Source organism: Manacus vitellinus, unplaced genomic scaffold (genome assembly GCF_001715985.3).
Source record: "Manacus vitellinus isolate BGI_N305 unplaced genomic scaffold, ASM171598v3 scaffold_6_pilon, whole genome shotgun sequence".
In the NCBI taxonomy this organism is placed as follows: Eukaryota; Metazoa; Chordata; class Aves; order Passeriformes; family Pipridae; genus Manacus; species Manacus vitellinus.
Window position 1 is genome coordinate 8,861,639 of NW_021940750.1, and position 64,335 is coordinate 8,925,973.

Below are 64,335 nucleotides of genomic sequence, written 5' to 3' on the forward strand. Positions count from 1 at the left end.
TCCCATACAGCTCCCACATAGGCTCTCAATTATCTTATTTCTGAGTAATGGCAACATTCTTTTTTTCTGACCTCCATGAAGCAATCCAATCACACTCACCCAAACAGCTGCAGCAATAATTTGTCATCTATCACTTTTAAACATGCCCTTCAGTTCATGTCACTTCAGTAGCACCCTTTTCTTCACCTTATTAAATATGGGGTACCTGTCTTTGTTTTCAAGTCCCTATGTCACCTCTGCCATTCTTATCTCTCTGCTGTGAGATGTCACCTCACACTTCTATCAGCCCCTGATGCCAACTGTCTGCTCATTGCATTTTCAAACAAATGCTTTCTTCCATTTGTTTGTGCCACCTCTCTCAATTAGGAGTGATCTGCTATAGACAAGCACAGTCCTTTTGTTTCCCCTACAGTTAGGTTGCCGGTGCCAACTGCGTGGACTAAACTAGAGCAAAATGCACCATGGCAGCAAGATGTAGCTATTGAGAACAAGGTGATGGCTCCAAACATTGGAGTGTGAGGGAATCAGTCCTGTGGTCTTGCATGGGAGGCTGCAGTTCAGACACATTTACGTAGCTTGTAGGGATTGTGAACTGTTTGTTCCTTTCTTCAGATAGGATCAGTCTTTTTCTGGATCAAACCTCTCTTTAGTTTACTACGATCTTGATATAGAAGGTGATAAGAAGTAGGTTGTGGGTGTGCTGAGACCACTGCCAGGCATCCTGACTAACACTGCCTCCTTATTTCGAGGTGCACTGTCTCCACCTTCATCACTGGGTCTCGTATTGAAAGTGCTTTGGAGCACAGAGCAGCTTTTCACCCTGTGTATGGTAGTCCCTACCACAGTAAGATCCCTACCTCTGCTTCTTTGGTAGCACATGTGAATCACAGTCATATTGTCCCAGGAGCTATTTTCTTAATTTTGGAAAATCCCATTTCAAGTGAATGATCTTAACAATTGCAGATCTTGTTCAAAAGGTGAATCCTCTGGAGCTGGGATTGTGCTTCACAGCTGCAAATGAGCATGAGAGCTCTGAATGTTGACAGCACATTATGTCAGGGATAGTGATGATGGCTGAGGAGACAAATGTATCCATAAGTCTTACTTTTCTTCTGTATGTTTTAGCCAAGAGTTTGTGTTACTGGTGATGGGAGTAAAGCCCAAATACATAGTACATCTATGCCATGTAGCTTTCAGACACTCTGTTGGATATAGGTATTCTTCTGATTCCTTGGTCTTTGACAGGGACCTCTCAGGCTTCATACCAGACACTGCTTTGGGGGTCTTTCTCACTGGAAAGGCATCTATAGGTTCTTTTATCCAGAACACTTGCCATCATACCTTAGAAAATCAGATTATTTCAAGTTTTTTCTATCCTCCAGAGCTGCAGAGTCACTAAAGTTCTGCAGTCTGTAAAGCCCAGACAGTGTTCTGTGCTAATTTTGCAGCATCCATACAGAGCAGTGGACAAATACATTAAGTCGTTTCGATTATTCTACCTGTTTACTTAGTTCTGCATTTAGAAAGCATGGATAAATGAAGCTGTAACTTCCTCTTCCTCCTGTCCCCTTCATCAGCAAAGTAAACAACCAAAGAAGAGCCACATAGAAAACACCACCTGTGAATCCTCCCAGGAAGCTCTGGATAATCCCAAATGTCTCTCAACCTGCACTGCAGAAGGGCTTTCAACCAGATCAGCTCCTGCACTGCTGGCTTCGTGGACTTAGTATAAACTGATACCCCCCCCCCCACCAGGGCAGAAGCTCAAGACAAATCTTCATCAGAGCAGTTGTGAAGCAATGTGAATCCACTGGAGGGAAGGTCCTTCCCTGACCTGCTTCAAGTTGAAAGACATCTCCTACCCTCAGCCCGTGCTCTCAGAAAAGCCAGAGCTGGCATGGAACTGCATGTCTTGGTTTGTGGTACAGTGCCAGGTGTTTGCTGTCTTCCCCCCAGCTTTTTCCTGGGCTCAGGTGGGTGACACCTCATGATAAAATCAGTACTGGGTCTGGATAAACATTCTGAAAGCGTTTGACTGGATGGTGAGATGTAAAGTGCCAGGCCTGCCATCAGGGGCATAAGGCTGCTTGTGAAGGTTCTCCTCCTGGTGTCCTGGCCCAATCCTGTACTGAGCAGTTGGAGTTCAGCCTCCATGAATCAGTCTGGCTTTCATTGTTTTGTTGCCACTTTTCAGTCTATAAATAGTTGCATCCTAGTGCTTGGTAAAGTGATTTCTTCCATTATAACTTCAAATGCTGTAAAGCAGTTGAGAAACTCAGCATATAAAATGCAGAGACAAGCTCTGTTTAATTTTTCTTATGAGAGAGCTTGAAGCAAGTTGACATTTATGAGCTGATTTCATAGGAGAGAGAAGAGCATAATGAAGAGTCTTGCTAGTCTGAGCTTCAAGATAAACTCTAAAAGACCTTACTTCTAGCCAGTTGATATCCTTGTGTATTTTGTTGGGGTTTTTTTGTATGGTTTTTGCATGTCTGAAGGCTTCTTCTAGGTTCCTAGCGATTCATGCTCCCTGGTAACTCAGGGATAAAGAGAGCTTACACTTTGCTGATCTGAAATGCCAGCCAACTCACTGATTAATTGGTCAGTAGCTTTCAAATGCCAGAAGCAGATTCATCTTGAAATGGTGCAGTTCTGTAGCAGAAATGGAGTTAAAGGCTCCAGAGGCACAAATACATAGAGAAGAACAAATATTTACTCTGTGTTAGACAGGAAGTGTGCTGGATGGAGATTTCTGCCCTCACCACTTAAGCCCGTTGTTAGCTAATAAAAGGGAGTGTTCTGACTCCAAAGCAGTTAATACCTCACCAGTTAAAAACCAATGTGGAACATACTCTAGCTTTTTCTTTCTTAGTTCTGTCTTCTGGGATAAGAGAATTAAAACCTGTGCAAGACACTGAGAACTGTAGTCCACTGAGCAACAATGAAAACTCCTGCATTGAATTACTTGCGCTTCTTGCAAGTGATGAGCTGATTCATTGCCAGTGTCCGAAAGGATGAACTGACTGTCAGGAGGGTTTATTTTCCCTATGCAGCAATTCTTAGCTACTCTGGACAAGGAGAGGCTTTGGCAGAGAGCTTCACATTGCCAGTGGGATCAATGCTGGCTTCTGGTGTTACACTTAGGGCTGGGATTCTTACTGCTGTAGTGTTGTTCTCATCCTGAGCTGGAGAGATGGGTTTTGGGAAGTGACTAAGAAGTAGTGACTGAGTTCTGTGTTTCCAAGTTGCAGGGGCTGTGCCCTGGAGTTGAAAATGCAAGTAGACTTACAATTTGCCTTTTCACCCTCGGTAATTCCTTATGCAGTCACCAAATGGTTCTTTACGTGGATACTGGTAACGCATGGTACAACCTCCTGTTTTCAGGGCATAGCACTTCAGAAACAGTGTGGGCTATGTTTTGTCTTTCATCTTGGAACTCAGCAGCTGCAATTAAACCAGAACAGGACATTACTGCTGATGCTAGTGGTACTAAATTCCTTTTGTGGAGGTGGAGAAATTGTGCTGCGGGTGTCTGTAATGATTCCTTCTGAATATCCACTTAATTCCTTCAGCCTTTTTAAAAGGCAAACTCTATTGGAAAGCAAAGCTCTTCATTGTGAAACATTCATCTCATTGAGCATCATACATGTAATTCTTTAGAGGTCACCTGCTGATAGTGTAACTCGTCAACACAAACCCATGTCCTGGAGAGTGGGCTTGGAACATAAATACCAAAAGGGTTTAGCAAATGCCTTTCTTCTTTTCAAAATTGTATTGTACCTTCAAATGCAAAGCAACGTTGGAGGTATTTCAGGTTAGAAGACGAAATTGGAGAGTATGGCAAATGGTGACTTTTAATTCAAGATCAAATAAAAGGCACTTTGGGTGGCTCCCTAGACCTGTGATGAGGTGTGTGTAGAGGATCTCCAATACCTGGAGCTCTCCTGCAGGGAGAGGACAGCTATTTGTGAGTATTTTTGGGCATCCTAGCAGACATCCAAGTACAGCAAGGACTAATCCAGTAGGTGTAGTATACAGAAGTGAAGGCTATTGTAGGTCTGCACTTCCTCTCTCACCGTTGAAAACCACTAATATGTATGTGTATAAAGCTTCTGTCACTTGCAGCATGTGGACACCAAAGATATTCAATGGGCCAGTTGTACTTCATGAGGGGTGCTTTCAATGCCCAGTTTTCTTCACTGAGGTTGTTGGTGTCCTGTCCAGCCATGTGCCAGGGTGTCAACAGGATCCAGGATTACTTTGTAATTACTCCCCAATTAAATGAGCACCTCCTTGTCAGCTTATATCACAGATTTGGACAGGAAAAGAAGCTGCAACCAAGCCTGTCAATTGAGTCTGTGTTGAGTGTGGGGAGGGTGTTAAGCAGCCACCCACGAGACCCCAGCAGTTCTTCCAAGTGTTTTAAGATGTAAAAGGAGGATTTGGAAAAGAGGGTGCCACAGAAACTGTCAGAGCAGTGCCATCAAGAAAGGGAAAATCACATCAGAGCCTGGGAGGTAGTGCTGGTAATGAGTTAATGCTGAGTGAAGGGAAACTGAGACGAGATTGTTGAGATTTATTTTTCATGGCCTGCCCAGCTTTTCAGTCCAAACCCTTCCAATTAATAAGCTAATGACAGCCTAGTCTGTCTGTTCAAGGAGCAAGAGAGAGATACTTGTGGTCACTGTGGGTTAGCATCCTCTTTAATTGATACAGTATATTCAGCTTCCAGACTACCAAGGTGGAAAGGATCCCATTTTAGGGCAGCTGGACTTGCTTTATTAGTAATCGTATTGCTTGAAAAAGCTGTATGTGCAGCAGTTTTCTGGCTGCTCTTAATAAACTATTAGTTATTAAATGATTACCTCAGTCCTTGTTACAGATAATTCCATTTAAATAAAATTCCTTGCATCGTGGACTCAGCTGTAGAATTTGTTGCAAGAACTAGCCAATCTGTCTCAGCAGTCCTGTACTGAATGTGTGGCATTGTAGTAAGCAGGTGCCATGGAGGGTTTGCTTTCAGGCCAGACAGGGAACACAGCCTGGCTGTGCAGTCTGAAGCCCAGAGGCACTGCTCTGTACATGACTACCAGAAGTGCAGTATTTGCAGCTGGGTAAATTGATTTTGTTTTCCAGCTGTGTATGATGTATTGTTTGAATATCCAGGCTTTCTTTTCTGGTGACTGGAAAGGGAATCCTGCTGTCATTTCCCTTACAACACCAGAAGAAAGCCTGGGCTAGCACCTATAGCTTTCAGCTTACTCAAGACCTCACTTTGCAGAGCACATGTATAGACAACATAAAACTGTGCTACTAGGCTGAGATTTGTGTGCTAGCAGGTCCATACCCTTCTTAACAGGAGCCAAACCTTTGTGGACACATCTCAACAGCAGAGCTGTGTTGAAATACTTGATTAAAATTCATCCCCCAGCATAAACACAAGGAAGGAGGGTGCCATGGTGGCTGTGAACACTGCCTCCCTTTGAGCACAGTGGTGGTGGTCCAGAGAGGCACTGCTCCAGTGAATTCTTTCTTTGACTGCTTAAGCCAGACCTTTCTTCTGTCAGAAAGAAGGCAAACAGCACTGCTCTGGCTCAGTTACAGCTCCTCCAGGGCTGTTACACAAATATGGCAGTCTCCTGGCTGTGTCAGAAAGTTTACATTCACCCATGGAAAGCAGGGCTATATGGAAGAGTGATTTAGCAAGGAGAGAAGTAAAGAGCATCTGTAAAGGTCAGATAAAACTGGAATGTCATTGCTGCAACCACAAAGAGATGAAACTGCCCATTTGGGTTTTTTTTAATATCTGTCATTTATATGGTTGTGGTAGCTTTGACATTTACATTGCTGAAATTGCTCAGCAGCTGAAGTGCCTTATGACTGTTTTCTTGCAGCAAAGAGCTCTCTAGATCTACTCCGAATGGTGTCACGGCACTGCTGCTTTCCAGGCAGAAGCATTCTTTAAACTTTAAAATATTGACTTACTGTCCCACTTTCCTAGGTTTCAGGAATATTGCCTGAGCCACTTTAGTTCCTGAAAGGTACTCAAATTGGAAAGGACAGCATGGACAGGAAAGGTTGTTGGCTTTCAGAAACAAAAGCAAATGTTTGAGAAGTACGAAAGAGTATCAGAGAGTGCATATGTGTATGCACAAATAATACAGGTAGGTTTGCAGTTGGCAGGACTGAGGGATACCTGGAAGGAGCTAGGTAGGAGACGGTATCTCATTAGAGTTTTGGCTGCAGGACCTTTAGCAGTCACCTGGCTGTTTTTTTTTAATTAACTCATGACTGGGCAAGGGCTAATACAGTGAAGAAGCAAGGACTTTTCATATTGTGTGAGAGAAAGGAAGTGCATTCCTATTAAAATAGGTATGCAGGTAGGCTTATAAAGGATACCCTAACAGTAAATATGCTGAGGCAGCAGAACAGTTAATCATATTTACTTGCTTTTAGTAACATTTGTTATTCTTTTTATTATCTGACAGGTTGTATTGTGGTAGAATATGAAGGTCCTATTGTTCATGCAGCACCCAACACACAAATAGCAAGAGTTGATCTTGGTGTCAGGGATCTTGCTGATGAAGCTGGGGTGTTTAAAAAAATATATATAAAAAAAAAGCAAGCTACAAATCATAGCTAGATGGGAGCAATAGACAGCAATAATGAGAAATGCATTTCCATGTGCATGCAAACTCACGCGTGCTCCTTCATCAGACATCCTCTATTGTGAACACTGAACAAGAGGCAGACCTGCAGGGGGGCCTTGGTGGTCTGATGTGTCCAAAAATGAAATTAAGTGTATGGAAAAATCCAAGGGCCAAGAAACACAGCTCTGTTTGCACCTCTTCTGCAGTTACCATAGAAAATTTATGGTGTGAGGCTTTTGCTGGTATGTTTTTATGCTATTATTTAACAGTAAGTAGTTTTCCACCTCTGAAATTTCCATAAGCCTCAAGATTGAGTATTTCTTTTCTTGTCTTTGGGGCAGGGAGTTAGAAGTAAGCAGGAGAATAATCTCCAGGATTCTGTGTCTGCAGACAGCAAGGAAGCATATCTGCTGCTTCAGAGCAGCTTCCCACCTGGCAGTGTATTTCTGCCCTCTGTACTTGGGTGCAACTCACCTCACCCCAGCAAATGCAGGTGGGGTGTTGGTGTTTTTTTTTATTGCCTGGCTGATCCCAGGGCTGGACCTGCACCAGAAAGTTGGCTGGCTGCTCTTGACAGGCCTTTCCACTTTTGAAAACTTGTTTGCTGGTGACAGGCAGCACATCAGGGCTTAGCAGCCACCCAAGCCAGTTGCCAGCATTATCTGTGACTCAGGGCTTGGGGAGGAGTGGCTGTGCTGCCCAGAAGGTGGATGGGGCGAGTGGGTGGTTTCGGTAGGTTTCCTAGAATAACAAAAAGTATCCTGTGCAGATGCGTGAAACCAAGGCAGTAAAAATGAGTCTAAACAAGACTGCCAGGACTACGAGACCCAGCGGGGACAGCAAAAATTTCGGCTCTCCCTTCTCTTGCCCCCCACCCCCCCCACACTTTTCTGCTGCATTTCTCTGGGCTTCTCCTATCTGTCTGTCAAATCTCTTTCCATTTTACTACTTTTAAGTAAGAAGATATTTTACCCCTATGCAGTATATGCAGCAACTGCAACATAAAACTGTTTTCTGATGATCGTGTTTTGATAGATGTTGCTCTGGGTTGGTCTGTGAAGAATATAGCTTGTGAGTCCCACTGCAGTTATTGAAAGTATTCATAATCCTACTTTCTTGTAAAATGGCCTAATGCATTCACACTGGGCTGCTGATTGTTGCTGTTTGCATATGCTGTTGTGCTACTCATGGTATTATGCTTATTGGAGTTCATGTTGAGCCTGAAGGATGCCTTGAAAAAATGTCTGCACATCTGGGAATTATCTAGTGGGAAGTGTGTGTTCTGTCTATCAACCCTTCATGATCCATGGTCTTGAAAAGCTGAGGTGTTGATTCTGCCACTCATGGCTAATGGCAATGTTTTGCAGAATTGTTTCACTGCAGCATGTCTAAGGTCATGATGAGATGGAGATGGCTCCAATAGAGAACCTGGAGTGCTGGCTCTGTGACTTTGTTTTCCTTCAAGCCCTAGGTGACTTTTGCAGCAATAAAAATACTTTCACTGATCTAGCTATCCTGCCAGGCTTTATAATAATGCAAAATTTAGAAGATTTGCATATCATTTCATCTGTGTTTATTGGAAATGTAGACCTGGTCACCCTCTTCCACTCTCAAACTGGGCAGAGGGATGCCCTGTTGAGCTCTGTTAGGATTATCAGTGATTTAAAGCAGAGCTTTCTGGTCTGCTTTGGGCTGATGGAAAACAAAACTAAAATTATTTCAGAGAAGTCATACAAAAAATAAAAGTGCAGCCTTGTGGCCTGTGAGTTAGATCTCAGGCTTCCTTTTCAAGTCAATACAAGTTTTGTAATGTCACCCAGGACCAGGCACTACCTCTAAGTATCTTGCTTTGTCTGCTTTCCAAATATGAGAAGGAGGTTCATGGACATCCACGATGTTTCTGACATAACATGCTCTCATATTGTGATATATGATGATGATGTAGCATTTGAAAGCATGTCTGCTCTCATTTGCCCTTCTGGAGGAGTGAAGTAACCTGGCAGCAAAAGGGAGCCAAATAAGTTAACCTTTCTTCTTATAATACTGCTCAGGCACTAGAATGAAGAATATAGGGCCAAAAGGATGTACTTCAGGATACAGGACCCTTTTTCAATTAAAATCACTTTTATTTGAAAAAAAAACAACTCACACCTCTTTTATTTCTCAGGGGATTATGAAGAAAAAGCAATAAAAGGTGCTTAATGTCTTACACTTCTTTTTTCCAGTCTTCCAAATCTGGGAGGAAACCAGGCCATCTTGAAAAAAGAGATCCCAGACTTTCACAATACATGCATGTGTCTAAAGGGCCATTGCCATGAAAGTATTTACAGCTGCACTGTTATCCTGCTCTATCCCACAGTCCCAGTGGAGAGCAAGGATAGAGCACAGCAGTGGGAAGCTCGACAGCTGTTGAGCAATGCTTTTTACAAGTAAAGATTCTGCCACACTATTTGTAGTCTGGCAAACTCAAATGAAAGCAGGTTAGTAGTGAAAACGCAGCTTTGATACAACTGAGAACAAGCCCTTTGCCATTCGGGGTAATGTTTCTTTTGAAATCCTGTGCGTGGTGTAAGCAGTCGTGAAGTATTTCTAAATTTTTGGCATGCTATTCTTCAGTATGAGTCCTTACTTCTGTGGTTCCCCAGTAGCCTAAGACAGAATGGCTGCTGTGGTCCACTCCACCCTCCTGCTTGGCCCATGTATGCCAAATTTTCTCCTGCAGAGGCTTGTTAGACTCTGCTGAACTGTCTCCATGCACTACTGAACAGAAGACTAGTCTTAAGAAAGTAAACAGTTCTTTGCTGGGTCAGTGAGTTGAATTGGCTCTCAGATCACATCTGGGAGAGGGAGGGAGGAGTTTTCTTGTAGTAGCACTGAGCTTGGTTATTTTTGAGAAACCTCACCCTTCTATTTAAAGAGTGATTGAGGGGTTATCAGGTTGTACAAAGGAAAGGGTTTACTTGGTGTCCTATTCAAACACTGTGAAATGCATTCGTTAGCACTTGAACAAACTTGTCCTCTTTAAAAGACCTGGTTTCTACCATTTACTCTTCGAACAGTAGTTTTGTGTCAAACAGCTTCTACGTCTTCAAGTTTGGCTCTATGATTCTCTCACCTGTTTAACTCTATGCCACACAGAGGTGTCTAAGGTGTTTTATATTTGCTTCTTTTGTTTTGACCATCAAATGGCAGCACTTTTCTCTTTCAGACCCTTTCACACAGTGCTCTTTTGAGATGATCCCTACTATCCCATCTCTTGGAAGAGGCGGTCTCTCCCCTGTCAGTGCCCCACATGCCCATTGTTCAGAGCATGGGCTTACAAATTGTAACCACAGAAAATGTGTCATGTCATCTGTTGTGGTGGAATTAATTTCTCTCATATGAGAGGTCCTTTTATCCTGACCACTTGAGATCGGAAGGTGCTTTCAAAAAAGAGTTTTGTTTAGCCTGAGTACTACTGGCTATGTTGTGGTTTGTATCTCTGTCCCACACTTCAAAGTCAAATTATTTTTCCAGTGGTGGTGCACAGTATCACTAATTACAGAGTGGCTGTGATTTTTATTATTGAGATGGCTGCAGTGGTGCATCTGCCAGAGACTCTCAAATAGTGGGAGTTTGGAGCTGTGCTAGACAGTAGTGTTGCTAAGTAATCGTTACTTATATCCTTTCTAGGACCTGCACTTCTTCTGAAATGAGTGATAATAGCATCATTATTCAGAAAGTATTTACTCCTTCACATGATGGGGGAGGGGGAGAAGGTGGGACAGTCACAGGGTAGGGAAGTCTACTCAGCAGCTAGTGAGTGAGAATGGAGGCAGCAGGACAGACACTACTGGGATGTGGTTAATGTGGCTGAGGAGCTCAACATGTTGTCCCTTACTGTCTGTCTGAGGGTTGCGGTGTTTGCTGGGACGGAGTAGACCAGAGGCAATTGGATGTATAAGAATGGTTCTTTTTTTTCTCAAGCACCTGTCTAGCAACAAGAAGATCTGAAATGCTGTTCTCTGTTCTCCTTCATATTATGTTAATATGTGTCATCTAACATCGCTGGAGTCCCTAGCAATCTGAGCATGCTTTAAAATTGGTTTCGAGGTATTCTAAACCAAACAGAAAATGAGAAGCCTCTCCAGAAAATCAGATGTGCTGGAACTGTAATGTGACAGTCTGACTCAGACTCCCTCTTTTATGGGAACACCCTGCAACTTCTTTGAATATCTAGAGGTGCTATCCCTTGTGGTCCACAAGGACATTGTGTGGAAAGGTGATAACCTAACAAGATTTGAACCTTTGTCATGGTACCTAGCAGCACTGCTTTGGTTGTGAACTGTTGTTTTGTTTCTGTGAAGATTGTTAACTGCTTTTTTTTTTTTTGCTTTCTTTCCTATGTTTTAGACATTTACAGCATGGTGTAATTCTCACCTCCGCAAGGCTGGGACACAGATTGAGAATATAGAGGAAGATTTCAGGGATGGTCTTAAACTCATGTTACTTCTGGAAGTCATTTCAGGTGAGAGAGGTTATGTGTGGTGTTCTCAAGTTCTCAAGCATCTTTGTGCTGAAATCCGTCCTCCTCCTCCTTTCTTGCAGAATACGGACTGCAAGGGCTGTAATGCTGCAGATCTTGCTTCCTGATTCAGAACAGATTTCTCCCTAATGAATATCTGTCTCCAGCAGTGACCATTAATGTACTTTTGAAATGTACTCCAAAGCTCATGGCCTGTGCAGGCTGCCCACTGTGTTCCTGCTCCTGCCGCTCAGCTTTTCTCTGCCTGTCAGGAATGCACTGCTTCCTGTGAAGGCTCAAGCAATGGCTTTTACTGCTTGGCAGGGCTGATGAAACAGCTCTGGGAAGTGTGGGAATGCTGCACTGGCAAATCATACCAAAGCCACATGGCAGTGGGAGTACGATAGAAGTTATTTGAAGAGAGGAGTCAAACCAATAAATCTTTTGTGTTCTTCAGTTTCAGCTGTGACTGAAGTCATTCCATTCTAGTTTTAATCTGAACTCAGTGCTCAAACCTTCATGGGAAAATAAAATCCCCCAGAAAAGCAAAATCTCAAAAAACTCAGTCTGAAATAAAAGCAGTGGCATGAACAAATTAGGTTGTATTTGTTTTTACTCCGAGTCACAAATGTCCCACTACTAGATAGATATCTCCCAGGGATTGTTTCATATAAACAGTAATCCCTTTTGCTGTGCTGTTGAAATAAATACCTTAGTAAAGTGTTGTGGGAGGCACTAAGAGAGAGTAAGACTGTATGTGTGAAACTGGGACTGTATGCTCACAGACTGTCTTTTGGTGGCTTTTGAGCCAGTTACAGCAACCCAGTGACTTGCACTCCTGACCTTGGTGCTTGTTCCAAAATGGCCATGATAGAAGCACTCGGACTGCCTTCCCTCTCTCCCTTCTTTTCTTTCCTTCCCCTTCCTCTTTGCCAGTTTCTGCGAACGTGCTATCACTATACTGTCAGTGTTTTTCAGAATTTATGAATATAGAATGAAACCTCAGGGGTTTTGCCCATGCTTGTGGTTTGGAGGAATCAGAGTTCAAAACACTATCAGAGCTTTGCAGCATGCACATTTTTTCTCCAGTGCCTGTAAGAAATGAGGTAGCAAAGTCATATTGGTTTATTTTCTGTATTTAGGTACCTTTACAGAGGCAGGGCTGCAGCCTGGACACCAGGGCAGATGGGCCTTGATGGCTTACTTTCTAATCACTGGACTGGAAGAAAGGGGAGAGAAGTATGTAGAGAAGAGGGCAGATGAGGCTCAGTGCTAAAGCAGGGGGTCTCCTGTCTCACACTGCTTAATTTCCTTGCATTGTCTCCCACTCTTCCTCTCCTATAGTCCCTTTGAGAGCCCACTGGCAGGGCCTGTCAGATCTGCCTCAGTTTGAGAAGAAGCAAGTGGCTTCCAATTGCACAGGTGGTGTGGGCAGAGCATGTACCTATCCCAGTGCAGAGCAGCTCTGTGCCTGCAACTTGCTGCTAGATGAGTGGGCAAATGCACGGAGAGCAGCTGGGGACTGCATCCCACCAGAGACCATGGTCCTTCACACACGTAAGACTGAGCATCCTTTCCCTAGAGACAGCAGAAGGTAGGACAGCCAGGCACCCTCTTAGGCGATGACCAAATTTACAACGTAATCGTCACCGCACATGCCTTCGTTATAATTTTCTTTATAGTAATGCCTATTATAATCGGAGGGTTTGGTAACTGATTAGTACCATTAATAATTGGTGCTCCCGACATAGCATTAAGTTCTCCTAAGTACAGTGGCAAAAGAAGATAAATTTAGCACTTTTTTTCCCCATTTCATTTCTGTCATTGGCAGTTCCATTATCAGTTGTGAGCCCCACTGATCATATAGATCATATAACTGCTGGCTATACTAGCAGCCCTTTTGGTCTGTAGTTAGGGAAGCACCAGCCCATCTGAGGAGCAGCATGTGGGGGTCTCCTGATGTTTGGCAAGGGCTCGTCTGTAAGTTCTTGCCATGGTTCCCACTCATCATCTGCCAAAAGGGTGAGTCCCTGGAAGACTATTAGCCCTCTAGTTCCAGCTTCTGGCCTTGCCTTTCAGCTCTTGGCTCACACCTTCCTCTTCACATATACTGGGGAGCTGCAGAGCTGCTGATGGGAATTTGGCATGAGCAGGGTTACTCTGTGAGACTGATATCCTCTAACCCAGAGGATGATGGCCAGAAGAGCTTTCAGCCATGAGAGTGCTGGTCCAGGTTGGCTGAGAGCCATGCAGAGCTGAGTGCCTCCTCCACCTGGCTGTATGGATGGGATGTGTGGAAGTGAGGGAGGGAGCACTGTCTCCCTCTGCCCCTGCTGTGGGGTGGTTGCTCCCACCCTGCCATGGTAGGAAGGATGGAGCCTGCATGAGGGAAGCTACTGGAGGCCCTATGGTGGAAGAGGGACTTTGTCCCTGGGACTGTGGGAGACCTGTTTCAGGGCAGACCTCATGTGTGTCCTTGGGAGCACATTGCTACCAGGCAGCTAGGGCAAGTAGGAAGCAGTTTTCCCATTTGATGCAGTTTCCCAAATTGGGAAGCAGTGATGATCTGCAAGAGGAGCATGCTTCAGTTTTAGTCAGCCTAGTACCTTCTGGCAGTGAGCTGTGCTGCTGACAGGTCCTCTTTCAGCTGCACCAGAGCCCCTTGGTTCCCCAATCTCTGTGCAATGGCAGAAGTTCCACAGACAGTCCTGGGACTTCCTTATTGCAAGTCCTCTCCCGCTGGAAGTAACAACTGCAGCCTCCCCTAGAAATTGCCCCAAAAGATACAATTCCATTTTTCACCATGTGTTTCCTTCCCCAGAGAAAGCCATTTTAAAAATAATACTACAAGACTGAAAAAGGCTAAACTGACATTTAGTACTTTCAAAATAAAGTTATAAGACTCTTTCCCCCCCCCAACAGAAGGAGGGACTAATTGAATTTTTTCCTAAATGAACTTGTAGTAAACAACTTCTATGCCAACACATCCTTGCATTGTTTAGCGTTTAAAGTACAGCCTTGGGCTAGTACATGAGGATCAGAGAATGGAAGCGAGTAGACCGTTTTCATTGTCTCAGCTGGGAGAAGTACTGAGAAATAAAGCAATGATGCAAATAGCTGAAAGTAGAACATATTTCTAGCAGGCTTCCTTTTAACAGTCTACATCATTAATAATATATGACATGGAACCAGGTGATGCTTTTTTCTGGAAAACTAAATTTGTAATAAAGTCCAAGTCTGAAGGAAATAGCCACTTGGTTTTGGAACTTAAAAAGTACACAAAAAAAGGATTCTAATCTGAGAAAGGGAGGCTGCAATTTTGCAATCACCAGCATTGCTGTCAGGGGGAACATTCCTGCTCTTCCCAGCCTCAGGGAGAGCAGTTCAGCTGCTCTCCCCCTATATTGGCATTGCACATGCGGCCACAAGGTGAATTGGATCAGCTTGCTGTTCCAACTGAAACCTAATCGCTTATCTTTATTTTTGTTTTTGCAAGGCTAGTTTACAGTCACATGGGCTGAAGAAAATGGTTATTTTTTAGCTGGCTCAGCCCATTTGTTGACATTTGGTAGCATAAGTCTGCTTAGGTTTGTTGTAAAACTAAACGTATAAATGTCATTGTGAAACTGTCACAAAAAATGCTTCAACTGTTCTTTAGAATTACTAGCATTGTCCAAAAATAAAGCAAGGTACCATGATGTGTACTTAAGGTTCCATTAAAGTAAAAGAGATTTTTTTTTTTAATCCTAGGATGGAGGTAGGAGCATAAAATACATTTTTTTACTTAAATTGCCAGAAATCCATGTTCCATTTTGAAAATTAATCTCGTTTTATCCTTAAGTGTAAGAGCTAATGACACCAGCCTACAGTAACCACTGAAACATTTCTATAGGATTTTAATTTCCAGCCTTTTTTTCTTGTAGGGCATGGTTATGGAGATAATATTTTTTCTGTTTTAGCTTTTCCTCACACCTGTGTTGGCAAACAAGACAAGTACTTTTCTTTCTCACACTTAAGCATTGAATAAAGGTTTTGAGTTAGCAGGCATTGGCTTAAATATTCAATTCAAGATACAGCAGGAGACTTTTGGAACTGAGTAGGTCAGGTGAGTAATTACTTGCCTAGACTTGCCTATTTGATCTCTTTTTAATTATAACTTTTTTTTTTTTCTAAAGTGCAAAACATACTTGGACTTTCTTTAGATCTTTTTTGTGTTCTGGAGCTTGTGATCTGAAAGTGGACATTCTGTTCATTTTTGGTGTTGTGTGTCACACACAGATGATTCCTGATATCGCATCTAATTATATTTCTAATAGAGGTTCCTTTGAAAAGCCCACCTGTCCGTCCAAGCTTTAATTTGCTTACTCTGAGTGTTGGGTTATTGTTAGTAAAAGTAGACTGTGAGCATAATTACAGGCAGCCTATCAGGAAGGACATGACTGCACTTAATGCAACTCTTTCAAATAAATACAGTCAGGAAAATGCTTTTCCAAGTCTTTCAGCTTTGTTGCAGTCAGGAACTGTTGTTATCCTAAGACTGATTTCTATCAGAGATTAACCTGCTCTTACCTCAGGGCTGGGCTGCTTCCTTCTCTGTGCCTCATTATAAACATTTTAAATGAACGGCTGTGTAAGAGACCTTGTGTAGAGTTAGAAATACATCAAACTTAATGGAAAGGAGTTGAGATGACAGTCCTGACAGTTATAAAGCCACTTGCCAAAGAATTATTTTATTTCCTGAAAGAGGCAGTTTTGGCCATTTGGTGTCGAGACCAGAGAGGTAGGAGGTTTGTTTCTTGGATGGGGGTAAGAAAAGGCAAGCTATAAGATCACCCTCATATTTAACTGTAGGGACTTCCATGGAGAGATTTGCTTTGTAAATTGGATGTTGCAAATGCTGGAGGAGACCTCCTCACTTGTCTTTGTCAGGGAGGGAAATTTGTGCTGTTTCCAAGCATCCTCCTCATCTGTGGTTCGTGAAGGTTAGTTCTACTGCCTAGCTCAGAGGGGTTTCAGCTGACCTTTTCTCTGCTGATACAAACCTGCTCTGAAAAGGTGAGGTTCTGACAGGTTCTCTGTTACTAACTTATATCTGATGCAACAAAAGGTACTTTTCTGTCTTTCTAGGGCTGTCCAGGGCTGTGAGTGTGGTTGTCCTGAAAGGATGCTCTCTACCTGGCTGAGCCATGGGAGCCACCAGCATGGGAAACACTCACCAGGGAAAAACAGGTTCAGAATTGTTTTGTAACGTTTTTTTTTCCCTCTTTTCTTATTAGGTGAACGTTTGGCTAAGCCTGAAAGAGGCAAAATGCGAGTGCACAAAATATCCAATGTGAACAAGGCCTTGGATTTCATTGCCAGCAAAGGAGTCAAACTAGTATCTATTGGAGCGGAAGGTAAGGAAACCAGCTGGTTTGTCTGGGCCCAAGCTATGCTTAGTCATTATCTTTCTTACTGGCTGCATGTCATTTCCCTTTGCACCTCCCTAGCCCTACCGTGTTCTTGTAGAATAAGCCATCGAGTTAAAAATGGGATATGGTAGGCCTTGACTCTGGATTTAAATCCTGCCTTCACACCAGACTGCTAAACCTGATTCCCACTTGGGCTTATGGATCAGGTCCTCCTGCTTTTCTTCTGGTTTTCATGAGTTAAGGAAAACTTTGGGCAGTGGCAGAAACAAAATAATTGAGATATTTCTTTCTCAAATGAAGAAAAGTCTCAACTGAAGCATAGCAGAAGGAAAGTATTTAGCTAGTTGCAGAGCTGCTGGGGAAGATCGCCTGTTGCTGTAGGACACTGCATGGGTCAAAGCCGGGTGCAGTCCCCAGCATAGGACAAAGACCTCAGAGATTCCAATTTTCAGGGCTTCCAGTCTTCTTTTTGTGCACCCCAGAAAGCTGGGTGCTTGAAGCTTGTGTATTGTTGTGTAGAGATCATTGTGGGCAGCACCAAGGGATGCCCCCAAGAAGAACTTTGCGGATCATGCAGAAAGCAGGCCGCAGGCAGTTGTGTAGGATTTCTGTCTTTTTAGCAAAGATGGTGGGTGTTTTGCAGATATGTCACCCAAGACCCAGAAGGGCTTGCAGGTTTTTCTGACGTTTGTTTTGCTTTGTTCTGGATCTGTGTGTAAATGCTGCCTATGGACTCAAGTTGTCACTTGCTGTGGAAACACTCTGCTTCTATGGTATTTCTAGGTTTGTATTTACAGTGACCGTGGAAAATGGGGGAGGTTTGTTATCTCCACCTTGCAGATGGAAATACATGGTTTCTCTAGGGAAATTCATGACACAACCGGGAAATGAGCCCATGATACTGTTCTGGATGAGCACTCCTCCTTTGGGAGGGTCTTGGAGCTACGGGGCTGAGCCCTGCCTGTTCTCAGCTCATGAGGTCAGTGCAGTCTCAGTGTGCTGTCGCCAATTTTGGCCTTTCAGGATGCTCTTGGGGCATGTCCAAGACATGTACCCACTCTATGGTTCACTTGTTCCACGTTAGATCAGGCAGAATACCTCTGTCACTGCAGGTGCTTATGTTTATCTTACCGAGACCTTTACCTCAACATGCTGCTTTAAATTCATGGAGACTTTGTAATAATTTGGAACTAGTGTCCAGGGACATTGCAGACACCTCTTTACTGTGTTGGGTATAGAAGAGCAAAATATAAGAGTGAATGGCTGAATGATATTGATATTTTCCATGCAAACCAGTGGTAGCACCCTGAGGCTATTTTTGGCCCTGAGTATTGGTTATGTAGCGCAAATACCTATCTAAGGTCATTTTTGCCTTTAAAAAAAGACTGATGTCTGATCATTATATTGATGATACTATTGTATCATCCAGTGTCTGATAAAATAGTCCATCTATGTGGGACCATTTTCAAGCTAGAAGTTGGACCTGGAGTGAGAGGTCTTCCACCTTTAGACAGCTCCTGTTGTCATTTGGATCTCAGACAGACATTTGAATCCTTCTGGGAGTCTAAAGCATGTGCAAAGTTTACCTTTCTTTCCTGCTCTCCTGCTCTATTCCCCTTTTTTATTTTCCTGATTCTGCGCTCCCTGGCACTAGTTTGTCTTTTCCTCTTTTTCTGCTGGATTTTATTTTTGCTCTCTACTCCTTAGTCAGCTGTGACTGTACCCTCAGAGCACGTAGAAATTATTTGCAAGTAAAATGATCTCTGACCAAAGATCACTAGGGCCCAGTTATTCAGTATGGTTTCGTAGCAGTTACCCTGTTCAGAAATAGACTCTGAGGTGCCATTTTGAGACAGAAGTATGTTTCATATCAGTCTGAATGGTGATCCTGTCCTCCCCTGCCAAATGTTTCCTGGCTTTCCTTTGTCCTGTTTCCTATGTGGCTACATGGTGAATACACATGGGTTTCTTTATACTACCAAAAGTAGCACGGCACTGAAGTTTAGACTAAGGGTTAACTTTGATTTTTATAGAGAGTGCTTGGGCCTGTGCAGTGATGCCAGCTCAGGACATGTAAGTGTGATCACATCATGGACTCCCCAACACCAGTGCTTACCCTGCACACAGACTGAGCCCAGGCCACTCTGGTTGTCAGCAAGAAATATAACCTGGTGCAGAGGCTTCTGCCCAGCCCATCTAGGTCTTTGGTGTACAGTAAATTGCACATCAGCTATAAAAATAGACTTTTGCTTTAAACAGCACAGCAGTTAATTCTGTCCGCAGAAGGGATTATAAACCTTCCTGGAGCATAAATTTTAAGGACTTACTTCCAGACTTTAGGAAGACATCATGCAGCAGCAAGCTAGAAGATCAAAACCAATGAGTCAGTCATAATTCTGCACCAAGAAAATAAGCTGTAGATGCCTCAATCAGATTGGACTGATGTAGGAAGTTTTCTAGGTGGCTTTTCTCCCAGAGGAGAAAACCACCATCCAGCAGCAGCGTAGTGGTACTGTCTAGGACAGCACACTCCTTACCTCAGGGTGTCTTGCTCCATCTCTGGGTATCTGCTGGGCAGGCAGATCTGTATCTGCAGGCCAGCTGTAGTTCTCTGCACACATTGGCCATCAATGTCCTGGCTTCTATTTATTTATTTATTTATTTATTATTTTTATTTTATTCTAAACACTTTGTTAACCAGAGTGCATAGAATCGAAGTAGTTCTAGCATTCAGCATATAAATGTAAATCTGGATCAAGGAAGACACTAACCTGGTGCAGCTTCCAAATGGTTTTCATCTGCTTTGAAATCTCACTGTCATCTGACACCTCAGAAGCCTTCTTTTGATGTGATAGATTCCATTGTAATGTCAAATGATCCCGGGATTTAACAGATTGAATAGGTCAAGTATGTGACCCTAAAACTGTTTTATTTTTAATCTGTGTAGAAAGTTGCTGCTTTCTTAAAAAGATCTGGTTCCCTTCAACATACAGATAACTTTGAATAAACTGATCCCTATTCTCACCTGTGAAAGTGAAAGGAAAAATAAAACTTAGAGATTTCAACATTTGTAGAAGTCCCATCTGAGCAAAACATCTACTGAAGCACCAGGCAGTGCAAGCAGACACAGTGGACAGTGGGGGAAAATAGGGTCCCTCCATGTCAGTGAGTGAAACACAGCACTGTATTTGTCCCTATGTCCTGTCCACTAACAGTTAGGGACTCCAGAGGTACACCCTTAACAACAATGCCAGCTATCTGTCCTTAATCTGACTGGACCATCATTAGCAACTTGCTTTCTGAAGATAGGGTCATGGATACTTGTTAGGATAAACAAAATGCAGAACAGCCTTGATTTATGTCACCGTTGTTGTTCTATGTCTCCAATTCCCAGATCATAACACTATCCTACCAGTTGTTCATACCCTGCAACAACTTCTCTCCATAGGTAACCAGAGGCTGTGCTCTCATGGGCAGCTCAGAAGTAGCTGGGGGGGATAGCAGTTTCTATATTGTATTCTGCTTCTAACTACCCAGGCCATGGCAGAAAAGTAATCTTAATAATCTTTGCATTTTTCAAAATGAGTTCATGCATTTAAAAAAGGTGGTGGCATTTTAAAAGGCACATCTCTATAGCCAGCCAGGCTTCCTCCTGAGGGCTGGATATTTGTCAGATCCTTAATTGTTTGTCAAACAAGTGGATGAGAGTATTGTAGTTTTTACATACTTAGTTCATGTTATTTGGTACAGTAGTGGGAGGTAGGTGGAAGCATATTCATTGACACAAAAAATTTCCTTCCAGTGGACACAGATGCCTCACCAGCTTTAGCCAGCTTTAGCCAAGTTGAATGTAAATCACATTAATAACATGTGCTTGCTGCTGCTGTTCAGACAACAGCTGCTAGTGGTGGAGGAAGTGCAGACGGTGCTTGCAGAGATCCTGCCTAGGAAGAGCACTTGGAAAGCACAGTCAGGCAGAAGATACTGTCTGATTGCTAGCCTTTTAATATGTGAATTGCTCTCACATTACTGAGCATTCCTTATATCAGCAGGGAACAAACACAGTATCTTTAATTAAACATTACATTGTTCTAGCTTTGTAGTGTTACATTCAACTTTTTAACACTTCCTGTGGAGTTTCTTTTTCTTCATCACCAGGAAGCAGAAAGCCTCATGCAAACCTGTTTTGCAACCACGTTTTTCACTTTTGTTTCTTGGCCATATTCCACTATATTAGAAAGAAACTGGCAGCAGCTGAAGAGTGCTGAAGGGATCCTCAAGGAAAAGGAGGTTAGCATTGGGGAATGCAGGGGTGGAAAACCAAGTAAGTGAGGGCCAAAGAGCATAAGGCCTTTCTGATCAGGCTGCCTGAACTGTAATCAGGTTGCCAGGAGTTTTTTAGCACTAGAAGTGAAAAATGCTTACCTACTTCCAACAAATAATAAAAATTCTGTCAACTCTATTTAAAAGAGAGAAAAAGAAAAAGACTGGGGATTGTGTGGCTTGTTAAATGTGCATCCTGGGATGAATCACTCAGTAATCTCACTGACATCAGTATCTGCTTGGTAGGTGGTGAATTTTCTCTATATCAAGAAAAAGAAAATGATATATAGAGATGAAACAGTAGAAATACTTTGTATTTCTTCCAGAGCAGCTTTGTTTTGGTTCACTGCTAAGGAATAATCAGATGGGAGCAGGGAGTACATCTTCCTTTTTAAATGAGTAATGTAGTGAAGAGGACTGGGGAAGAAGGGGTGCTTCCACCTTAACTCCACCAACTAACTTTATAAAATTGGAATTTGACAATGTAACCAGAGCAGAGTGCTGAGTTCTTATGCCACATTAGCAATTAGAGCTATCTGGTTTTATGTAAGTGTCTTGACCTTTATTTCTAATTAAAATCCATGGAACAGTAATATTAATTACCTGTTTCAGCTCACTGATTGATTTATTAGTGTTCATGAAGCGTTTTCAGCATTAAAGTATTGTCATCAGATTTTAATCTAGCCCATTAAAATAGAGAGCTCTATTTAGTTTCAGATCTTAAATATATCCTAGGGGAGTCCTGCCAACTGCTGTGGTTTTTAAAAGCATTGGGTTTTTTGTTTTTTGAAAATCCCCACAAATATCTATCACATGAACGAAACAAGCAAGCCGAAAACATAGATGCTTTCTTATATATTTTAGCTGCAGTATCTCAAGTATCTGTAACAATAGTAAGGATTTTCCTTTAAGTTGATGGCAGTGCTTTTTTGTAGGGGCAAAAAATGCAGGAAGTGCAGAACTGAGTATACTTGCCATCACATGGCATTTTCTTACATCAGCCTAGCAGACAACCCCCTGACCCTAAAATGCCTGTAAAAAATTAATTTGTGAGAAAACTGTCAACAGGCAAGCGTAGTTTTTTTATGCCAGCTACAGTAAGTGTAGCTCTTTTGTACTGCAGTGAAAAGTTGTTGGCTGTTTAATTCTGGGCAAACTGATGCCCCACCATGGTATGTATGTGTACTCTGAAGTGCAGAAAGGAGCAAACACAGGCGTTTACTGCTGTAAAACAAGGTGGCATGTCTTGTTTTCTATCTTTTACATCTGTAAATCCCTAATGGAGGTTTGTGTCAAAGGACAGTGGAGCTTATCATTCTAATTTACACTGTAAGTTGTGTGACATGTATCAGTAAATCACAAGCTTTCGGGAATTTGGACCAGGTAGACATGGTACCTAAAAAGATGTGTTTGGGGTGTGTGCTGCTTGTCTGTTGGTTTTGAATACAAGACTCACATTTTGAGGTTTTTTTCATAAGAAGAAAAGGGGTATTTTTAACAGCTTAAAAGGAAAAATTCAAATATTGTTTCTTTTGTATCAGGATCCAGACAGGTGACAGTTGCCTATACTGCAACTTCCTACTTGTCCCAGAACACAATTTGTTGCTGCTGGGCAGCTTTATGGAAACAGTGGCACAGAGGTGTCTACAGGAGTACAAAAGGTTTCTGACAGCCTTCTCGGGACTTGAATTATTCTGCCTCCAAAGAATGGGTTGATTCTAACCATTTTCTTGCTGAAAATACTCTTAACTTGTCAGTTGTTTGAGAAAGGTCCTGCAATGCAGAAACCTGCTAGAGAATGAGTAGGAGGAGGCAACTCAGCTAGTTTCACTATACAAAAATGTGAAGGCTGTAAATTCTGTAACGTGTGTATATATATCTCTCTGTGAAATTTTTGTAGATGCTGAGTATCAGCACTTAAGACCCATCTGCTCACTGTTTGGACTGTTTGGCTCTAGTCTATACATCGTGGAAGCCCCTTTCTGGGCCAGCATTGGCCCAAATGCCTCCCACCAGGACCTTGATCCCCATCCTAAACAGACTCTACCTCACACACACAAGCAGTCACCTTGTAAAAGCTCCAAGTTGTTGACCCTTGCTCATTTATATTGTGGAGTCCAGTGAGCAATAAATCACAATCTGCTTAACATCATAGTTTGTTATGGTCTGTGCAGACTGGTCAGCAGGAGTCTTTGCTTCCACTTCCAGCAGGATGCATGTACTTTGAGAAATGCTCTGTTGTGTCTTTGGCAGTTACAAGACTGAAAGAAGTCCTATACAGGCAGTCTGATGTATTTAGGCTTGTTTGAAATGGCAAACGTTTAGGCTTGCTTGAAATTAAAATATTGATGTCACATGGTTTTCTTAGTGGTATCTTGTTCACAGGACAAAACTAGCTGTCAGAGCTCATCTGCACTGGGAAGTCTCACTGGTTCTTCTGGTATGATTATGCTTGGGCAGTTATATAGGTGACTTGGAGGAGACATAGGAGAGTAAGAGAAGGAAGGCTTTTTTTTTTCTCAGTTTGGCTTCTATGACTTCCAAGGAATTGTAATTAAACCTGAACAAGGTGTTTTTAGGCCCCTGTGGGAAATTACACTGATCTAAATTGGTCCTTATTCCTGATCTTTGGAATCATCTGTGTCTGTTTTATTCTCAGTATTATACTGCAAGAGAACCAGTCTGAGTACTGGGTACTGAGCTGTACCAGCAGAACATCTGGGAAGGCAAGGAAAAACAGTTTTTAGCAGGAATGCCAGTTCTCCCATCTGCAAAAAGAAATGCTCCCCAATGCTCCTGTTTTACAAGGATTTGTATTTGCAGTTTGATGTCTTCTATTTCTTCTCTTTCTACCTTTTTTTTCCCATAGAAATTGTGGATGGCAATGTTAAAATGACCCTTGGAATGATCTGGACCATCATCCTTCGTTTTGCCATTCAGGATATCTCAGTTGAAGGTAAATTTTAGTTCTTTCCAGCCAGTGTTCAATAATGAACAACTAAATGGTTTTGCTACTTAAAAGGCCCAAAATGTGCTCTTAAGTGAGTCACTGAAAGATCCTTGGAAGCTACCCTTCCCACACTGCCTTGTCATGTCAGTGACATTTATGGCCAGGTTCAGGTATACTGAGAAGAATTTTTCACATCCTTCTCTTACGAGAGATTTCAAGGGTAGCTCAAAAGGATGACTAAGCCTGAAAACCAACTTTAATGTTGGAATCTGTTGGATTTCTTGCAGACTGATTCAGGCACTAGCACTGAAAATGGACCTATCTCATACAAGTCCTACAAGACTCTCTGGTCTCAAAAGGCTATCTCCATATTACTGAAACTCATTAAGAAAATAATAGTAACAAAGCTATCCCAGTAGACTCTTCCAAACAAGAAATTTTCTGACAAGTGAAATTAAATAAAGCACAATTCAGTGCAGTCTCTACCAAAGAGAAGTTGATGATTGTTTTCTAGCATATGCTCCAGAGGCTCCTGTTTTCTAAGAAAATGAGTTCATTGCTGTGTTTTCTTTCTTTCACCAGAAACATCTGCTAAAGAAGGACTTTTGTTATGGTGTCAGAGGAAGACAGCCCCCTACAAAAATGTAAACATCCAGAACTTCCATATCAGGTGAGTCACAAGCAAGAACTTAGCTTTACAATCTCTATTATTTTCCTATATCTCTCAGTGTATTCAAGAGTGTTCTTGACAGACCTCCCAAGGCAATGCATATGTGCATTACATAGTAACAGTGTAGTCCAGAGAGATGCCTAGGAAATTAAAGGCAGAGATTCTAAGAGGATCCGAGTACCTATATCCCAATTCCTCATTCTGGTTACTATTGCTGCTTTCATGAAGTTCTTCAGACCATTGGGTCCTCTGAGAGCAGTGTATGTGCTGTGGGCTAAGCAAGAGAGCATTTGCACTGTGAAAACTCAAAACACTTTAGGAACCAAGAAAAAAGGACTGCACCCAGAGCTTTCGTAGTATGGAAGAGTTGGGAAGGCATAAGAGGTTTTCTTGCTCTGGTCTTTAGTATTTCCAAACTGGCAGATGTTCCAGTGAAGATTCTGCATAATGGTGCTTTTCCAGCACATCTTGGAGAGTTGAATATATATATGAATATATATGAATCATATAAATGTAAAGCACTTTTAAGAGCTTAACTACCATCCATGCTAGCCAGTACTGTAGTGGAGCTAGCTGTGGACATTTGCCCTTTCCCTAAGGAGTGCATTTATTCCTTCTTTAGGGCTTGTGTCTACACCTTTTTTCAACCCTGAGCTCTGTACCTGTCCTCACATGGTCCGCAAGATATGCACAGAGATTTCAGCACAGAGAACTGCCAAAAAGGAGGTGGCAATTCAATGGGCAAGTCCTAATCACAGTGGATTTTTGTAGGGAGTGAAAGGAATCTTTGTTGTAGTCTCATGCACATACAAGACAATCCCTCCTTCCCAGCACTTACAGAAGCACTGTTAGTTAGAAACTAAACCAGAATTAGTTGTCCCAATGCCTTCCCTCATGCTCATCACTGTGTGTCTCCCTGGCTGAGCAGTGTTCATTGTTCTCTCTTCTGTCTCTCTTGTAGTTGGAAGGATGGCCTTGGTTTCTGTGCTTTAATTCATAGACACCGTCCAGAGCTCATTGACTACGGGAAGCTACGAAAGGTACAACTCAATTTGTTTGTCAGAACAGATGCTTGGCTCCTTTGAAGTAAAGAGGGAGAAGAATTAGCTTGATAAACATAATTGGAGAATTTCAGCACAAGCTGGCAGTTGCAGGACTGGGGGGGGGAGGAAAGAGGGATGAATCAGTACATTCAGGCTTCTTAGTGAAGCATGAACTTAATGAGCTTCCTGCTTGACTTTTCCTGCTTTCAGACTGCTTTGTGTGAGACACACATGCCCCAATCCCAGCTGATGAGCAAAAGCTGGCAAACTCAGTAATACCAAGTGTGAGACTAGTTCTATGCTAATGCCACAGACTGGTGAGACAAATCAGACTTAAAATTTCTGTGGATAGAAACCCGTTAGCTGTGTTCAAGTACAATAGCTCATTGAAGAGTTTGTGTCCCCTCACTGGACACTTATCACATGCTTCCAGCTTAGCACTGAGTCATCTGCAGTAGTAGGCTTCTCCTAGCATGTAGGTACCGGGTGCCAGAAATACATTTGTCACAAAGCTCAATTTTACTTTAAAATTGCCACTGGTAACATGATATCAAGCTGCTCCAAAGTTTGCTTCCAGTGTTTTTTGGAGACAAGATTGTTAAGTGGATGATGAGAATAACCATTCAGTGGTTTGTGCTTCTAGCAGTGTCTTGACCCAGCAATGCAATGGAAGATCAAACTGGATTCTTATCCTGCAGTATGCTGAGATCCAGTTTCACTGTATCTGTGTGCATGTGGAATGAAATGCCACCAAGAGCATAATTCATGTGTCGTTACTGGGTTAACACAAAAAGTTTGTCCATCAGATCTCATGGGCTGGGTGTTATAAATGCGTACGTGCTAGCTAGAGAAATAAACGTAGAAGCCCATCACCAGTAGACCTGGGCTCTTTGATCACTGTGAGAATAGACAAAATGTAAATGACCTAATCAAATTAGCTGCATGCCTGTTCTGCTTTTCAATAACCTTTTAGATCTTTACTCTCTTGCAGAGCAGTTAATTATATTATCTGATCAGTTTTAGTGTCTGGAGTCAGCATATGGTGAATAAATGGGGGGGGGGGGGACTGTACCTGTTTACATAAACAACAGCAATAAAAAAAGGAATTATTAGGGTGACGTTTTCAGTGCCCAATCTTGGGAAAATAAAGCAGCTAAGCAATGTGTGTCTGACAAACCCAGCCAGCTAAATGTTACGGTGCTCTCTGTTATCAAAAAAGCCCTAGGCCAAACCCAAGCAAAAACAGAGTAAAGGAAAGTGAGTTATTTAGTGATATTACTTGCAAGCTTTTTAAGGTGAAAGGTAGAGAGATTGTTCTAACCAAATTTAATGTACATGGGAAGAGATTTCTCCTACTTGGAGTAAGGTTAAAGGAAACCACCATCTTTTGATCTCTGCTTGCTTTTGATCCCATCCTTCATCAGGTTCCCTGTGCCTTCCTGCAGTCTTCTCACTCTTCCTGTATAATTTTTATTGTTGTTCTGCCTCAATTACTCCAAAGGCACGAGATTAAATGTATGTTAGAGAACTCTACAACAGCTGAAATCTTGAACAAATAGCTGGGAAGAACTTAGTTCAAAGCTTAGCCTTTAGTTCTGGCAATTCGTGTGTGCTGAAGGGAAGTTGCCTTTTTTATGCTAGATCTTTGAAAAGCATTTGTGGAATGTATAAACACGGAAAAGGCTGCTGAGAAGCAGCCATTTCAGTGGGTGGTAGATTAGAGATCCACCTCAAGTTCTTTTCCAACTCTAGGGAGCAATTATTGGCATCTCAATTGCACCTTTGGCAATGCTACGTGTGTTTCTGTGTACACACACACACAGGTACAAGATAGGTGAAATCAGTCCAACCTGCTCACAGTTCTGCATTTTACCTCCTGTCTGGGCAGTGTTCTTTTGCAGTTTTAGTGTTTTCTGCTCTTTCACAGAGGCTATGTCTATGCTACCAAGCCTGTATTGGCAGTGTATGCCTGCAAAAGGTATCCAGTGGAGTAGCTCCATGTCTTCTTCCCAAAATTTAGCCACTTATTCTGTCAGCATTGTTTTGTATTGAGTTTGTTCCTAGTTATTTTTCCTAGTCTGGCTATATTAGCAGAACAACTACAATTCTTTTCTACATATGTGCACTGCCTAGGTAAAGTTACTTGTATGGCCCAGGACTCAAAATAAAAGGTGCAAGTCCACCTAGCTTGGTGTCAGTGATTCCCTGACACCACAACTTATTTAGTTAGATAGTTTCAATTCAGTGCAGGTCTGTCTGCTGTTGTTCAGCTCACTGTAGATAAGTTCTCAGGATTCAGCTCATGGTTTGCCAAGTGAGAGGTATGCAGAAGATGGGATTTCCCTTTCTCCTTTTACCCCTGACTGTAGCTCAACCATGAGCTGTATCTGAGATATTTTATCAAGTATAATGACTGACTGATGGCTCTGACACCTCCTCATATACCACAGTCTGCTTAGAACAGTGTACTGCTGTGTTGTATGCATTTATTACAAATCTTTCTGAAAACATGAGTTTTGGATTTCTTTCCTAGTGTCTTCAAATCTAGCAGATATAGTAAGTGCTTGCTCTCTCTCGATTTTCCTCCCCCTCCATCTCCTTTCCTGATTGCTAGGTAATAGAAGATGTTTTTTATGTCACATTGCAATAATTGCCATAGCAACCTTGTGTGCTGCAAGGATTTGGAAATAACTGGGGGAAGAGAGAAGAGTCCCTGTGTCAGTTAGGGTTGTGGCAAAAGATGAAGACCTGTGATAGTCTTTAGTTAGCAAAAGCAGAGAATGTGCCAGATCGGCATCTGTTTAGGGCAGGTTTGCTGTCTGCCACCATTGAAACAAAGTAACTCCTCCATGGTAAAACTGCACATTTCCTCGTGGCTAGCCCAGCTAGAGCCTGGCAAGTTACTGCTCGTATTCGTGCTTCTGCCATTGCTATGGTCATGTAAATGAAATGACAGCTGAGGCACCTCTGCAGAACGTCATCTGGGTCAGTGCCCTTTTGGCTGTGTGTTTCAGGTGTGGAAGGAATTAGGGGATAGGTGACTTGGCCTTTGGGTCCCTAAAGTGTGCCTGCAGCCATGGTGCTGCAGTGCAAGGCTTGGAGCTGCCTGGCCGGTCTTTGTTATTTTATCCCTTTTTGTCGCTGTCAACTGAAACAGGCGATTTGAAATAAGGATTAGCTGTTGTTCAATGGGAACTGACAGTGGTGGAGTCTGGAGGAATTTCATAGGACTTAAGATGCTAGTTGTAGTCTTGGACAAGCCCTGGGGAAACTCTGTCACTTGCATGAAAAAGTATCACTTTTGCGATGAGCAGCTCTACTGTCCTTGAGGGGTGAAGCTTTTCCTACAGGGAACAGGGTCTTACTTGGGTTTAGCTCTCTGCTTGTCTCAGAGCTAGTCTTGGACTTAGATAGCTTGCTTTAAGTATTGCAATCTTTAGTTTCATTCCCCAAGAGACATTGTGATCACACATCTTTCTTGCATTTGAAGTAGAAATGTGCTGGCTTTATCTAGGTGAGTCTCCACTTTCCCACATGTTAAGACTTCCAGCCCTTCCTTTGGGACTGCCCAAGCCCAGTAAGTTTTCCCATCAGGAAACCTCTCCCAGCTTCCAGCTTAAAATTTCGTTTTAACCTTTGGCAACATTGCTCCTGGTGTTGTTACTTGCAAACTGATAGGAAAGCTATCTGCATTGAGTTTGCTCCTCCCTTTCCTCCAGGAGAGGCTGACAGATCTCCAGGCATCTCATTCAGATGGGTCTGTGCTAAGGAAGGATTTGTGTTAATACTAAACAATCTGTAAGGATGTTAGCAACCCCATGGTTGTCATGGTCAGCATAGGTTGAAATTTGTTACATAGTGGTGACATTTTGACACGCGTAGAAAATGGCACGTGGGCTAGGGGGAAGAATGTCAGGGGAGCTACCACTTGGTATTTCTGGATGCTCCTGCACTTGAGTGAAAGAAATGCTGTTAATTTTTCTTCCTAAATGGAGGACCTGTCTACATAGAGTGAACAAGATATGTTATATACCAGCTAGTCTCATCTCCTCAAATAGGGCTTTTGGTTACACTTTGGCTCCACAGCAGGCACAGAAGACAAGTAGATTGAAGTTGAAATGGTACCAGCCTCTAATTCCATGGCATAGGGTGGTTCCTTGTGGCTGGTGGATAGTAAAAATCCACTACCTGTACCACTGCTAAGCTCCAAAGAGGTGGATATAGATATATCTGATGTAGTCATCATTGAAGTGTATTATATAGCAATAAAGTACTGTTTGAGACTGTTACTGTGTGTGATAGCTGCTGGCTTCATCACAGTATGCCTGTGCAACATTTCCTTGCTTAATATTGATTTATTCCAGTGGACTAAATACAGATCACTGGTCACGTCTGTTTTCATGGCCTCTGTGTGTGATTTACTGTAGTAGGTGAAACAGTGCTCTCTACTGAAGATATTCACCTGAAGGAATATGATGCTGATATGGGATGCCAGCTTAATAAATGCATTGATTCCTATGAAAATGCTGTAGGAAACTACTTTTCAGAACAGCTCAGTTTCCTAGCTCATGAAGGCTGTCATCTGAGGACTACATAGTGGCCAGTGCCATAAAGGAAGTTTTATATGTGCCCATACCCTGTCTGCCCAAGCCTGCCTAGCTTCATCTTTCCTGTTGGGTGGATTCAAAGGAAACTGCCTGTTGATTAGAGTTCAGGCACAGCTTAATCTTCCAAGTCAATGCAATAAGCAAAGGCACATGATCTCAAATAGAAAATAAACAGAACATGGATGCCACTCTAGAAGAAGGCAAAATAATTATACTTCTTATTTCCTAATTTTTTATGTCGTCTCAGTGTAAATGGCACAAAATGACAATATGGAGAGTACCACTCCATCTTTCCTCTCTGCCAAAAGACACCAAAAAAGGTGTCTAAACATTAGCAGTTTGCGCATAACTTTTCATCCAGCAGAAGCCACATGTTTCAACAGTAGAAACTGATATTTCAAATGTTATTTGTCACCCATGAAGTGGATTGATCCTTCAAAATAATTATCATAGTTATTCAGGAATATAGGAACAAGCTTGTATGAGGTTCTCATACGGGTTGGCAGGTGTCTTATTGCTGATTATGTTTGAATACTGGAAACAATTTGCAGAGCTCTTTCATTTCCAGTGACATTGGTGTTTCATGTTCTCTTGTCTTGCTCTTTAAAATCTACTTACCTTTGTGATATTACTCATGATCATAAGTCACATTTAACTGTGTTTAGGATTTGATTATTGTGTGTTGATGTCTGTATCTGAAGTGTACCCTGCCATAGTAGAAGATTTATATAGAGAGGAATAGAAATGTACTAAGGAAATTACAAGTCCTGTGCAGGAGGAAAAACAATACCCAAGGCAAAATGGGTACTTTTATATGTATTTATTTTGTAGAGATTTGTTAAAACATTTCTCTTCCTCCCACTCAAGTGGTGTTCAACAAACTGTACACTAGCTAAGGACAGAACCCGTTGCAGATGTTGCGTTACTATTTTAGTATTGCTTAGATGTTTTAACAGATATACTACTCTGCAGTTCTTTAAAATGGAAGTTGCAAGCCTAATATAAATATGAGATGTAAATGTGAGATATGGCCTCATCATTTACTGTCAGTATGATGTGAAGCTAATTTTACTTCAAACTATGTTCAAGACAAAATGTATTATTCCTTCTTGTTGCAAGTACATAGACTGTATGTTAATTATCCTGTCATGAAGCTTTCAAAAGAAAACTAATTATTTCATCCTGCTACATGAGGCTTCACACATAATTTTGTCTGGACAGCACAGTTACCTCAACCAAACCAAGCACAATAGCTCTTTTTGAGAGAAACAGTGTATACATTCTTATAAGTTGATGCTGATGCTCTGCTTCTGTTTCTTTCCCAGGATGATCCTCTCACTAATCTAAACACAGCTTTTGATGTGGCTGAGAAATATCTGGATATTCCCAAGATGCTGGATGCGGAAGGTAAAGTAGAACCCAATGGCTTTTAACTTGCTTTTCTCAAGAAATTTTCCACTCTTCTAGGTGGACTTCTTTTGTATGAGAATTCAGTAACCTCTGAATGCTCCCTCCATGACCATGTAGTAAATGTATAGGGAAAAAACTACTATGGAATAGTGAGTCACATGTTCTGCTTCCCTATTCCTCCTGTGCCCCTCAGTCTTTTGAGTCTGGCATGGAGATCTTAACATGGGGTTGACGTGCTAGGCAGAGATGAGTAACACCTGGCTATATAGTCTGCTGACTGAAGAATCAGGCCAAATAAGGAGTTAATGTACGGTGTAGGACTGTGTTCTTTTTGCTCCAGATTTTTTTTTCTGGGCTCTTTCTGACATTGCTGATGCTCTTCCTTTTGAGGGCATGATATTATTATTATTATTATTATTATTATTATTATTATTATTATTATTATTATTATTATTATTATTATTATTATTATTATTATTAAACTGCTTCTTCTTGACTACTCGGAAGTGTTTGGCATGAAAATCCTTCACTGACTAGGTCTGGAGACCAAGGCAGAATTCCATGTTGTTCAGAGATGCTTTTCCTACCGATTATGACTGCTTCCCTGGGCCACTGGGACAGCAAGGATTACTTTTCATAACCTTGTCAGGACCAGCTTGGCAGTAGATTTTGAAGATTGTAACTCTGGAGTACAAACAACGGACTGAAATAGTTCACTGGTTGTTGGCTGTTTGCCTAAAGCCGTCTTGAGTTGGACAGGAGAAGCAGTTAAAGACTTTTGTTAAATAAAGGAGTGAGAGGAGCAAAGAGGAAAGGTGGGAATAGCACAGCCAAACCTAGTGAACCTGTATTTCAGTAACAAGGATGTTCGTATTTCTAGGTAGTACTTCCCATCCCTAGAGATGAGTCTTGCTTTCCCTGCATTCATCATGCTGAAGTAAAAAAAAAAATCATGAGGATTCCAGAGTAGATTCAAGTGTTTCCTTGCTATTCTGTAGGAAATAAAGTCACCTCCAAAATAAGTAGATCTCAGCAAAGCTAGCAGCGATGAAGAAGGACCCTGGCAGGAGCTCTCATTGCTCTTTACTGATCACTCTCCTTCCTCATGGAGTCCAACTAATGTGCATACCTCCACACCATTAATTCTGATCTCTGGAGGTGTTGAGTTTCCCCTGAAACTAATGAAAGGGCCATTTGAAATTCAAGCTGTCATTGTATTGAAATGGATGTCGGAGGCATGGAAAGGAAGGGAGAAAGGATCTTTCCCAAAGAACAGAACTGCATGGAAGAATTGGAGTTTAATATGTTTATAAAAGTCATGTCAACCTGCTGCCAGTTTGGATTAATTCAATCCACCATTCACAGTAATGTTCTCAGAACAGGGAAGTGCTGTGACACAAGACATGCTGACATACAGCTGCATTAGCCTGGCCAGACTGGAAGAAATTCTATCATAAGGGAGGGGAACCAGAAAGGTCATCCTGGATTCTGGGGAAAGCTGGGAAGTCCTGTGGAGTTGCTATGACAAGCATATACCCCAGCAGGCCTCCTGGACAGTTGTGGTTCTACCTCTCCTTTGATTTCCTCCCATCAGCTGATTATACTCTTAACGTGAGGTTTTTTTTGACAGACATTGTTGGAACTGCCCGTCCTGATGAGAAAGCCATCATGACCTATGTTTCTAGCTTCTACCACGCCTTCTCAGGAGCCCAGAAGGTATCGCAGGATCCCAAGCTCCCTCCACAGAGCACACCTGGTGCCGTTGCTAATGTCCAAACCTTTTTTTCTTTCTCTCTCCTCTCTAGCTACGGGCATCTTTATTATTATGTTCTTGGTAGAGTTGGCTGTTGGTTCAAAGTGGTGCCCCAAATATAATACATGGGGCAGGGGAGCCAGGAGTTCCATTGTCCTGTAGTCAGCAGTACTTCCAGTGGCACTTAGGTATGCCACACTTTGGCATGCACACAAATTTAAGGCAATGGGGAGCTATGCCTTGTCCATTTGCTTTATGAACCACTGTCCTAGTGGCCGAGAACCTGTACCTCCTGTTTCTGGTAAAACTGAGCTAGGATTGGTTTCACAAAGGTGGAGACCACCACATAGATGCTTTGCCCAGCAGGAAACTGCAGCCTGCCCCCACGGGAAACAATACAGATACTTATTCACTTTTTTTTTTCTTTTTCAAAGATGGAGAAACAGAGCTGACTTAGTGGTTTTATGAAGGGTTTAATGAATACCCAAAGCTTTATCTTTTGCCTTACATATGCTGAAGGTTCCCGCACCCTTGCTTCAAGGTCTGAACCTGCTGTTTTCTCAAGTTGTGCCATAAATTCAGTCCCAGTTCACCTAGGGCTGACAAAGCATGTCTAACGAGTACATCCATGGTGATTTTGCAAACAGAGAATTGCTTATCATGATGGAGATGCCTGGGTTTTTTCATTTGTTTCTTTTTTTCCTCTTTTCTCACCCACCGTGTTGGAAATTGGGCAGTTAAGTCGTTGCTGCTTCTGTCTTAGCCCTTTTCCTATTGGTAATGGAATCACTTCAGAAAAACAGTTTGTGGGTGAAACCTTGTACACATCTCTTGCCAAAACCAAGCAGCCGCCTGTACTTGAGTGCCTTAGGAACAGGCAGTGCGCGTCAGCAGAGCAGATACTGTGTAGGAAGTGCACTGTGTAGGAAGGCTCTGATCTCCAGCTCCTCGGCATACAGAAGGGCCTTGAGCGCGGGCGTTCAGACCTCCAAACAACCTGTTTGCGTCCTTGGGCCAGACCGCAACTGTGAAGGTGTGGAGCCCAGATCCCCATCTCAGGATCCCCCTGGATTGGGGGGGGAGGGAGGGGTGCCGCTTTGAGCCACAAGCCAACACTGCTAGCCATCTTCTGATCCGAATTCCCAGCTCTCCGCATGGAAATCTGTTTGGCCTGTCCTGCAATGCATGATGGGAAGTTTTCTCCCCCTCTCTCACGCCACCCATGATTGTTTTGTTTTATCCTATGTGCTGCTTCTTACTTTATCCTTTCAACCTCTTTTCCTTCTCTGCACAGATATTATAGGCACGCTAAGGCCGGATGAGAAGGCCATAATGACCTATGTCTCATGTTACTACCACGCCTTCTCAGGGGCGCAGAAGGTGAGACTTTACTGCTAACAACCCCTCCCCTCACCCTGCCCTGCCCACTGCTCCTCTCCACTGAGGAATGCGCCAGACTCCCTGTCTGCCCCAGGCCATTCGCAGGGAAGCCCAATGCATCCAGGTATTCACTTGGATGTGCCATCTGTAGTCTTGTTAGAGAAGTGATGTAAATGTCCTTTCAGACAGACTTGAGCTGCTCCTTCCCTCCAGTTTCAAATCCCAGCAGAGGAGAAAGCATTTAGTAAAGCTGACATTGAAAAATGAATGCATGTCTGCTCTGACAGAGGCAGTACCCTTTCAGTAACTAGTGGGCATTGTCTTGGCCAGGCAGTGTGCATCTAGAAGTATCACAATCAAATCCACCCACTCCAGGAAATGACAGCCTATTCTTGGGCTGCCACCCTGCCTTCCACACCCAGCCTCCACTAGGTCTTTTCCCAGGCTGAATCATCTGTGAGCTGGTTATGTAGCGCTTTTGTGCTCCAGCCACAAAGTTCATTTCTACCAGGTCTTGAGCTTTCCCAGACTCAAATGCTTTTCCATTCCTTGTTTCTCCCTGGTCATTCTCCTATTTCCCAAACCACTTGTATGTTATATTTCTCTTTCCTCTACCTTGCCCATTTCTATAGCTTCAGGCCTTCCTTCCTTCTTCTGCTTCCTCTTTACTCCAAAGTCTCTTTGTCTGACATCAAGAAACTGGGAACCTAATAGGTACAGATCTCCTTCGGACAAACTTCTTCGAAAATGGCAATTTCCCTGCAATCCTTTGAATGGGAGAAAAAGATTCATCCTTTCCTCATATCGTAGCCTGCCTGGGCTATGGCCTTTCCACAAGATTACTGCTAATTTCAGATTGTAGGTTTTGGAACAATAAAATCCATAGCCCAAGACTACATTCTTCATGTTATGAATATAATTAAAATCTCACTGTTTCCCCCAGCCACAACTTCTTTCTCTCATTAAGCCTTTTCTATTTGAGACACAGTCCTTGTGTAGCCCAGCTTGAGGGCTAACCTGACTCCTAGAAGATTCTATCTCTTTTGTACAAAGCAGTGCTGATGGTCCCAATGTTGATGCAGATACCATGGTGGTGCTGGCTTTCAGAAGGCAAATGCAGGTAGTAGGTTCCAAGGAGCAGCTCTTTAGTTCAAGCTTTTTGTTCTCTGCCCAGTTTCATATAAATTACATGATGCTGTCTTGCTTCCAAGGAACTGGTAATATGACCCACTGCAGTGCAGTAGACTTGCCTGTTTGGCATAATTTGTGTAGTCATGACTTTTCTACTAGGATACTGCTTTGTGATCCTGTGGTTTTTTGTTCAAAACTTTTAAGACCAGTCTGCAAGCTCCAGCCAGCTGATACCTGCCCAGGAAGACTGTAGTCTCAGAACTCATGCCAGCCTGATGATCAGACCTGCTATTTGCCAGGTGCCCCTGAGGGACAGCTCCATGCTGTCTGCTTAACCTGAGGAACTCCAGATTGAGGAAACGGCAAACCACAATATGAGGAGGGTTGTAGCCTGCTGCAGGACCAGCTGTGCCCCTCACCAATCCCTTCCTCTTCTCTTTGCACCCATTCCATGATTTGGAAACCTGTTCAGCAACAATTTCATCAGCAATTTAGGTGGATGCTAGGTCTTCTGGGATAACTGAAAACAACCCCTTACTTGCCTCAGGACCTGAACCAAGTAGCTGGGACAAGAACTAGAGATGAAGCTTCTTAGTTATTGAAGTTTCAATCCCATGTAGTCAAACTGCTTACAGGGAAGATTTAATAATTTATTAATTTTTTAGCAGCCCTGATGGGCCAGCAACTCAACTGTCCTGTGGCAGGAGGGGCACAGCTCCTTTCTGGAGCTACCCTAGGCGTACATTAGCCAGCTGATAAGTGACAGAAATTCAAACCCCCAGGCAAATGTAAAGTGATTACTGAGTACAAACCCCAGCCCAGATATTACTGTTGCTGCCCTCATGCACAATTAGGTGACTTACTGTGATATCACTCCATTTATCATCCAGATTTTTCATTACTGTCACCAGTCCTGAAGGGGAAGTCCCATGAGCCGCTTTCTGCTTCTTTCACTCTCTTATACTGAGCCTTTGAAGGTACAGGGTCCTCAGCCTGATGTGTGTGTAGATGGCTGCTTTTTCTCTGTGCCATTTTTTTATATATATATATTTGTAGGTATACTTGCTTTGGTTGGTTTGCTTGTTTTCTAACCGCTTCTGATTTTCACACTAAATGCATGCAACTACTGTTTGGCTTAATATTTTGTAAACTTGATTTCTGGGGTGAAAATTTCTAACTAATGTTTTACCATTTTATTAAGAGATTGTGTTTGGTGTACAGTATTCTGGAGTGGTCCTCTGAGGCCAGAGGACAGCAGCAGGCAGGCATCTTCCCCTGAGGCCAGAGGACAGCGGCAGGCAGGCATCCCTGCATAGTGCACTGTGGGAATGTCTTCCTTTATGATTCGCTTCAGCAGAAAGATTTGGATCCATGAACTAGAGAGATGGCAAACTCCACTCTTATCCTAAGCAGTTCAAGTTATGGTTGAGAAGTACAGAAAAGACAAAAGTCAGATATATTACTGCTATTTTGGCTATTCAGTTTTCCATTTTGATTCCATCAGACAGCACATGCATATGCACAACAGAGTGGTTTCAAGAAGAACGTCCTGGACGTGCCCTCCCCAAAGTCTCTGAGTGCAAGTAGTATAATATATCAGCACAATGCTGCACTGAAGCTGATGAGCTCACACAGGTTCTCTGAGAATACAGGTATGCAGCTTCCAGACCCCAGGATGCTGCGTCTTCTCAGTGCTCCTTCCATGCCTTGTGAGCATCCTGTCTTTTTTTGGAGCCAGCATGAGCATCCTAAATGCACTGTTGCCTTTAGCAGTGTGGGGAAGCCAAAAATGGCTTTTGCAACTCCACTAATGAAGCTGTAGGGGGAGCTGCCTTGGCCTCATGTGAACATCTTGTTGTGTCACTCTTCTTTTACCTAGAAGTGTTTTACTTCAGTTTTGAGGTTGTCATCACCACAGATCAACTCATTAGCAGCAGTGTGGGGTGTATTGGAGAAGGTTGCCTGAAAGCACTGGGATTCTTTTGTTCTACCTTGCTCAAAACAAGTCAGTGTATTGTGTTGCTTGTGACATTAATGGTGATAGTGGCCACAGAGCCTTTCCTGTGGCTGTAGCAACAGCACACTATTGCATAGAGCAGTAATAAGAGTAGGCAAGAATCATAGGGAGGCAAGTACTGGTAGGGGAGAGAAAGCCCCTACATTTCTGTTATTAGGATAATAAAAATAATGTCATAACTGCTGACATTCTTGGGGTCTTTGTGTTTGGACAGTTGTTCAACACACGTATATAGACACACATATTTAAACTTGGGCAGCTGGAGAAAATCTATTGTCAGATACATGTAAATATGCCTCAGTGAAATGGGTCCTGCCTGCACAGCTGGCTGCTGCTGCAGTGAGTCCATGGGGTGTAAAAACAAGAAAGTTAAGAGTTTGCAGTGAACACCTCTTCTGGAGTGATTGAGATAAATATTTTGTACTCCCAGTTCCCTGCAGCCACCAGGCATATCATGGTAGGGCTCTGGCAGTGTCTTTTTGACATACTGTTTGAGCCCATATCTGTAGTTTTCTCTGGATATCAAAAGCACTCCATTAGAGTACAAACTTTAGTAAAAACAGATCAAAGTACAAGCTTTCTTAAATGTAACCATTGTTTGCACTTTTTGCATTTTTTTTTAAGTGAAATTGCTCTTTTTCCTGTACAGGTCTCTCTGATGTGTTTTAAATTAGTTGATATCTATGTATCTCTTAGCTGGTCCACTTTAGTAAAGGGGCATATGACTGATACTTTTACATCTTCTTACAAATTAATAAGATTGCCATGTCCCCTAGGACCTTAGCAATCCATACATCACTGTACAGCCTATGGTTTTATTGCTATTCTTGCTGCTCCACATCAGCCGCAAAAATTAGAGGATTTTTCTGAAACGTCCTTGGAGATTGAATAAACAGATAATAAAAGGTCTTTTAAAAATAGAAAGAGGTTGAAATTTAGCAGCTCTAAGCTCAGCAAAACTTCTTTGGCATCAGTCCTAAATGTAGTTTTAAGGCAGGACACAGTGTTCACAACTGGTCTGTTGGCATGTACATGCTGGCATGTACCCTCTCCTCCTTATTTCTATTTAGCCTCTGTAAGGAGGACTGCTCCATAGGAGTCCTGTGGGTGCCTCTAGCACCTTTCCCAGGCACCAGGGCAACAGCTGTACTGTGGTAAGAGGGTGCTGAGCAATCTCCTGATACCCATCACAGGGGCACATCCTCCGAGGCTTTGTGGCATGGTACACACCATGATAATGATAAAGGGAGCTGACACCCACAGATACAGGCTGTGCAAGGATCAGCCTGCTTGTATGTTCCCCATACCAAACACATGCATGGCGCGCCAGGGCAGACTGACTGCTTCTGAGTTCATAGCTGGGATTTCTCTGATCCTTACTTTCCAAATTAATGGTTTAATGCGTTCATATCCCTCAAGAGAATAAAGTTTTGGTCTCAAGGGAAAGGAAAAAAAAAAAACAACCAAACCTAAATAGGAACAATAGGCTCTTTTTTTGGTGAGACTTGTTTTGGAACAGTAAGCAGAAAGATTACCCAGGAAGGGGGGAAAAAAAAATCCTCTTCTCAGCTGGATCATGAGACCTTGACTACATGGTAGGTATCATGTGGCAAGATGCTGGAGGAGGTGGCCCTGTAATGAGTGCCAGAAATACAGAGAAAGCTGGAAGACAGCTCTGTTGGGCAGAATTTAAGGTTAAGAGCAGTATCTACCATTTTATCTTCCAAATAAAATTACAAATTTCCAAAAGTCCAGTCTACAGATAATTCTGTTTAGATAGATCTTTCCTGAGATAAACATATGGAGACTGTCTCATCAGCTTGACAGCACTCAGTTACTGCAACCAAGTTGCAGCTTGGAATGCTGGTATGAAGAGTGGAGGTGTTGACAGAAACCCCCTGTCTTTGTGAAGAGGCAGCCAGGGGCCCTCTGGTAGAAAGCAAACAACAGGGCCCTCTTGTAGGAGCAGCTTCAGAAAAGGCATAGAAATGTTGGTTATCCCACGACATATAGGGTGGAATCAGTAGAGCTGAGAATCTCTAAAGAATGTATTCACCTGAGAAGGGAAAAATGAATCATTATAGAAGGTCAGATGGAAAACAAAGAAGTCAGGACAGACAGGTTACTAGAGACAAGGGTAGGAGACTTTACCTGCAGGTACGTAGCAGAAAACTAAGCTGTAAGTTTTGGTTTGTGCTTTTTTTCACGGTTTTCCCTTCTTCTGTTTTTCTTCTCTTTGTCAGGCGGAGACAGCAGCAAATCGTATCTGCAAGGTGCTGGCAGTCAACCAAGAAAATGAACAGCTCATGGAAGACTACGAAAAACTGGCCAGTGATGTAGGTGTTGGTTTCTGAGTGGTGGTATGCAGAAAGAAATTGCATTTAATGCTGATAACTAATCTTGGAGAATGCTATTGGCCCATTGCTAGTTTCCCTGGAAAATTATTTTTTGCCCTTCCTACTTGAGAATAATTAAAGATTAAACTTACCTTAAAGGCAAGAGCAATTTACTTTAAAACAGAAAGCTTCCACAGAGCACCTTTGAATTTCTCAGTTTATTAGAAGCAGACACAGAAATGCTAAAATTGAAGGAAAAATCAAGCTGATTTAACTTTCATTCCTCAGGACTGTACAACTTCATTACATATTTCATCCAACTTGTATGCTGATATAGTATAGAAGTCAGGAATTGGATCTGAGAGAATGGAAGTTAGAGATAACTGGGGAAAGATATATGCATTTGCTGATAATTGGAAAGAATCTGTGCCAGATACAACCTGGAGTCTGCTTTGGTTAACTGAGAAGGCTGACAGACTGACAGCAGTGAAACTACAGAGAAGACCAAATGTAGACTGGAGTATGTTTGTGGTAGATAAGTAGGGAGGGGAGGGTGGATGACAGAAGGGCAAACATAGCTCATAAGCCTGGTTTCAGCCTCATCTGAAAAGCATAGGGCACTGCTCCATTCACACTACAGACCACCCATTGCATTAGCATTTTGCCAGCTCCCCAGATAGGTTCACTGAGGAGATCTGTTCAAACAGCATCACTTTGAGGAACATGACTTTGAGGAAGCTAGAGTGTGAAAAGTGTAACCAAAGGCAAAAACTTGATTTCTCCTGTCAGATCCTTCTGGAGATAATATGACTTACTATCTTTTAGTTATGCAGCAGTCCAGCAAAACTCTGAGGCTTTAGCATAATCTGAGGACATAGTTTTGGTCCTGGTTGTGCAAAAGCTGTGCCTTAAGCATGTTGTATTGGCACTGCTGCAACAAGTGGTACTACTTAGTGTGGAAGGGAATGTGCTGCTCATTAAAGAAAATGTACTTCCAAAAAAGCTGGCAAACTTTTCTTTACAAGCCCTGCTAGTGGCAGAATCTTTCTGACAGTGAACATAAAAGTAAATGGTCTCTAATGAAATCAGAGCAACATCTGCAGTTTTAACACAATTTTCAGTTCAAGACTTCTCGTCATTGCTCTTTCCAGCTGCTGGAGTGGATTCGTCGCACCATCCCCTGGCTGGAGAACCGGGCCCCAGAGAACACCATGCAAGCCATGCAGCAGAAACTGGAGGACTTCAGGGACTACCGCCGCCTGCACAAGCCCCCCAAGGTCCAAGAGAAGTGCCAACTTGAGATCAATTTCAACACCTTGCAGACCAAGCTGCGGCTCAGCAACAGGCCAGCCTTCATGCCTTCAGAAGGGAAAATGGTCTCGGTGAGTGGGGGGAAATGCTTGTATGTACCCCAGTCATGCCTAAAAAATGAGACTCCCTTTCAGCCTGTGGATGAACAGAGCATGCCCACCTTTGGAGTGAGCTACTCTGTGGGAGGAACCCTACAAAGTATGAGGCCATGATAAGAGATGATCAAGTGGTCATTGCTTCCCTGTGTCTAAATCAGACTCTGAGGCTTTTCACAAGTTGCATGTCTTTATGAGATGTCTGGGTGCTTCTCATTCTTTCTGATTCAGAAATCTTTGGATTTTGTTAAAAGTTTCACGTAGGGAAGCATTTAGAGAGGCATTTTTCTGCTGACACTTATATCTTGACACTTCTAGTTCCACTTATCTTAAGTCTGGCACTTGGTCTCCCTGACCAGTCTGCAGAACACTGTGAGATGAAAAGCCCACATTCACTCGAAAAGCCCACATTCACTCCCTCCAATCAGTTGGAACCATATAGCTCACTGAAACTAATGCTGGTGAACCTCTTCCTTCCAGCTTCTAACTTGCCTTTTCTTCTCATGCTTCTGTTTCTAGGATATAAACAATGCCTGGGGTGGCCTAGAGCAGGCTGAGAAGGGCTATGAGGAGTGGTTATTGAATGAGATCCGGAGGCTAGAGAGGCTGGATCACCTGGCAGAGAAGTTCCGGCAGAAGGCATCCATTCATGAGTCCTGGACAGATGGTAATGCCAACCTGCACGCTTCCTACTACCTGACACAGTGCTGTCAGTTATGTAGGGAGGAAAAGGTGGATTGTGCATGGGTCCTTCCGTGAGAGTTTCCTCTCAAGAAGACTAGATATATTTCTTATTTTATTAGAAAATAGCATATGAAAACCAGGGTGATCTCTCTTCTGCATCATACAGTCAACATTGGCATTCTCTAACGGTGGCAAAGTGAAAACTTTGGATAGAAGAGAGCACCTACAGGACCAAGGCAAAGTTACTGTACAGTAAATGCTACAGTTGGCGTTTACAGGACCAGCATACCCCAGTTTGCACATGCTGAGACAAGTCTAGTGTAAACTGTGACAGTGCTGGCTTAAGCTACTCAGTGTGCTTCTCAGCACTAAGTGTGCTTCTCTGTTTTAAATGGCAAACTCACACCCCTTGGTTTGAAAGTGAGGATTGTGCTTCTCTAGGCCAACAGGCATGGAGACAAGCCTCGGGCAGGGTGGCTGTAGTGGGGTAGATGCCTTTTTGAGGGTCCCCAAGGCTACCTGGGTGGCAGGGAGCAGGCTTTGGGGAGTTTTGGTCCTGTCCTTCATTCTTCTGTCCTTTGGCTCCCTCCCCAGGTAAGGAAGCAATGCTGCAGCAGAAGGATTATGAAACTGCAACCCTCTCGGAGATAAAGGCCCTGCTGAAGAAACACGAGGCATTTGAGAGTGACCTGGCTGCACACCAGGACCGCGTGGAACAGATTGCTGCAATCGCACAAGAGCTGAAGTACGGCAACCCAGAGCATGTCTGTCCTTGGGGCCAGGGAGGCTTAATGAGCCTTGCCCTCTGCCCTCTGGAGAGCTATAAATCCATCCCCATGCAAAAATGCTGGGAATTTCCTCTGTTTCTAAACAGTATCTAGGATACTGCTCTCCGGTATCCGGACACACCAGAAAAGCAGGCCAGAAAACGGATGAGTTGTGGGTGCTGTTGAGGAGGTGGCAGAATTATATTCCCAAGCCAAGTTTCCATCCTTTGCCAGCTCATTATGCTGCTGTGAACCCTTTCCTAAAGAGTCTGACCTGCTACTGGCACCTGCTAGGTTTCAGAGTTGTAACACTGTCATACTCTTCCTGGAGCAGAAAGAAAGAGGAGAGGATAGCAGGCTCTCAGTTTGCTCTCTTTTAATACAAAAATCCTCTTTATTCTAGCAGAAAAAAACCTGCTTGAGCCCATCGTGGCCTCACCCTTTGCCCCAGGAGTACTGCACTGTGTGCACTTTGTTCAGCGCTTGCTCCAGGGCATCCTCACAACAGCTCAGCTCTCTCTCTGCTTCCCTCCAGCTTGGAAACCTTCACTTCCACTTCTTTTCCTGGAGTAATACAGCTTACCAGGAGAAATGGGGGCTCATTAGTGTAGGAGTCTAATTGCTAGAGGTAGCAGGCAGGTAAAAACCTAGTCTCTGCAGCACAGAGAGATTCTGAAATCCTGCATTTTTCTTGGCAAAAAACAGTCTGAACAACCTGGTTTTGACTCTGTTTCCTATTTTAAAAAGATTTATATATCACACTGGTCTATCTAAAGTTAGTGTCTGGGCTGAGATCAGTACTCTTGGGCTGAAAAGCTGTTTTTCTCTAAAAATTTCGGATTACTGGATCAAGACCATTATCTCCTTTAACAACACGTATTTACACAATTGCTCCCTTGTCCACTGGAGGATTGACCTTGGAACAGGAGGAGGGTTCAAGGCAATCCTCCGTGTCTGTAAGATTAAAACTGAGGCTGGCTAGTCAGTAAGCATTACCTGACCTGTCACTTCCAAAGGACATGCTACATGTTAGCCAAAGCAGCTGCAGTTCTAAGAGCAACAGGGAAGACTGAGGCCTAAGCTGTGAGAGAGGTTACGAGGTACTTCTTCCAAAGTGTGAGAACAGCAGGCTCTGCCATTCTTGCAAAAGGCGTCTTCCATTTCAGCAAAGAGGCCATGCCCTGAAAAACCATGGCAAAGCTCTTTTCTTCCCCAGAGATACACTGCCAGATTGATGCAGCGAGTCTGGAGGAAGCCACTGCAGCTACAGTGCCAGGCATGTTTGGGGTCATGGCATGTTCCCCTCCCCAGCAGTAGTGGTCTAGCATGGGTGTGCTACAAGTCAGACTTTCAGGAGTTCTTTCATATGCAATGCTGCTCTGCAGCAAAGTAGATCAAGCAACTGATCTGGATTAAAAACCTAGCAAAGAAGTTATTTTTAGCCCAAATCAGTTTCCTGACTAGTTTACTGGAGGACTCCACCAACAGTGGTGCCCACACACCTCAGGAGGGCAATACAATGGCATGAAGAAACAAGGCTGGGGGAGGCAAGAGCATAACTTGTATTACTGCTTAGAAAAATGCTCATCAGATGGCCCAGGATCACTCAGTATCCCTTTTTCTTTCAAGGCTGACACTTCCCAGCTCCTTCTGCCTGCAGATTTCTCCCTCTTTGACCATGTGCAGAACCATGAGCACAAAGCAGTGCAAGACCACGTGCTTCAACTTGCCCCTGTAACTCTCCTTTCCCCAACCATACTTTTACCAGCCTGTCCTTGATGAGTGCCGGCCTATAGATATGTCAGTAAAGCAATCCCTGTCAAGCAAATAGGAGAGACCTACACTTTTATTCTGAGATTGTCCTAAATAAATTTATTGGATTGTGTAATTAATAATTCCTTGCCACCTGTGCTATGCAAATCTTATAGCTATCTTAGAAGTTTCTTAGCATTCCTAATAAAATATTTGCTTTCCATTCTGATGTACAAGATGCAAGTGGTTAGCCTGCGTAATGTTCTTAAGCAGAATGCAGGAGCAGATTGCTCTGCTCATAATCTGCTTATTCCCCGTTAGAGCAAAAGTCTGTACTCCCTTCCCCCAGTGCCAGGTTATTCCCATCAGGTAGCCAGACTCAGTATTTGTTGAGGCCTTGTTCTGTGCTGTTTGATGTACTATAACATACAGTGTCTCCAAAACTAAATACTGATATCTTCACTTTATTTGCAGAGACCATGAGCATTTTGTTTGAATCTGTCCTCAAGACTGATCAAGATTTTTAATGGGTTTCTCATATTTCTCCACAAGGTCTTTATTTGACTTCTTGTCATTTTTTCCCCCACCTGTTACAGTGAGCTGGACTATTACGACTCTCCCAGTGTCAATGCCAGGTGCCAGAAGATCTGTGATCAGTGGGATAATCTGGGTGCCCTAACCCAGAAACGTAGAGAAGCCTTAGAGGTGAGACATATTACAAGTTGGACCTTCAGGATTATGTTGATAGGTCATTTGTGGGAAGCAAGCTGCTGTGGGTACAAGTAATTTCAGCTCATTTGTGAACTCCTAGAACATCCTGGACTGTAAACAAGGGCTACATTTCAGTATATTTAGGCTATTTTTCTTCCAGCCCAATTATGGTGCCATTTGTTTGCTCAGGCTATTGATTTATTTCTACTTTTTTTGAGTGTTTTGTCATCTCACTCTGCTTGAAAAGACTGCCTTTATTTTGTTTTATTTCAAAGAATCTTAGATTTATTTTATTTCTCTCAGAGGAAAAAAATCTATTCTGTGTGTAATCTCTAATAGCAGAGAGATTTTTACAGTAGTGCTATCCTGGGAACACCAAAAGGTCTGAAAAGAAGGAGCAGCTCAGACAACTCATATGTCTATGTGATTATTCTTCTCTAACTTCTTTCCTGATTTTCTTTTTTTTTGTTTTTGTTTTTGTTTTTTTTTTGGTGCATACCCAGAGGACAGAGAAGTTACTGGAAACAATTGACCAGTTGTACCTGGAATATGCCAAACGAGCTGCCCCTTTCAATAACTGGATGGAAGGGGCCATGGAGGACCTGCAGGACACATTCATTGTTCACACCATTGAGGAGATCCAGGTACAGAGCAGTCATTTGCATCAGTTAGGCTGGGATAGAGAGAAGTTGGGGATCTCCTGGATTCAGAGTGGTGATGAATTTGTAGGTGATGCTTTGGCGCTTCTGCTCTATTGAGATAGCCTTACCCAGAGAAACAAAAATGAGTATGTTTTTCCTTGATTTTCTCCAAAAACCTGGACACCACCCTAGCTGGACACAATTAACTGAAAGCAGCTTTTTCAGTGTAATTCCAGAGGCATATTAATGGAAGCCTGAAAATAGAGAGAATCCTTTCAGATCTTGTGGAATTTTTCTTAACCCACATGAGCAAAACTTAGTGCTACTCTCAGGGTCTGCAGGTCAGTTCTCCCATGTAATGTCACGTCTAAGTCATTTGGTCCTACGTGATAGGATGTACCATGAATACAGTTGTTGTGCTGCCAGCTGGTTTTCGGTACTGAGCACAAGAAAAATCAGAATTGACCACTTTGGTCCTGAATTACCATTTGAAATGCAAGTTGTCTTGCCTCCTGTAAGACAACAAAGACAGTATCTTAGTTTTTCCCCTTCTGGAAGGGTGTTAGGAAAGCAACTTGAGCTATCTACTGGTAATTTTCAAACCTCAGAGAGCAAGCATTACTCTTTCCTGGACTGCAGTGGGGACTTCTATTTCTCGTGCTTGATGGCCTCATGAAAAGAATCCAAGTCAGCTCTTTGCCAGAATGGCTGACAGCAGTGTGACCATCAGTGAGAGAGCAAATGGGACACCAACAGGGAATACCATGCAGCCAGGGGGCGGAGGAGTAGTGACATAGTTACTGAGCAGCTAGTTGTTTCTTCCATCCTTTTCTCCCGAACAAGGGTTCATTAAGTCTTTCATAACGCAGAACAAACCTAAACAGCATTTAAACACTTCTGTCATCTCTTTGTGACTGTTTGCAATATCTTTCCCAGCCCCCTACGCTTGTATTACATCTCCATAGCCTGTGCAGCAGCTGCAAAGTAATGAGTCACCAAGTAAGGAAGGAATTTTACAAAAAGTAGTTGCACTGTGTGTGTTGTGAGAAGGAGTGGTTAATCATGTGGTTTACTTTCATTCCCTCTTCTATCCACACTGTTCCCTCAGTTATCCCTGCACACACCTGTTTCCCGTTTATTTTGCTGCCTCTTTCCCTGCATTTGCTTCCCTAGACTTGATCTTCTAGGTTGCTAGGATGAAGGCCTGTAGAAGCAGTGGAAGATGAGCCAGGACCAACTGGCTTGTCAACTGTCCACAAACTACCAGCAAGCATGCCCAAACCATCGGTCCTTGGAGCACAGCCCAGGCACCACAGCAAGATGGGGAGCAGAAAGGCCCTGCTGCGTTCAGGGAGAAGGAGCTGTTTTCCAACAGCAGGAGTATGTGTTGCCTGTGCGAGTTTGCTGTTGGCTGGAAGACCTTCACCTGGTTCTAACTGACTCTATTCAGACTGAGTCTGACTCCTTCTACTCATCTGGAGTTACCTTGGATGTAGAATAACTACATATTTAGTGGGAGAAGAAAAACATGGCCCATTTAAACTATTGAGACATGACTGTTTTATAGCAATGGTAGTAGTCAGATCTTCTTCCCAAGAGAGCTGATGGGCAGTTACTGAGCAGTGTTGGAAAAATAGTTCCCTCTAACTTATGAGACAGAATTATTCCACAATTTTTTGGTATGTGATCTCGGTCACTGGTCATCGTGGGACAGAAACAGAGGGAAAACAAGACTTCATATCATTTTACTACTTAAAACAGCCCATTTAGTGATACTGAGAGAACCTGAAAAGTGTGTTAGAGTAGACTGCTTTGTATCCTGGGAATATGTAAGCTTTTGCAATCACTTCTGCAGGCATCCATTTGCTGAAGAGGTTATTCCGTAAGTAATGCTCTTACCCTCCTTTTGCTGCTGCCTTCCTTCTGCAGGGCTTGACCACAGCTCATGAGCAGTTCAAAGCCACATTGCCAGATGCTGACAAGGAGCGACAGGCCATTCTGGGAATCCACAATGAAGTCTCAAAGATTGTCCAGACATACCATGTCAACATGGCAGGAACGAATCCTTACACTACGATCACCCCACATGAGATCAATGGCAAATGGGAACATGTGAGTTCTTTCCAACCTTGCAAGTTAGCGAGGGAGAATGTCACTGCTCAACCACTGGGGCCCCAGGAACTGGATTATTTACTCTGCAGTTACCCCCTCATGCTTACTGCTGAGTTTAGTGGAATTTTGTCATTTGTTTTTGGCTCAATTGCCATGTGCTTGGAAAGTGGAAGAGATCTTTGATACAAATGCCTGAAGTGTTTCAACCCCTTTTACGTGCTATTTTTAAATGAAAGATGCTAAATTTCAAAGCTTTGAGGTTTTCAGTCTTCAGTTGACCTGCAAATAAGTATAATAGCATCCTTTGTCACCATTCAACTCCTCAGATGTTTTATCTCCACAGCCAAGTAGCCTTTCTTTGCTGTAATCTTAAGAGTAGCTACTGTCCATAGTAGTTGTGGTGATGATTCTTACTACAAAACAAAATCGCCCAAGTGAGATCCTGCAACTCAGTTAACATGAGCTGCCAAAAACACAACTACTGAATGGAAGCCTCTTCTCGTCTTCCATGTCTGGAGATGAGTTTGCAGTGTGCATCCTACAGCAGATAGCATTCACATTCCACGCCCATCGTGACATAAATGTGACTTTTCAGTGCAAACACCTACTCCTCCCTCCCCTGCAGCAACCTCTACATTTACTGTACACATGCCTTTATGTGTCTGAACTGCACACTTTGTTATGCTTTGCTGTAGGTGCGGCAGTTGGTTCCCAGAAGGGATCAAGCCCTGATGGAAGAACATGCTCGCCAACAGCAAAATGAACGACTTCGTAAACAGTTTGGTGCACAGGCCAATGTCATTGGACCCTGGATCCAGACCAAGATGGAGGTAGTGCTTTGCAAATTTTGAAACACTGTTTTCCTTTGTGATCTTCACTGATATTCTTATCCTTGATCTTTCTTGACCACTGTCACAGCCATTCTTTCTTCCAAGTTGCAGTAAGAGAAATATCATAGAAAATACAAAGAATCCCAAGACTGATATCGATTACTGAAGCGCTTGTACTTTTCTCCCTGTAACTCTTTAGTACCAGACAAAAAGCATGACTTAAGATGGGGAACACTGGTATTTTAAGATTTGTGTTTATATGCAGCAAGTTAAAAACTATAGATCAGAGACATAGTTTGTGCAATTGCTTTCACAGCAGTGGTCTTGATCCACATGACAAAATAAATACAATTAGCATATCAAATATCTTCAGAGGAGACATTTTTAAGGGAGATCTCTTTTTAGGTAAGATTTGAGTTGAAGTAAATGGAGTTGATGAAATGCAAGAATATGAACCTATTACTGATGGCAGAAGCTGGAAAGAAGAGAGCGATTACAGAAATATGTCTGTATGAAGGGACTAAGTTAGTGGCAGACAGTACACCAGAAAAAGATCTGGCTTGGTACATTACTAGCTTATGGACTGCAGTTTCCTTTTCTTATGTATCCTTGTGTTAGACACATCTTATGTGATTCACCTCACTTGGAAAATGTTCAGGGCTCTGCTAAATTTTTTGCTGACACTGTCTCAGTTTATGTGAAGTAACCGCTCCATGAGATTATTTTTTTTTGAATCATCATCCTGTGTGAGAGTGAAATCGCTGCAATAAATGTCAAGCATGTTGAGGCTTGTCCTTTCAGTGGAGTCTTAACCCCTTTGACTTTGCTAATGCAGGAGATTGGCCGCATTTCAATAGAGATGCACGGGACCCTGGAGGACCAGCTCAACCACTTGCGGCAATACGAGAAAAGCATTGTGAATTACAAACCAAAGATTGACCAGTTGGAAGGAGACCACCAGCTGATCCAGGAAGCACTTATCTTTGACAACAAGCACACCAACTACACCATGGAGGTAAATGTTTTGGCAGCAGATTAGACGCCCTCATCTGCTGTGGCCAGGTAGTGTCAGCAACATCTAGCTCAGGCAAAGTGTTTTGGTTCTTAGGAAAACAGAGAGCTTGACAATGTGGCCAAGCATGCAACAACATGTCACTGAATTTCATTTTTGCCTTGCTGTACTTCATGCCAATCCATTCCAATGCACTTCCAAATATAGACAACAGAAACAATCTGAATGAGGTCAATAGTATTGCTTGAAAAATTGTCAGGTCTCATTTCTCCTGCCACTCTATTGTGGCAGCCTATTAGCTGGGATTAGAAAGGAAAGTGCTGATGATTTTGAGCTGCCACAGCCTGGCAGAAGAAAAAAGTCCAACAGAAGTTTTTTTAAATCTGAGACTGGATTTCTGTTGACAACATGAGGTTTCTTGGGAGCAATCTGAGTTCAACATGAGTCCAGCAGAACACAGACAGCCTTTGGAACTTGTCTTTTGGTATCTGGCCATCTCCATTAAGCAACAGGAGAGACAGTAGAGCACCAGTGTCTTCCAAGCACTGTGTTTTATTTATTTTCTCAGTAAGGAGGGTTTTTTGCTTAACTAAGTCCTAGAAGCATTGGATTTGCTTCTCATTTGTGTTAAAGGACCCCAAAATGTTGGGAGCCTTTCTGACTAGGCAAAGGAATTTTGCAGTAGGACCAAGTCTTTCTTAATATCAGGAATTGGCCTCCTTGGTATTTTTTTTAGGTCAAAATTCAGATTTTAAATATCTGACTGGCTCACGCTGCAGATGAGAAGGAAGCTTTTGTGAGAAAATGGACTTCTGCCTTGGACACCAGGGTCATTTAGTTTGCAATAAGTAGCACATTTGATCCACTGGCCTCAGAGGCTGAAGAGCAACTTCTTAATTTTAAAATTGTCCTGACCTCTTTTTCCAGCATATCCGAGTGGGCTGGGAACAGTTACTAACAACAATTGCTAGAACTATCAATGAAGTGGAAAACCAGATTCTGACCCGTGATGCCAAAGGAATCAGCCAGGAACAGATGAATGAGTTCCGGGCTTCTTTCAACCATTTTGACAGGGTAAGTCAGTGCTGACTGCAGCTTGGTAAGCTACAAGCTTTCATGTAGACTGCACAGTGCAATAAAAACAAGCAGTCACTGTGACAAAATAAGATCAATAGAAGATATTTTATTCTTTAAAATGCTGTCAAGCAGTCATTTCTGTGAAGACTGCAAGTGATCATTAGTCTGGGAGAAGTATATCTTCACAGGAAACTGCCACGTTTCCTGGTAAAGCTAAAGTATGGAAAGGTTTGAAGGGTTTTTTAGGTAATTAGACTTTTACCCCATCTTCTCCAGAGAGCAGATTATTATCTTGATTTATAAAGTTCTTTGGAGCATCTGTTCTCCACTCTGATATGCCATCTCTGGTATATCTGGTATATGATCGCTGGTGTATCTGAGGGCAGCCTGCCCTCAGAGATTGGCAACACTTTCAAATTGCTTAACACTGGCTATTTCAGCCCCTCTCTAACTATCTAAGAAAAATAAACCATGGCTTCTTTTCTTAGAAGAGGGACCCATAAAGTTCTATAGAGATTTTAATTTTGACCTTCATATCATTTGCCCCTTCCTTCACAGTCTGAAGGGGCAGAACATGAGTTTCCCACCTTCAACTCTCTATTTGATTTGGACATTGACTTTAAAAGCTGAAACTTCTGAGGAAAGTCACTTAAAATTGTCCCCACCATCCTGTCTGTAGCTTCCTTGATCTGGCAAGAGATGGTGGCAGCACACAGGGGGTCTTTAGTGCTTGGAGGCTGTCCTGAGCTAAAATGCTGCAGGGTGGATGGCGATTCTTAGTTCCTGTGGTAGCTTGTGTGTTGTTTGATTGGTATATCCAAACATTGGGGGAGTGGGCACGAGCAAAAGGAAGAGCAGCTGCCAAGCCATGTCGTGCTGTGCTGTACATCCGTGCTGTTTGCAGAGCTGAGCACTTGAAATAGCTTTGCCAGTCAAAGCTCCACCTCATGTGCAGGTCTCATAAATACAGCCATAATGCTGCTCCCCTGAGCTTCAGCTGTTTTTCTTTGTCTATTCCTGGGGTGCCCTGACAGCTAAGCTTCCTTGGGTGTGTTGCCAAACATACCTGCCCTCGCCTACTCCTTTAGTGGAACTTTTGACCATAAGATTAAGGCAATGCTTCCCACTGCCTCTGCCTGCTTACCTGCACTCCGGGTTACTAGTGAAACACAGGGCTTTTGACACTGGATAACAAGCAGTGATGCAAGTGATTCACGTGGGAGATTGATATCTTGAGGCTTCTGAGCATCAACTGTTTTTGTCATTCAAATGCTCTCAAGATGGGATGAGCTCTCTGAGAAGGAACTGTTCCAAGAGCATTTTTAGCACATCCTGAAATGTCATTGTGATATCTAATGTTGTGCACTTTTATTTTTCTTCCCTGTCTTTCTATCTGCATGTCATTCTTCCTCTCCCTCTCTCCTCACCCACTGCATGGTGCACCTATTTGTTGTCCTTTCACCTCCCTTTGAACTTCTCTGTGTCTCCCTTCCTTCTGCCCCACACCGTCACCCCACTGGCACTGCATGTCCTGCTGCCTGGCACACCGCATAACCAGGACCACTCCGGCACACTTGGCCCTGAGGAATTCAAAGCCTGTCTCATCAGCTTGGGTTACGATATTGGAAACGATGCACAGGTACTGAATGCTAGTGGTGAACACAGACAGATATTAAACTGTGAAAAAATAACAGTTTTTTCCTTTCTTTTCTTGTTTGTCTTAATCCGTCGTTGTTCTTGTGTTGGACTGTATATACATCACTTTTCTATACTGCTTCCTCTCTAAATGTACTTTGATACCTATTCCTTTTTAATTCCCTAATTTTTTGTCTTGGGAGAATTTCTTTTATGTCCTCAAACTGTTCAATTTACTTCTTTGTCACTTAAAACTTTTCTTGTCCATCCTTCAATCTGTCTTCCTTGGTATCTTAATTCCTTTTCTTCACCATCAATATGTTTCTTGTGTGTAAACAATTCCATGTCCAAACCTACCTTTGCTCATTCATGGTTTCACAAACTACCTTTCCTCTGTTGTCTTTCATTGTCCTGTAAATCCTTTCTTCCATCATCTCCCTGCTGAATCTCATTCTTTGTAATGTCTGCTATGGGTTCACTTCTTCCTGGACTGGTCTCCCCTTTCTCTCTTGGCTTTTTCCATCTTTGTATCATTCCCTGTAGAAGAAGACTGGTATGATGGATTGTGAAGATTTCCGAGCCTGCCTTATCTCCATGGGTTACAATATGGTAATGTAGAGCCCTCTGTCACTCCTATTCAAAGTGATTCTTTTAGGCACCTTCAAAAATAAAGGGAGAATGTGTAGTGAATCAAGGTAAATATAGCCTTATTTTCCAATATTATCAGCAATGGACGTTAAAACTAATCTTAGTTGTACATGTAAAATTCTTGTCTCACAGTGGTAGCTAAAGGTAAAAAAAAATGGAAATTATTGTCTCATTCCTGTGTGGTTCAAATAACAATTGTATTTATCAAACTGTGTAGCTACCAGTGGAAGAAACAATAAACTTCCTCATATTGATACCTGCACTCTGCACAGCACACACAACCTCCCCCAGCCCTGAGTGTCAGTTGAACTTATTGTGAAGTGTATACAAGACCTCGTTTCTAAATACACTCAAAACACTGCTCCTCTCATTCCTACCATTTGTTCAAGTTCCAGTCATTCTCCCCATGACTTTTTCCTCACCTGAGTACCTGAATATTCAGAGAAGTAACATGTGGCACCTTGACAGGTATGACAACTAATAGAAAGAGCTTCACCAAAGACTGATGCTCACCAAAGGGCAGAAGAGTGCAAACATATTCAGCTGCACTCTCAGTGTCTTTGCTCCTGATATCAGTCAAAGCAGTGTTTAATCATCTTACTCGTCAGCCCAGGATAAATATAGACTCTTCAGTGTAGCATGCCAAGACATGGTAACATTTGATTAGGTGCCTTAATTACTCTTGAAGGTGTTCTGTTCTAGATGTGTTAGGAGAGCCTGTTCCCAGGAGAAGACTCTGCTCTGCTCTCCCCTCCTTCTCTGGGAAGTCCCAGGGATGAGAATAGATGATCTTGGTTTATATGCAAAAAGGAATGCAAAAACCTGCACTACAAGGTTTTGGCTTCTGTAGCAAAACTACTTTCCTGGGCTACTCCAGATATGCAAGTCCTTCTTTCCAAAGCTGCCTAGTAAATATGAGTAAGATAACAATGAAATATCCCAGAGACATTTCTCTACTGGTTTCTGTTTTGTCAGCTGAAGAAAACTGTAAAAGTTCTCTTTAAGTAAATGAAAGTAAAAGGATTTGAGGAGTGCAGATCTTCAAATACTGCTACAGACATCTAGCACAACAAGTATAGAGAAATTTGGGTCTTCCTCTGAAGTCTGTATGATATTGTTCCATGATAGGAGCATTGTCCTAGAGCTAGATGGAGCAGGATGTTATCCTAGGGCACAGGTGACAATATTTTATTCCAAAGGACGAATGAATGGGAAGCATACGTACGCAACAGCAAGCTAAAAAAGAACATCCTGATTACAAAAAAAAGCAAAGGTGGTTTCTGTTTGGCTTTGTTTTTCTAGCTGTGAGATGGGCTGCTGAACAGTTTCTCCTCACTTTCATAGCACAGCTGCCCAAATGTCCAGGCTTACATAACTCTCTTGTTCCCCAGGGAGAGGCAGAGTTTGCCCGCATCATGAGCATTGTCGACCCTAACCGTTTGGGTGTAGTGACGTTCCAGGCCTTCATCGACTTCATGTCCCGGGAAACAGCAGATACTGATACTGCTGACCAAGTTATGGCTTCCTTCAAGATCCTGGCTGGAGATAAGGTCAGGCTCTACACCTTCATTTCCTGCATCTGCATGGCTCCTGCTTTCCTTTTTCTCTCTTGTCTCTGAGAGAAAGTGTTGAGGGAAGCACTCTCCAGTGTGGATGGTATTTTCACAGGAACATTCTGTAGTGCTGGAGGAGTGCAAGGTTAAAGCGTGGGTTAATGAGCAGCCTGCCAAGGCACTCAAAAGTCCTGTTCAGCTCTCAGTCAGAAGTTTGCTGCCCACTCTTGCTTTAAAATTTTAATTAAGAGCTTGGTCGCGATTTGTTATTTTAAAATGAATAAGTTCAACAGACGGTTCTTGATTAGTCTTGAAAACTATTAATTACTGACAGCTGTAAACTTGAGATGACCTTTCTCAGATATACGTGTCACTATCAGTTGTTATACAACCAACAGATTTTCATTGAGGAGATGCTGTATTTGCAAGAGGAGCATCTTTTAATCACAGAAATTGGTCGAAAGTAGGAAAACTCAGGGGATGATACAAAAAGTAATAATTTTCTGAATTTACATCGTCAGTGGAAGCAGTTGATAAAAGAATATGTAATCTTATTTTTATTACATGCCCACTAATCTTTTATGTAACTGAACAAATAATATGTACATGTAATATTAACATATTTCTATATTTGCTAATTATTTATCTCACATGAAAAGTTGGATACCACTTCTCAGATTATAATGAGTTGCCCTTAAATCCAGTACTGGTTTCTATGTTTCACTAAGAATCTTTTTGTAATCATGATGTAGAAACCCCTGATACCAGTCCTTTAGACATCTACCTGGCTGAAGCCAGTTCTATTGTCTTTTGAGGCCTGAAAATTCCATGTTATTCAGATAAACTAATCACTGAGGTACTTTGGGATGCAGTATTACTTATTAACTCATTTATTCTGTACAGTAAGTTAACTATATTTGTCAGTGTTTAATATGCTCTGGTGACTATAACATGAATCAGTATTTCATTATGAAGAAAAATACCTTTTACCCAGTCATTAAACTGAAAAGCAGGGGGAAAAAATAAGAAGTCACAGGAGGGAGAAGGATGGTGTGAAACCTGAACTATTGTTCAGACAGACTGAAAATGCCCATGAGTCAGTTAGCTAAAGACAATATATTGATTAGCAAACAGGCAACTACTGTTGCCCACTGCATGGAGAGAAGCCAAGCTAGCTAGCTCAGTGCAGTGAGTCTCCAGAAGTCCAATGTCCATAAGTTTTGCTTGCTTATTAAAAATGTCTGCAGTGAAAGGCGAGGATTGTTGCTGGAACTGTGGAAGCAATACAAAGTGTTTGCTTGTCTGCTGCCTGCATTGGTGCCACCAGCAAGAGCTGGAGGGGATGGCCCCTTCCCTTGTTCTGAAGAGAGGGAATGGCAACTCTCAAGCAGCACAAGCAGTTGTTACCTCCTGCTGGTGAGGTACAGCATCCGAATTATATTACTGCTACCTCACATTTGCTTTCAGCAGGACCTCCTCTATCAACAGGAAGGCACAGTCTTAAACTAACAAGTTACCTTACTTACCTCCAGGTGTTTTCTTTATGTGCGCTGGCATCTCTCCTGCAAAACCAAGTTTTCTCTCTACTGTAAAAACCTCCTCCTTGTCCATATGGTAGGGAGCGAGAGCATGTCCTCCCGAGGCGTAAGCGCAGAGAGCTCCCTGTGCGGGTATATGTCCCCAGCGTAGTTGTTGGGGTCCTGTCCCTGAGTGTTGTCTGCTGCCCTGGTGGGAGAGGGAGTGGTTGTCCCTCTGAGGAAAGTCAGTTTTCTGAAAGTAATGGTTGCCTTATCATTTGTCCTCATTGCAGAACTACATCACTGTGGATGAATTACGGCGGGAACTGCCTCCTGATCAAGCTGAATATTGCATTGCTAGAATGGCACCCTACAATGGCCGTGATGCTGTACCCGGTGCCCTGGACTACATGTCCTTCTCCACAGCGCTCTATGGCGAAAGTGACCTTTAACTTTTTTCTCTCCCACCACACGCTCCCTCCCCTCTCCCCCGTCCAACATACCCTACCTTCTCTTTGCAAAGCAACCTCTGCTCTGCTCTTTTTTGTGTTACCCTCTTTTGCTTCAGATAATCGATCACATTTTTAAGTAGGGGGGGAGGACATTGACATGGCACCACCTACCTTGCCCTTGAAATAACAGTTTACAAAATTATTTTGTGCAAAAAAGTTACGTTTTAAAAAGAACAGACATATTTTATTATAGAAAAGGTATTTTTCTCCACCAGATTGAAGCTTAAAAAGAAAATGTTAAAATATTGCACCAAATATTTTTTGTTGTGACATAGAAAGTCAAGCACAATGTTACATTCCATCCTTTCCAAAATGAACCAAACTATGACAAAACTCCACCTGTTCTGTTAACTATTACATTTGCGTATGTCTCTCTTATCACATTTATCTTGGGAGGGGGGAAGGCACACAAGTGCATGTATTTGCTGGTTCACTCATTTCATGAAGATATTTTATGATAAACTTTTGAAATTGCTGTGTTTTCTAGGGAAAAAATAATGTACACAGCTCATTTTTTCATATTTAATTAAAAAATACAATACGCCTCCTATGTTATCAGTGCACAACTTTTTTTGTTCCTGAGCGTTGTCTGGTTTCAGAACATGAAGCTTGAGAGTTGATAACTTTGATATTGCTTGTCACAAACCATATTAAAAAATTCTTGTGATAACAACTTTAGACTTTATTCATTTGTATAGTAAAATTGTTTACCCTGTTTAGTTTAAAACAACATGATGAAGAGAATCCAAAATTAATGTTTTTAACTGAAATTACAGTACTTTTAAAGGTATACTTCCTTGCCCCATAACCTTTTCATTTTTACTGAGTGGTGTTGGAATTTTCACAGCTTTATGACCACTTTAAATCCCTGATACACCCATATAGCTAGGAACAATATTCTTGTTATTCCTTAAAAACCAGGACAGAATTAGTTACTAGATCTGTACAAACAACCACCATGTCTTGAACCTTCTATGAAAAATTAATCCACTGTTCCATGCTCAGCACTGAATATCTCACTGGTTTTGATACCACATCTTTTGACATCATAAATTCCTCTAGAGATCATCCTTCTCTTGGATATAGAAAAGAAACCAGCCTTAGGAACAACTCCTTTGGGACCTTTAGTGAGTCATGTGCCTGAAAATCAGCAAAGGAAGCAGCTAATCCTTCCAGCCATCTCATATTACAGGTGCATTTCCTGCCCTCCCACAACTTTTTTAGGAAACACAGGGTCAGGAGCAAAAACTACATTACTGCTTCATGACGTGTTTCAAGTGTTTTATAGGTGTAACTAGCTAAGTCCTGAGAAAGGCATTATACATGGTGGGTTGGGGTTCAGCACAGCTTTGTGGTTAATTCCTGACCTTCAGGAGGACACAGTAAAAATCACATCAACGTGTTGTGATGTATCCCAACCTGACAGTATCTGCCTATTGTATTTGGGAGAGGGGATGCTAATATCTGCTACCACACTACTTACAGGAGACACCCAGATCTGTGTTCTCCTGTAGGCTGGATAACAAGTTTATGGGGAGCATGGTAATAAATGCCATTTAGCTTCATACATAGATAAGGCCAGACTGCACTCACCATAGTTTGTCTTCAAAGGTTTAAGAAGAGACAGTTCATGTAACTTACTTATAATTGTGTTGTTAATGAGGGCTGGAGTTGAGCTGAAGCTGAACTTTCTATTTTTAAACCATGATACTGACAAGTCTGGAGGGGTTGATATGAGTTGTCAGTAATGTAGGACTTGCAGCCACATCAGTATTTGATCCACTCTAGACTCATTTTTAGCTATATCACTGCCATGTTGCTACAAATTAGACTGTCCTCTTCAAAGATATGGGATGTTTGGGAATGGGATTCCATTGCCATGTGTTAATGTACACAGCATAGGTTATCTCTTTGAAAGCTTCTGAGTAGTTGAATAGAGTTAAAAATATTGACAATAGGTGTGCCTAAAATATATTAGTATTTCTTCTCAGGTGGCACAGCCTCTGACAAATTGGCTGGAGTTTACATGACCTCGTCTTTCTCTCTTGGCTGTAGATAAGGCCTCCCCATTCCCATCCCACACAAGGAGGAGTGCTAGGATGCTGCAAGATGTTCACCTTCCTCATGTGCAGCACAATATTTATCTTGCAACCGTGTGGCCTAACAGTCTCTGGCAGTTAAGATGCTGAAATCTGAAAACAGCTTTTGGTATTAGGCTCATGGTTTTGCAGCTAACGTGCCATTCCTTAGCCAAGTCCTGACATCAGCCTTGATGAAATTAATCTCTGGAAGCAGCTGTTTGCAGCTCAGTGACTGTCCCTTCCTCTGCCAAGAACAGAAGCAGCAGACAATCCACCTTAATCTCACACCTTCCAATAACGGGTAAACCATTATTGTCAATCTGCCATACTCTCTATTTTGAGGCATGGAAATTGAAATAATGCTTTTGCAGGAAATTAACCAAGAAATGCCTTTCATGACCATTGATATCTTTGGCTGCTGAGATCTCAGTACCTGCCTCAGCCTGACTGTTTGACAGTACTGGGGCAAGAACTCTTCAGTGCTCAAAAAACGTGGGTCTGTCTTGCCTGCCAGAATGTCAACCCCATTTCCAAAAACCTCTCATACCTATCTTGTGACTGTGTGTGTGTTCAGTGCTGCCAGCATCTGGTTTGAAGCAGAGTGGAGGAGCAGAGCCAGGAGTCTCAGAAGACAATGAAAGGAAACAGGTCTGCAACCTTTAATGAACTTGGTTTCAAATATGGATATATTTCCATATATCCATGGAAATTCCATCCAGATGAATCAGACTTACTGGTCTTATCAGGGAAAAAATGGAGAGGGCAAGGAATAAAGAGTGGGTGGGTGTTTGTAATGGCTGTGAAAAGGGACAGCTCAAACTAAAATGACTTGTTAAAAAACCAGAAAGCAGGTACAATTTTCATACCATAACAAGAAGATTATTTGTACAACATTACTTGCACTACAGATGCTGGGGTAGGACAGACTAGCCAAGTACGAAGAAATCTTAATCATGTTGAATTGATTAAACTGTTGAGGTGACTCTGGCTACTGAAAGGATTGCTACTGTGTAAACCCTTAAAATCCATTGCATTATCTCTAAGCTACTGGGAAAGTCTTAGCATAATAAACATAGATTAGCAAAGGGTAGGACATGTCCTGATGCAAACAGGTAATCAGAACATTCCCCTTCAGGCACTGAGAAAATGTACTCAGTGTTGCAGTCAGTAGAGTAGTCAGTCATTGTGATGAATAAAGTTGGATGATTGCACCTTGTACAGGGAAGGATGTTCTCTAAGGCTATTTCAAGTAGATTTAAATCTCAGTAATTTAAACCCACTGGAAATGCAAGGAGAAAAATAATCTTTTCTATATTCTGAGGACTCGGAGCCATTATAGACTACATCTCACCAATAAGATACTGAAATGGATTCCTCCCATGTCTTTGAACACCATACAAGAGTCAGGAAATAATTTCTCAGTTTTGTTCTCTGCTTTGATTTCTGGGACATACATGCAAGAAAATATGTTGGCAGAAACTGCACAACCTCCCATATCTGTCTTTTCTCAGCAAGTCTGTTTGCACCTTATTGCTATTAGTCAGCTGTTCACATCCTGGTGACCTAGCAAGCATTCGAGCAAAATCCTGAGAAACTCTAGCTATTGTCATACCTCAGTGACCCTGATCCTGATACTGTCTGGAAAAGCATGATCTCTCACTACTGCTTTGGGAAACATCTAGTGGTATTCCCACTGTGCAAATAAAGAAGGCACATGGGGGAAAAGGGCTAGATGTCACTAGAAGGTAGAAATGCGAAGCCTGTATTTACAGTTGCAATCCAAGCAGTCTCTGTTCAGCTGCTGCCTGAGTCTGGAGGTATTGCTCATAGGCTTTTCCCTCTTGCACCTAAGCCTTCTCTGTACACCTGTTTCTGCTTTGGGGCAGGCTGGAGCGGGCCATTGAAACTGCTGGACACCTGGACCCCTGTAACAGTCCCCTTTAGGGCCCGAGCACTCCTCTCGCAAATACCCCACATCACAATATCCTGGGGGCCACAAATCTCACCCTGAGTACAAAGACCAGTACAAACCCGCAAGACTGGTGGATTCCTTTGCAAAGTCTCAAGGTGGGTTTGCCACCCATTTGCTCCATAAAAGCCTAATTGCCTAAAATATCTTCACATGAGGAGAGGAACACAAGTTCAATGCTTCATCCCTACCTCCCAGCCCTACACCCTAACCAGGAGAAAACCTAATAGGCTGGGCCAGGGAGCATCTCCTCAGCCTCACCGTATCTCTCTCTCTGAAATAAATAAGCACTCAAGCAATAGGAGAGAAAGCATGAATCCATATCCTCATGGTTTAAGCATTCAGTTTGCAGAAAGAATGCTGCTTCTCTGTCCCTGACAGAGGTATTTTTTAGGTATTTCCTATTAAGCAGTCAAAGGATAAAGACCCTTAGGGTGGGAAACAAGCCCTAGGATGCCTTTCCCAGCACCCCAACCACTAGGTCTCTCCTTACACTTGCTCTCCCTCAGTTTTCCGCTCCATAGTGGCAAAATTTGAATGAGAGGAGCCTCCCTCCTCTACCACCAGAGGCTCACACTGTGGTTAGGACACTTTGGCAGGTGGGAGCCTGAATCTTCAATCTGAGGAAGACAGAAAACCCAAGCTTCCAGAGTAATAGGTATTTTAAACAATAGGCCATTTTACAAAATGTAGCTGTTGGTCTGAACATGTCTTTTGGCAGCCAAAGGAAAGAACAAGTCCTAGTTGGTCCTTGCTAGAAACAGATGTTGGCACTCTTCTATGAGAAAAGACCGTGCTCTGGTTCCCAAGTGGAACAAGGCTCTGGTTTCCTAGCTGCAGAGAGGTGCATCTATACTGAGCAGGGGCAGGATGTTTAGACCTACACATCTCCCCAGTGCTTCCTAGCAGCTTCTCATTCATTCAGTAGCATGCAGGCATTTTTGGTCCCCAGATGTCCTGTACAAGATAGCTCTAGGTCTTGAATGGATTCTTTCTGGACGGCTGGCACCTCTTAGGTGCTTCAGGGTTATTGTCTCCAGTCAGGAATGACTTGCCTGTGGTCCTTAGGAAGGTTCACAGTGGAGCAATGAACTGGGCCCAGCTCTGTCACAATCCAGTCTAAGTGCTGCAGTCATCCAACTATTTAAAACCTTTTCCCAGACCATTGATCTAGTTCTTTAATTGCTGTTGTGGCTTTTTGTATGACCCTGTGGCTTTCATTGTACAGATTTGCCTAAAACCAAGGACTACTTTAAACTGCAGAATTAAGAAAGCATTTTATACCCTCTTTATTATTAAGCGCATTCAAACATCACCACCATCACTTTAATGAAGAATTTCTCTCCTGCTACTTCTTACTTGAGTAGGACATAGTACTTAATCTGTGGTACTGAGCCACAGCATCCTGTTTTCTGTCACACAGAAAATAAAATGTCTTCTTCAGGGAAGTGAGAAAGCAGTTCATTTATCCCAGCAGTAAACAGATTGTGGTTTTTAAGTATCCTGATTCCAGATAAGTATTTGTTTACATTTGTAGGTGTGCAGTCAGGACACTAGTAGCTCCCAGTGGGCTTTCAGATGTGCTTCTGAGAGACCAGTCTTTTTGTGCAACCAAAATAATGAGGGAAATAAAACACAGCTTTATTACTAAAGTTGACTTTGTGTGCGATAGCTTCCAGAAACACTATCCATATACTAGAGGCAATGCTACAGATTCTCCTAATGATATATTTCATGCCTTTTACCACCCATGCAGAGTGTCCACAACCAAGAAAGCGAAAGCAGGACTCCAGCCCAGCTCAGGCACTGCTGGAACAGCCGGAGCTGCGTTCCAGACACACAGCTGCATTCTTTCCCACTGACATGACCCCAGAGGCTGCAGAGACGCAGGCTAAAACCGAAAAAGCTTTAATTGGGCTTCTAGTATGACATCTTTATTATTGCCAGTAACTCCAATCCTTATTACTCCCATACCATTCCAAGACTGCCACCTAAGGAGCTTTTTTCTGCTTCTGAGCTTCATAATGCAGCAGTTCGAGCACACAGGCACACAGAGACTCTTCTGCTGCTCCTGTAATAGTCCAGCTCTGCCACCTACATAGAATTTGCACAGAAAGTCACAGTGTTGCCATTTTGAGTGTCCAGGACAGTCTTATCAAATAAAGAAGTAAAATAGCCTTACAACTGAACATTGTATTCAAAGTTCTAAGACATACTTGCACCAGCTACAGCCACCCACATTTTCTTTTTTAATCACAGTTAGCTGTGTTCAGCTGTCACATTCCTCCATTTTCTTACCAAATAATAGTTCACATCAGCTGCTTTGTGATAAAAGTCAACAGCATCCTGGGCTGCATTAGTCAGAGCACTGCTGGAGGGTCAAGGGAATTGATCTTGCCCCTCTATGCAGCACTGGTGAGGCCATACCTGGAGTATTGTGTCCACAAAAGAAACATGGACTTGGTGAAGCAAGTCCAGCACAGGGCCACAAAGATGACTGTGGGACTGGAGCATCTCTAATATACGGAGAGGCTAAGAGACCTGGGATTGTTTAGCCTGGAGAAGGCTGAATGTGTATCAATACCTAATGGGAGGGAATGAAGAAGAGGGAGCTGCACTCTTCTCACTAGCATCCACTGACAATTGAAGCCCATGACATTTTATCTGAACACAAGAAAACACTTTTTTTACTCTAAGGGTAGTTAAACACTGGATCAGGTTGTCCAGAGAGGTTGTGGAGCCTCCATCTGGGGAGATATTAAAAAGTTGAATGGACAAGATCCTGGCAAGCTTGGGGGATTGGACCAGATGATCTCAAGGGGTCACTTCCAACCTAAAAGATTCCGTTTATTACATGGATGTTGAATGTATAGGTTATCTCCATCCTGAAGAATAATTAGAGGGCAGTAAATTTCAACGATGCCTAAATTTAACATACAATATCATAGATGTAACTAAGATATTTACTTCAAGTTAAAGCAGGAAATACAGACATGATGCTGTCAGACAATGGGGGAAAATGGGCAAACCAAACTGTCATTATATTTTAAAGTACTTGGACAGTGAAGACTTAACAAGCTATGCTACACTGAAGAAACAGGTAACAATTTTTATCTTGATCATCATACTGTAAAATGTCATTAATGACACTAAGAATTCCACAAAGTGAGTACATCTGATACTGATAAACCAGGAAAGTAGTGTGCTGTTTATGCATGGAAAAACTGCTTCTGCCCTACAGTC

The 64,335-nt window shown here is 42.6% G+C and overlaps 1 protein-coding gene across 6 annotated transcripts; it reads left to right on the top strand.

Annotated features, from left to right (window-relative positions):
• The first annotated feature begins 11,042 nt into the window (after positions 1-11,042).
• ACTN1 (actinin alpha 1) lies at positions 11,043-57,715 on the top strand. 6 transcript variants are annotated; one of them, XM_029964234.1, is made up of 21 exons: positions 11,043-11,157; positions 16,431-16,550; positions 23,758-23,844; positions 24,421-24,508; positions 25,470-25,548; positions 31,484-31,565; positions 33,199-33,324; positions 34,616-34,701; positions 40,093-40,185; positions 41,337-41,567; positions 42,111-42,258; positions 42,870-43,020; positions 45,391-45,499; positions 46,009-46,149; positions 48,076-48,258; positions 48,954-49,088; positions 49,924-50,103; positions 51,028-51,174; positions 53,356-53,421; positions 54,852-55,010; positions 56,824-57,715. In XM_029964234.1, exons 1-21 carry the CDS (start codon positions 11,133-11,135, stop codon positions 56,980-56,982), a joined length of 2,595 nt encoding a protein of 864 aa, XP_029820094.1. In that variant the 5' UTR covers positions 11,043-11,132; the 3' UTR covers positions 56,983-57,715. The 6 variants fall into 6 exon arrangements, with proteins under 6 accessions (XP_029820094.1, XP_029820090.1, XP_029820091.1 ...); XM_029964233.1 differs by lacking the exon at positions 34,616-34,701 and adding an exon at positions 52,736-52,816 and having other exon boundaries at positions 11,047-11,157; positions 33,199-33,284; XM_029964230.1 differs by lacking the exons at positions 33,199-33,324; positions 53,356-53,421 and adding an exon at positions 52,736-52,816.
• The last annotated feature ends 6,620 nt before the right edge of the window (positions 57,716-64,335 follow it).

What these genes read in the sequence shown, in the direction of transcription:
- ACTN1 (XM_029964234.1), top strand. Translation starts at nt 11,133, where the DNA reads ATGTTACTTCTGGAAGTCATTTCAG. An exon ending in ATCCAGAACTTCCATATCAG is followed by an intron (nt 24,509 to 25,469) that starts GTGAGTCACAAG and finishes TCTCTCTTGTAG; the next exon opens with TTGGAAGGATGGCCTTGGTT. An exon ending in CAGAAGGGAAAATGGTCTCG is followed by an intron (nt 41,568 to 42,110) that starts GTGAGTGGGGGG and finishes TTCTGTTTCTAG; the next exon opens with GATATAAACAATGCCTGGGG.